Raw genomic sequence first — 69,401 nt, 5'->3', positions numbered from 1 at the left:
CTGACTCGGGTCGCAGGGTACCTGCAGAGTATGGACAAGAGAGTCACGCCTCGTTTATTGTGGAGGAATGGATTTCCCCTTGCCTTTCGAGTTGTTCACGGAGTGACAGGCCACTTGTTGAGCTGAGTGTGGAACCTGCGGGTTTTTCCGGACGATGCACGGGGGTGTCAGTGCCCCTTCGTGTTGTGCCTTCATCCACAGGGTTGCCTTCAAAGAGGTTTCCGGGCATCGGGTTCTTTTCAAGAGCGTACCGGAAAATTGGGGTCTTTCAGCATGTGGTACCACCCACGAGGCTACGTCTCGAATTTCCTCGGGAGACCGGCCTCATCCTGAGGTGCGCCGGGAAGGTCGGGAACCCCTTGCAGACAAAGCAGGGGAATCGACCCACCGCTCGCGATCAGAAGGGGAGAAGGGGCTCAGATGAAGTGGTGCCGGGAACTTCGGTGGTCCCCTCGAGTGAGACCGGTATGTCACGGCACTTTTGAGGTCGCATCAAGGGTGCCAAGTACAGTTTCGCACTTCAATATGGAACGTGGGAATTCTCTGGAGATGCTGTAGCGGGCAAGGGCCTCATATTGCGATGACGAGGGAAACACGTGGTTTTTCTCGAGTTGAGGCGGGATTCTCGAGTTACAACGGGGAATTCAGGCTTCCTCTTGTGTTGGCCCAGGAAGTCCAATCTTCCATTCAACTTGTCAGAGAGAGCTGGAGGTTGCTCTCGAGTCACTTCAGGGCAAAGAGTCCTCATCTAGGCTTGGGTCCAGGACGTAATGTTCCTCTCCAGGGGCGACAGGGATATCGGGGTCGCATTCCAGTCTCACCCGGTGGGTCACACCACGTCTCGAGTGGAAGGAAGCAAAGGACTCCACTATCCTCTCGAGTCGGGACGCGTAACTCTTGGAGCCCAATGAGTGGCCTAAAGGGAGTCAAGCGTCCTGTGTAGCTTGGACAGAAGTTTCACGCTTGATCTGCATACCATGCAGTTAAAGATAGCCCTCCTCTCGTGATGACGGGGGCGTCTCATGGGTTTTCTCAAGCTGCGGCGCCAGTGTGGGGTTTCTCACGAGATATGATGGGGAGTTCAGGGAGCCTCTCGTGCGGCGCCAGAGAAGCCTGACTCCATGCGTGTGGCCAGGCAGATCGCGTCATTGCTCTCGAGTCATGGGAGGGACTAGGGCCTCAAGAGGCATTTAAGAAGGACTCTCAAGGTCTTTCTTGGGTTGGGGCGGGAAACACTCGTTTCCATCGACCTCTACAGGGGACCTTAGGGAACTTCCCAGGTGCCTCTGAGAGGTGAGGGATACTGAGGAGTTAGAGGGGCCTCTCGGGACTCCACTAGGTTTGACGAAATGAAAGAGGGCCTCATCTCGATTGGAGGCAGGAACCTCAGGCTTCCTCTCCATTTCTGACTCCGACCGCAGGGTCCCTGCAGAGTTGGGACAGGAGAGTCAGGCCTCGTCTTGTCTGAGTAATGGAACTCTGCTTGCCCCTTGAGTCGTTCAGGGGGTCTCAGGGCCCTTGACAAGCTGTGTGTGGAACCTGCGGGTGTTTCCAGAAGATGCATGGGGGTGTCAGTGCCCCTTCGTTTGGTGCCTTCCCCCACAGGGTTTCCTTCAAAGAGGTGTCCGGGCATCGGGTTCATTTCAAGAGCGGACCGGGAAATCGGGGTCATTCGGCATGTGGCACCACCCACGTGGCTCATCTCGAATTTCCTCGTGAGACCAGCATCATCCTGAGGTGCGGCGGGAAGGCCGGGAACACCTTCCACACAAAGTAGGGGAATCGATTCTCCTGTCGCGATCAGGAGGGGAGATGGGGCTCAGATGAAGTGGTGCCGGGACCCTCGGTGTTCCACTCGAGGGAACCCGGCGTTTCAGGGAACTTTAGGGGTCGCATCAAGGGAGCCAAGTACCGTTTCCCACTTCAGGACGGAACATGGGACTTCCCTGGAGACGCTGTAGCGGGCAAGGGCCTCATCCTGTGAAGACGTTGGAACCACGTCGTTTTTCTCGAGTTGCATCGGGATTCTCAAAAACGACAGGAATTTCAGGCTTCCTCTTGGGTTGGCCCTGGGAAGCCCAATCTTCAATTCGAGTTGCGATGGAAAGCTGGGGGTTCTGCTCGAGTCACTACAGGGCCAAAAAGACCTCATCGAGGCCTGTGTCCAGGACCTAATATTCCTCTCAAGGGAAGACAGGGATCACGGGTTTCCATTCCAGACTCCCCCGGGGGGTCAGGACTCGCCTGGAGGGGAAGCAAAGACTCCGCTTTCCTCTCAAGTCGCGACACGGATCTCTTGGAGCCCACTGAGTGGACTCAAGGGTGTCGAGCCTCCTCTTCAGTTTGGAGAGAGGACTCGGGATTGCTCTCCAGGCCAGGCAAGAAAGAAGGCCCTCATCTCGCGATGACGGGGGCGTCTCATGGGTTTCCTCAGGCTGCTGCGCCCAAGGGGGTTTTCTCACGAGGCACGATGAGGACCTCAGGGAGCCTCTCGTGCGGCGCCAGGCAAGTCAGGTCTCCATGCGCATGGCGAGGGGGAGCTGGTCATCACTCTCGAGTCATGGGAAATGGCTAGGTCCTCAAGAGGCGTTGAAGAAGGACTCTCGAGGTCTTTCTCGGGTTGCGGCGGGAAACCCTTGTTTCCCTCGACTTCTGCAGGGGACCTTAGGGAACTTCCCACGGTGCTTCTGAGAGGTGAGGGATGCTGTGCAGTTGGCAGGGCCTCTCGGGACTCTGCTGGGTTCGGCGCAATGGAAGAGGGCCTCATCTCGAGGGGAGGCAGGAACCTCAGGCTTCCTCTCGGATTCGGACTCCGACTGCACGGTCCCTGCAGTGTTGGGACAGGAGAGTCAGGCCTCGTCTTGTCTGAGGAATGGAATTCTGGTTGCCTCTCGAGTTGTTCCGGGAGTCTCAGGCCCCTTGTCGAGCTGTGTGTAGACCCTGCGGGTTTTTCCGGATGATGCACGGGGGTGTCAGTGCCCCTTCGTGTTGTGCCTTCACCCACAGGGTTGCCTTCGAAGAGGTGTCCGGGCATCGGGTTCTTATCAAGAGCGGACCAGAAAATCGGAGTCGTTCGGCACGTGGCACCTCACATGTGGCTAGTCTCGAATTTCCTCCTGAGACCGGCCTCATCCTGAGGTGCGCCAGGAAGGCCGGGAACCCCTTCCAGACAAAGCAGGGGAATCGACTCTCCTGTCGCGATCAGGAGGGGAGACGGGGCTCAGATGAAGTGGTGCCGGGACCCTCGGTGTTCCCCTCGAGGGAACCCAGCGTGTCGGGGAACTTTTGCGGTCGCATCAAGGGTGTCAAGTACCGTGTCGCCCTTCAGGGCGGAACATGGGACTTCCCTGGAGACACCGGGAACTTCGGTGTTCCCCTGGAGTGAGACCGGTATGTTGGGGAACTTTGGGGTCACATCAAGGGTGCCAAGTAGCATTTCGAACTTTAAGATGGAACGTGGGACTTCTCTTGAGACTCTAGCTGGCAAGGGCCTCATATTGCGATGAAGGGGGAACCACATGGTTTTTAAGACTTGAGGCTGAATTCTCGAATTACGATGGGAAATTCAGACTTCCTCTTGTGTTGACCGTGGGAAGACCAATCTTCCATTCAAATTGTGAGGGAGACATGGAAGTTGCTCGAGTCACTGTAGGGCAAAATAGACCTCATCTAGGCTTGTGTCTAGGACATAATGTTCCACTCCAGGGGTGACATGGATCTCGGGGTTGCATTCCAAACTCACCCGGGGAGTCAGGCCTCGTCTCCAGGGAAGCAAAGTACTCCGCTCTCCTCTCGAGTCGCACCGGGTATTTCTTGGACCCAACTGAGTGGCCTAAAGGGAGTCAATACTGCTGTGAAGTTTGGAGAGAGGACCAGGAATTGCTCTCCAGGTCAGGCAGGAAAAGAAGGCCCCAATCTCTCCTTGACGGGGGCATCTTGTGGTTTTTCTCGAACTGCAGCGCCAGTGTGGGTTTTCTCACGAGGTACGATGGGGTACTCAGGGAGCCTCTTGTGTGGTACTAGGGAAGTCAGTTTTCCTGCTCGTGGCGAGGGGAACGCGTCCTTGCTCTGGAGTCATGGTAGGGGAATCGGGCATCAAGAGACGTTGAAAAAGGACTCTCCAAGTCTTTCTCGGGTTACTTCAGGAAACTCTGGGTTCCCTCGACTTGTGCCAGTGACCTCAGGTAGCTTCTCAGGGAGCCTCTGAGAATTCAGGGATACTGTGGTGTTGGGAGGGGCCTCTCGGGACACCACTGAGTTTGGTTCAATGGAAGAGGGCCTCTTCTCTAGTTGAGGCAGGAACCTCAGGGTTCCTCTCCATTTCTGACTCCAATTGCAGGGTCCCTGAAGAGTTGGGACAGGAGAGTAAGGCCTCGTCTTGTGTGAAGGAATGCAACTTCACTTGCCTCTCGAGTTGTTCACGAGGTGACAGTCCACATTTGGAGCTGTGAGTGGAATCTGCGGGTTTTTCCAGACGATGCATGGGGATGTCAGTGTCCCTTCGTGTTGTGCCTTCATCCACAGGGTTGCCTTCGAAGAGATGTCCGGGCGTCAGGTTCTTATCTAGAGTGGACCGGGAATTCGGGATCTTTCAGCATATGGCACCAACCATGAGGCTACTTTTCGAATTTCCTCATGAGACCGGCCTCATCCGGAGGTTCGCGGGGAACGTCGGGAACCCCTTGCAGACAAAACATGGGAATCGACCCTTCTGTCGCGATCAGGAGGGGTGAAGGGGCTCACAGGAAGTGGTGCCGTGAACTTTGGTGTTTCCCTCGAGTGAGACCGGTATGTCAGGGAACTTTGGGGGTCGCATCAAGGGTGCCAAGTACCGTTTTGTACTTCAGGATGGAACGTGGGACTTCTCTTGATACGCTGTAGCGGCCAAGGGCCTCATCTTGCGATGACGGGGGAGCCACGTGGTTTTTCTCGAGTTGCGGCGGGATTCTCGAGTTACGACGGGGATTTCAGGCTTCCTCTTGTGTTGGGCCAGGGAAGTCCAATCATCCATTCGAGTTGCGAGGGAGAGCTGGGGGTTGCGCTCGAGTCACTGCAGGGCAAAGGAGACCTCATCTAGGCTTGTGTCCAGGACCTAATGTTCCTCTCCAAGGGCCACAGGGATCTCAGGTTTGCATTCCAGACTCACCCAGGGAACCAGGCCTCATGTCGAAGGGAAGCAAAGGACTCCGCTCTCCTTTCGAGTCGCGACGGGCACCTCTTGGAGCCCACTTTGTGGCCTAAAGGGAGTCAAGCCTCCTGTGAAGTTTGGAGAGAGGACTTGGGACTGCTCTCCAGGCCATGCAGGAAAAGATGGCCCTCATCTCGCGATGACGGAGGGATCTTGTGGGTTTTCTCGAGCTGCGGCGCCAGTGTGGGGTTTCACACGAGGTACGACGGGGAGCTCAGGGAGCCTCTCGTGTGGCGCCAGGGAAGTCAGGTCTCCATGTGCGTGGCGAGGGGGAGCGCATTATTGCTCTCGAGCTATGGTAGGGGAATCTGACCTCAAGACGCATTGAAGAAGGACTCTCGAGGTCTTTCTTCGGTTGTGGCAGGAAACCCTTATTTCCCTCGACTTTTGCCGGTGGCCTCAAGGAGCTTCTCAGAATGCCTATGAGAAGTCAGGGATACTGTGGAGATGGGAGGGGACTCTCGGGACTCCACTGGGTTTGTTTTAATGGAAGAGGGCCTCATCTCGGGTTGAGGCAGGAACCTCAGGTTTCCTCTCCATTTCTGACTCAGATCGAAGCGTGCCTGCAGAGTTGGGATTGGATACTCAGGCCTCGTCTTGTCTGAGGAAGGGGACTCCGCTTTCCTCTCTCATTGTTTAAGGGGTGACAGGCCAGTTGTGGAGCTGTATGTGGATCCTGCGGGGTTTTCCGGACGATGAACAGGGTTGCCAGTGCCCCCTCGTGTAGTGCCTTCATCCACAGGGTTGCCTTAGAAGAGGTGTCCGGGCATCGGGTTCTTATCAAGAGCAAGACCGAGAAATCGGGGTCTTTTGGCACGTGGCACCAACACGAGGCTACGTCTCGAATTTCTTCGTGAGACTGGCCTCATCCTGAGGTGCGCCATGAAGGTCGGGAACCCCTTCTAGACAAAGCAGGGGGATCGACCTTCCTGCCGTGATCAGGAGCGGAGAAGGGGCTCAAATGAAGTGGTGCCAGGAACTTCGGTGTTCCCTTGGAGTGAGACCGGTATATTGGGGAACTTTTGGGGTCGCATCAAGGGTGCCAAGTAGCATCTCGAACTTTATGATGAAACATGGGACTTCTCTTGAGACTCTGTAGCGGGCAAAGGCCTCATATTGCGATGAATGGGGATCCACGTGGTTTTTAAGAGTTGCGGTGGGATTCTCGAGTTACAACGGGAAATTCAGACTTCCTCTTGTGTTGGCCCAATGAAGACCAATCTTCCATTCGAATTGCGAGGGAGAGATGGGTGTTGCTCTCGAGTCACTGTAGGGCAAAATAGACCTCATCTAGGCTTTTGTCCAGGACATAATGTTCCTCTCCAGGGACAACAGGGATCTCGGGGTTGCATTCCAGACTCACCCGAGGTAAGGCCTCGTCTCGAGGGGAAACAAAGTACTCTGCTCTCCTCTCAAGTCGCGACAGGTATCTCTTGGAGCCCATTGAGTGGCCTAAAGGGAGTAAAGCCTCCTGTGAAGTTTGGAGAAAAGACCAGGGATTGCTCTCCAGGTCAGGCAGGAAAAGAAGTCCCCAATCTCGCGATGACGGTGGGTTTTCCCGAGCTGCGGCGCCAGTGTGGGGTTTCTCACGAGGTATGACGGGGAGCTCAGGGAGCCTCTCATGTGGCGCCAGGGAAGTCAGGTGTCCATGCGCATGGCGAGGGGGAGCGTGTCATTGCTCTCGAGTCATGGTAGGGGAATCCGTCCTCAAGACGCGTTGAAGAAGGACTCTTGAGGTCTTTCTCGGGTTGCGGCAGGATACCCTGTGTTCCCTCGACTTGTGCCGGTGACCTCAGGGAGTTGCTCAGGGTGCCTCTGAGAAGACACTGATACTGTGGAGTTGGGAGGGGCCTCTCGGGACTCCACTGGGTGTGATATAATACAAGAGGGCCTCATCTCGTGTTGAGGAAGGAACCTCAGGGTTCCTCTCCATTTCAGACTCCGATCTCAGGATTCCTGCAGAGTTGGGACAGGAGAGTCAGGCCTCGTATTCTGTGGAGAAATGAAACTTAGCTTGCCTCTCGAGTTGTTCACGAGGTAACAGGTCACTTGTCGAGCTGTATGTGGAACCTGCAGAATTTTCCAAAAGATGCACGGGTGTTCAGGGTCCCTCCTTGTTGTGCCTTCATCCTACGGGATGCATTCCAAGACGTGTACGGGCATCGGGTTCTTATTAATAGCTGACCGGGAAATGGGGTCTTTCCGCATGTGGCACCACCCACGAGGCTACATCTCCAATTTCCTCGTGAGACAGGCCTCATCCTGATGTGCGCTGGGAAGATCGGTAACCCCTTCCACACAAAGCAGGAGAAAAGACACTCCTGTTGCAATCAGGAGGGGAGAAGGGGCTCAAATGATGTGGTGGGGGGAACATGGGTGTTACCCTCGAGTGAGGCCTGTATGTTGGGGAACTTTGGGGGTGCCATCATGGGTGCCAAGTACCGTTTTGCACTTCAGTAGGAACGTGGGACTTCTTTTGAGACGCTGTGGCGGGCAAGGGCCTCATGCTGCGAAGACGATGGAACCACGTGGTTTTTCTCGAGTTGCGGCGGGATTCTCGAGTTAGGACGTGGATTTCAGGCTTCCTCTTGTGTTGGCCCTGGGAAGCCCAAACTTCCCTTCGAGTTGCGAGGGAAAGCTGGATGTTGTGCTCGAACCACTGCAAGGCCAAAGAGACCTCATCTAGGCGTGTGTCCAGGACCTAATAGTCCTCTCAAGGGAAGACAAGGATCTCGGGATTGCACTCCAGACTCCCCCGGGGAGTCAGGCCTCGCCTGGAGGGGAAGCAAAGGACTGCGCTCTCCTCTAGAGCCCCGACGCGGATCTCTTGGAGCCCACTGAGTCGCCTCAAGGGAATCCATCCTACTCTTCAGTTTGGAGAGAGGACTCGGGATTGCACTCCAGGCCAGGCAGGAAAAGAAGGCCCTCAGCTAGCGAGGACGGGGGCATCTCAGGGGTTTCCTCGAGCTGCGGTGCCCATGGGGGTTTTCTCCCGAGGCACGACGAGTATCTTAGGGAGCCTCTCGTGCGGCGCCAGGGAAGCCAGGTCTGCATGCGCGAGGCGAGGGGGAGCGCATCACTGCTCTCTAGTCCAGAGAAGGGACAAGGGCCTCAAGACACTTTGAAGAAGGACTTTCGAGGTCTTTCTCGAGTGGCGGCGGGAAACCCTTATTTCCCTCGAATTCTGCCGGGGACCTGAGGGAACTTCCCAGGGTGCCTCTGAGACGTGAGGGATGCTGTGGAGTTAGCGGGGTCTCTCGGGACTCCGCTGGGGTTTGCGCAACGGAAGAGGGCCTCATCTCGAGGGGAGGCAGGAACATCAGGCTTCCTCTCTGTTTCTGACTCCGACCCTCCGACTTCAGGGTCCCTGCAGAGTTGGGAGCGGAGGGTCAGGCCTCGTCTTGTCTGAGGAAGGGAACCCCGCTGGCCTCTCGAGTTGCTCAGGGGGTCTCAGGCCCCTCGTCGAGCTGTGTGTGGAACCCGCGGGTTTTTGCGGACGATGCACGGGGGTGGCAGTGCCCCTTCGTGTTGTGCCTTCACCCACAGGGTTGCCTTCAAAGAGGGGTCCGGGCCTCGGGTCGTTCTCAAGGGCGGACCGGGGAATCGGGGGCGTTCGGCATGTGTCACCACCCACGTGGCTCGTCTCGAATTTCCTCGTGAGACCGGCCTCATCCTGATGTGCGCCGGGAAGGCCGGGAACCCCTTCCAGACCACGCAGGGGAATCGCCTCTCCTGTCGCGATCAGGAGGGGAGAAGGGGCTCAGAGGAAGCGGTGCCGGGACCCTCGGTGTTCCCCTCGAGGGAACCCGGCGTGTCGGGGGACTTTTGGGGGTCGCAGGAAGGCTGTCAGGGACCGTTTTTCCCTTCAGGGCGGAACAGGGGACTTCCCTTGAGACGCCGTGGCGGGCAAGGGCCTCATCTTGCCAAGAGGTGGGAACCACGTGGTTTTTCTCGAGTTGCGGCGGGATTCTCGAGTTACGACGGGGATCTCAGCCTTCCCCTTGGGTTGGCCCTGGGAAGCCCAATCTTCCCCTCGGGTTGCGAGGGAAAGCTGGGGGTTGGGCTCGAGTCACTGCAGGGCCGAAGAGACCTCACCTAGGCGTGTGTCCGGGACCTAATATTCCTCTCCAGGGAAGGCAGGGATCTCGGGGTTGCATTCCAGGCTCCCCCGGGGAGTCAGGCCTCGTCTCGAGGGGAAGCCAAGGACTCCGCTCTCCTCTCGAGTCGCGACGCGGGGCTCTTGGAGCCCCCTGAGCGGCCTCAAGGGAGTCCAGCCTCCTCTTCCGTTTGGAGAGTGGACCCGGGATTGCTCTCCAGGCCATGCAGGAAAAGAAGGCCCTCAGCTCGCGAGGACGGGGGCGTCTCAGGGGTTTCCTCGAGCTGCGGCGCCCGTGGGGGTTTTCTCCCGAGGCACGACGAGGATCTCAGGGAGCCTCTCGTGCGGCGCCAGGGAAGTCAGGTCTCCATGGGCGTGGCGAGGGGGAGCGCGTCCTGTGTCTCGAGTCACGGGAGGGGACTAGGGCCTCGAGACGCGTTGAAGAAGGACTCTCGAGGTCTTCCTCGGGGGGCGGCGGGAAACCCTCGTGTCCCTCGCCTTCTGCCGGGGACCTTAGGGAACTTCCCAGGGTGCCTCTGAGAGGCGAGGGATCCTGTGGAGGTGGCGGGGCCCCTCGGGACTCCGCTGGGTCTGGCGCAACGGAAGAGGGCCTCACCTCGAGGGGAGGCAGGAACCTCAGGCTTCCTCTCTGTTTCGGACTCCGACCGCATTGTCCCTGCAGAGTTGGGACAGGAGAGTCAGGCCTCGTCTTGTCTGAGGAAGGGAACCCCGCTGGCCTCTCGAGTTGCTCAGGGGGTCTCAGGCCCCTCGTCGAGCTGTGTGTGGAACCCGCGGGCCTTTGCGGACGATGCACGGGGGTGGCAGTGCCCCTTCGTGTTGTGCCTTCACCCACAGGGTTGCCTTCGAAGAGGGGTCCGGGCCTCGGGTCCTTCTCAAGGGCGGACCGGGGAATCGGGGGCGTTCGGCATGTGGCCCCACCCACGTGGCTCGTCTCGAATTTCCTCGTGAGACCGGCCTCATCCTGAGGTGCGCCGGGAAGGCCGGGAACCCCTTCCAAACCACGCAGAGGAATCGCCTCTCCTGTCGCGATCAGGAGGGGAGAAGGTGCTCAGAGGAAGCGGTGCCGGGAACCTCGGTGTTCCCCTCGAGGGAACCCGGCGTGTCGGGGGACTTTTGGGGGTCGCAGGAAGGCTGTCAGGGAACGTTTCGCACTTCAGGATGGAACAGGGGACTTCCCTTGAGACGCCGTGGCGGGCAAAGGCCTCCTCTTGCCAAGAGGTGGGAACCACGTGGTTTTTCTCGAGTTTCGGAGGGATTCTCGAGTTACGACGGGGATCTCAGCCTTCCCCTTGGGTTGGCCCTGGGAAGCCCAATCTTCCCCTCGGGTTGTGAGGGAAAGCTGGGGGTTGCGCTCGAGTTACTGCAGGGCCGAAGAGACCTCACCTAGGCGTGTGTCCGGGACCTAATATTCCTCTCCAGGGAAGGCAGGGATCTCGAGGTTGCATTCCAGGCTCCCCCGGGGCGTCAGGCCTCGTCTCGAGGGGAAGCCAAGGACTCCGCTCTCCTCTCGAGTCGCGACGCGGGGCTCTTGGAGCCCCCTTAGCGGCCTCAAGGGAGTCCAGCGTCCTCTTCCGTTTGGAGAGAGGACCCGGGATTGCTCTCCAGGCCATGCAGGAAAAGAAGGCCCTCAGCTCGCGAGGACGGGGGTGTCTCAGGGGTTTCCTCGAGCTGCGGCGCCCGTGGGGGTTTTCTCCCGAGGCACGACGAGGATCTCAGGGAGCCTCTCGTGCGGCGCCAGGGAAGTCAGGTCTCCATGCGCGTGGCGAGGGGGAGCACGTCCTGGCTCTCGAGTCACGGGAGGGGACTAGGGCCTCGAGACGCGTTGAAGAAGGACTCTCGAGGTCTTCCTCGGGGGGCGGCGGGAAACCCTCGTGTCCCTCGCCTTCTGCCGGGGACCTTAGGGAACTTCCCAGGGTGCCTCTGAGAGGCGAGGGATCCTGTGGAGGTGGCGGGGCCCCTCGGGACTCCGCTGGGTCTGGCGCAACGGAAGAGGGCCTCACCTCGAGGGGAGGCAGGAACCTCAGTCTTCCTCTCCGTTTCGGACTCCGACCGCAGGGTCCCTGCAGAGTTGGGACAGGAGAGTCAGGCCTCGTCTTGTCTGAGGAAGGGAACCCCGCTGGCCTCTCGAGTTGCTCAGGGGGTCTCAGGCCCCTCGTCGAGCTGTGTGTGGAACCCGCGGGTCTTTGCGGACGATGCACGGGGGTGGCAGTGCCCCTTCGTATTGTGCCTTCACCCACAGGGTTGCCTTCGAAGAGGGGTCCGGGCCTCGGGTCCTTCTCAAGGGCGGACCGGGGAATCGGGGGCGTTCGGCATGTGGCCCCACCCACGTGGCTCGTCTCGAATTTCCTCGTGAGACCCGCCTCATCCTGAGGTGCGCCGGGAAGGCCGGGAACCCCTTCCAGACCACGCAGGGGAATCGCCTCTCCTGTCGCGACCAGGAGGTGAGAAGAGGCTCAGAGGAAGCGGTGCCGGGACCCTCGGTGTTCCCCTCGAGGGAACCCGGCGTGTTGGGGGACTTTTGGGGGTCGCAGGAAGGCTGTCAGGGACCGTTTCGCCCTTCAGGGTGGAACAGGGGACTTCCCTTGAGACGCCGTGGCGGGCAAGGGCCTCCTCTTGCCAAGAGGTGGAAACCACGTGGTTTTCTCGAGTTGCGGCGGGATTCTCGAGTTACGACGGGGATCTCAGCCTTCCCCTTGGGTTGGCCCTGGGAAGCCCAATCTTCCCCTCGGGTTTCGAGGGAAAGCTGGGGGTTGCGCTCGAGTCACTGCAGGGCCTAAGAGACCTCACCTAGGCGTGTGTCCGGGACCTAATATTCCTCTCCAGGGAAGGCAGGGATCTCGGGGTTGCATTCCAGGCTCCCCCGGGGAGTCAAGCCTCGTCTCGAGGGGAAGCCAAGGACTCCGCTCTCCTCTGGAGTCGCGACGCGGGTCTCTTGGAGCCCCCTGAGCGGCCTCAAGGGAGTCCAGCCTCCTCTTCCGTTTGGAGAGAGGACCCGGGATTGCTCTCCAGGCCATGCAGGAAAATAAGGCCCTCAGCTCGCGAGGACGGGGGCGTCTCAGGGGTTTCCTCGAGCTCCGGCGCCCGTGGGGATTTTCTCCCGAGGCACGACGAGGATCTCAGGGAGCCTCTCGTGCGGCGCCAGGGAAGTCAGGTCTCCATGCGCATGGCTAAGGGGAGCGCGTCCTGGCTCTCGAGTCACGGGAGGGGACTAGGGCCTCGAGACGCGTTGAAGAAGGACTCTCGAGGTCTTCCTCGGGGGGCGGCGGGAAACCCTCGTGTCCCTCGCCTTCTGCCGGGGACCTTAGGGAACTTCCCAGGGTGCCTCTGAGAGGCGAGGGATCCTGTGGAGGTGGCGGGGCCCCTCGGGACTCCGCTGGGTCTGGCGCAACGGAAGAGGGCCTCACCTCGAGGGGAGGCAGGAACCTCAGTCTTCCTCTCCGTTTCGGACTCCGACCGCAGGGTCCCTGCAGAGTTGGGACAGGAGAGTCAGGCCTCGTCTTGTCTGAGGAAGGGAACCCCGCTGGCCTCTCGAGTTGCTCAGGGGGTCTCAGGCCCCTCGTCGAGCTGTGTGTGGAACCCACGGGTCTTTGCGGACGATGCACGGGGGTGGCAGTGCCCCTTCGTGTTGTGCCTTCACCCACAGGGTTGCCTTCGAAGAGGGGTCCGGGCCTCGGGTCCTTCTCAAGGGCGGACCGGGGAATCGGGGGCGTTCGGCATGTGGCCCCACCCACGTGGCTCGTCTCGAATTTCCTCGTGAGACCGGCCTCATCCTGAGGTGCGCCGGGAAGGCCGGGAACCCCTTCCAGACCACGCAGGGGAATCGCCTCTCCTGTCGCGACCAGGAGGTGAGAAGAGGCTCAGAGGAAGCGGTGCCGGGACCCTCGGTGTTCCCCTCGAGGGAACCCGGCGTGTTGGGGGACTTTTGGGGGTCGCAGGAAGGCTGTCAGGGACCGTTTCGCCCTTCAGGGCGGAACAGGGGACTTCCCTTGAGACGCCGTGGCGGGCAAGGGCCTCCTCTTGCCAAGAGGTGGAAACCACGTGGTTTTCTCGAGTTGCGGCGGGATTCTCGAGTTACGACGGGGATCTCAGCCTTCCCCTTGGGTTGGCCCTGGGAAGCCCAATCTTCCCCTCGGGTTTCGAGGGAAAGCTGGGGGTTGCGCTCGAGTCACTGCAGGGCCTAAGAGACCTCACCTAGGCGTGTGTCCGGGACCTAATATTCCTCTCCAGGGAAGGCAGGGATCTCGGGGTTGCATTCCAGGCTCCCCCGGGGAGTCAAGCCTCGTCTCGAGGGGAAGCCAAGGACTCCGCTCTCCTCTGGAGTCGCGACGCGGGTCTCTTGGAGCCCCCTGAGCGGCCTCAAGGGAGTCCAGCCTCCTCTTCCGTTTGGAGAGAGGACCCGGGATTGCTCTCCAGGCCATGCAGGAAAAGAAGGCCCTCAGCTCGCGAGGACGGGGGCGTCTCAGGGGTTTCCTCGAGCTCCGGCGCCCGTGGGGATTTTCTCCCGAGGCACGACGAGGATCTCAGGGAGCCTCTCGTGCGGCGCCAGGGAAGTCAGGTCTCCATGCGCATGGCTAAGGGGAGCGCGTCCTGGCTCTCGAGTCACGGGAGGGGACTAGGGCCTCGAGACGCGTTGAAGAAGGACTCTCGAGGTCTTCCTCGGGGGGCGGCGGGAAACCCTCGTGTCCCTCGCCTTCTGCCGGGGACCTTAGGGAACTTCCCAGGGTGCCTCTGAGAGGCGAGGGATCCTGTGGAGGTGGCGGGGCCCCTCGGGACTCCGCTGGGTCTGGCGCAACGGAAGAGGGCCTCACCTCGAGGGGAGGCAGGAACCTCAGGCTTCCTCTCTGTTTCGGACTCCGACCGCATTGTCCCTGCAGAGTTGGGACAGGAGAGTCAGGCCTCGTCTTGTCTGAGGAATGGAACCCCGCTGGCCTCTCGAGTTGCTCAGGGGGTCTCAGGCCCCTCGTCGAGCTGTGTGTGGAACCCGCGGGTCTTTGCGGACGACGCACGGGGGTGGCAGTGCCCCTTCGTGTTGTGCCTTCACCCACAGGGTTGCCTTCGAAGAGGGGTCCGGGCCTCGGGTCCTTCTCAAGGGCGGACCGGGGAATCGGGGGCGTTCGGCATGTGGCCCCACCCACGTGGCTCGTCTCGAATTTCCTCGTGAGACCGGACTCCTCCTGAGGTGCGCCGGGAAGGCCGGGAACCCCTTCCAGACCACGCAGGGGATTCGCCTCTCCTGTCGCGATCAGGAGGGGAGAAGGTGCTCAGAGGAAGCGGTGCTGGGACCCTCGGTGTTCCCCTCGAGGGAACCCGGCGTGTCGGAGGACTTTTGGGGGTCGCAGGAAGGCTGTCAGGGACCGTTTCGCCCTTCAGGGCGGAACAGGGGACTTCCCTTGAGACGACGTGGCGGGCAAGGGCCTCATCTTGCCAAGAGGTGGGAACCACGTGGTTTTTCTCGAGTTGCGGCGGGATTCTCGAGTTACGACGGGGATCTCAGCCTTCCCCTTGGGTTGGCCCTGGGAAGCCCAATCTTCCCCTCGGGTTGCGAGGGAAAGCTGGGGGTTGCGCTCGAGTCACTGCAGGGCCGAAGAGACCTCACCTAGGCGTGTGTCCGGGACCTAATATTCCTCTCCAGGGAAGGCAGGGATCTCGGGGTTGCATTCCAGGCTCCCCCGGGGAGTCAGGCCTCGTCTCGAGGGGAAGCCAAGGACTCCGCTCTCCTCTCGAGTCGCGACGCGGGGCTCTTGGAGCCCCCTGAGCGGCCTGAAGCGAGTCCAGCGTCGTCTTCCGTTTGGAGAGAGGACCCGGGATTGCTCTCCAGGCCATGCAGGAAAAGAAGGCCCTCAGCTCGCGAGGACGGGGGCGTCTCAGGGGTTTCCTCGAGCTGCGGCGCCCGTGGGGGTTTTCTCCCGAGGCACGACGAGGATCTCAGGGAGCCTCTCGTGCGGTGCCAGGGAAGTCAGGTCTCCATGCGCGTGGCGAGGGGGAGCGCGTCCTGGCTCTCGAGTCACAGGAGGGGACTAGGGCCTCGAGACGCGTTGAAGAAGGACTCTCGAGGTCTTCCTCGGGGGGCGGCGGGAAACCCTCGTGTCCCTCGCCTTCTGCCGGGGACCTTAGGGAACTTCCCAGGGTGCCTCTGAGAGGCGAGGGATCCTGTGGAGGTGGCGGGGACCCTCGGGACTCCGCTGGGTCTGGCGCAACGGAAGAGGGCCTCACCTCGAGGGGAGGCAGGAACCTCAGGCTTCCTCTCCGATTCGGACTCCGACCGCAGGGTCCCTGCAGAGTTGGGACAGGAGAGTCAGGCCTCGTCTTGTCTGAGGAAGGGAACCCCGCTGGCCTCTCGAGTTGCTCAGGGGGTCTCAGGCCCCTCGTCGAGCTGTGTGTGGAACCCGCGGGTCTTTGCGGACGATGCACGGGGGTGGCAGTGCCCCTTCGTGTTGTGCCTTCACCCACAGGGTTGCCTTCGAAGAGGGGTCCGGGCCTCGGGTCCTTCTCAAGGGCGGACCGGGGAATCGGGGGCGTTCGGCATGTGGCCCCACCCACGTGGCTCGTCTCGAATTTCCTCGTGAGACCGGCCTCCTCCTGAGGTGCGCCGGGAAGGCCGGGAACCCCTTCCAGACCACGCAGGGGAATCGCCTCTCCTGTCGCGATCAGGAGGGGAGAAGGGGCTCAGAGGAAGCGGTGCCGGGACCCTCGGTGTTCCCCTCGAGGGAACCCGGAGTGTCGGGGGACTTTTGGGGGTCGCAGGAAGGCTGTCAGGGGCCGTTTCGACCTTCAGGGCGGAACAGGGGACTTCCCTTGAGACGCCGTGGCGGGCAAGGGCCTCATCTTGCAAAGAGGTGGGAACCACGTGGTTTTTCTCGAGTTGCGGCGGGATTCTCGAGTTACGACGGGGATCTCAGCCTTCCCCTTGGGTTGGCCCTGGGAAGCCCAATCTTCCCCTCGGGTTGCGAGGGAAAGCTGGGGGTTGCGCTCGAGTAACTGCAGGGCCGAAGAGACCTCACCTAGGCGTGTGTCCGGGACCTAATATTCCTCTCCAGGGAAGGCAGGGATCTCGGGGTTGCATTCCAGGCTCCCCCGGGGAGTCAGGCCTCGTCTCGAGGGGAAGCCAAGGACTCCGCTCTCCTCTCGAGTCGCGATGCGGGTCTCTTGGAGCCCCCTGAGCGGCCTCAAGGGAGTCCAGCCTCCTCTTCCGTTTGGAGAGAGGACCCGGGATTGCTCTCCAGGCCATGCAGGAAAAGAAGGCCCTCAGCTCGCGAGGACGGGGGCGTCTCAGGGGTTTCCTCGAGCTCCGGCGCCCGTGGGGATTTTCTCCCGAGGCACGACGAGGATCTCAGGGAGCCTCTCGTGCGGCGCCAGGGAAGTCAGTTCTCCATGCGCGTGGCTAAGGGGAGCGCGTCCTGGCTCTCGAGTCACGGGAGGGGACTAGGGCCTCGAGACGCGTTGAAGAAGGACTCTCGAGGTCTTCCTCGGGGGGCGGCGGGAAACCCTCGTGTCCCTCGCCTTCTGCCGGGGACCTTAGGGAACTTCCCAGGGTGCCTCTGAGAGGCGAGGGATCCTGTGGAGGTGGCGGGGACCCTCGGGACTCCGCTGGGTCTGGCGCAACGGAAGAGGGCCTCACCTCGAGGGGAGGCAGGAACCTCAGGCTTCCTCTCCGATTCGGACTCCGACCGCAGGGTCCCTGCAGAGTTGGGACAGGAGAGTCAGGCCTCGTCTTGTCTGAGGAAGGGAACCCCGCTGGCCTCTCGAGTTGCTCAGGGGGTCTCAGGCCCCTCGTCGAGCTGTGTGTGGAACCCGCGGGTCTTTGCGGACGATGCACGGGGGTGGCAGTGCCCCTTCGTGTTGTGCCTTCACCCACAGGGTTGCCTTCGAAGAGGGGTCCGGGCCTCGGGTCCTTCTCAAGGGCGGACCGGGGAATCGGGGGCGTTCGGCATGTGGCCCCACCCACGTGGCTCGTCTCGAATTTCCTCGTGAGACCGGCCTCCTCCTGAGGTGCGCCGGGAAGGCCGGGAACCCCTTCCAGACCACGCAGGGGAATCGCCTCTCCTGTCGCGATCAGGAGGGGAGAAGGGGCTCAGAGGAAGCGGTGCCGGGACCCTCGGTGTTCCCCTCGAGGGAACCCGGAGTGTCGGGGGACTTTTGGGGGTCGCAGGAAGGCTGTCAGGGGCCGTTTCGACCTTCAGGGCGGAACAGGGGACTTCCCTTGAGACGCCGTGGCGGGCAAGGGCCTCATCTTGCAAAGAGGTGGGAACCACGTGGTTTTTCTCGAGTTGCGGCGGGATTCTCGAGTTACGACGGGGATCTCAGCCTTCCCCTTGGGTTGGCCCTGGGAAGCCCAATCTTCCCCTCGGGTTGCGAGGGAAAGCTGGGGGTTGCGCTCGAGTAACTGCAGGGCCGAAGAGACCTCACCTAGGCGTGTGTCCGGGACCTAATATTCCTCTCCAGGGAAGGCAGGGATCTCGGGGTTGCATTCCAGGCTCCCCCGGGGAGTCAGGCCTCGTCTCGAGGGGAAGCCAAGGACTCCGCTCTCCTCTCGAGTCGCGATGCGGGTCTCTTGGAGCCCCCTGAGCGGCCTCAAGGGAGTCCAGCCTCCTCTTCCGTTTGGAGAGAGGACCCGGGATTGCTCTCCAGGCCATGCAGGAAAAGAAGGCCCTCAGCTCGCGAGGACGGGGGCGTCTCAGGGGTTTCCTCGAGCTCCGGCGCCCGTGGGGATTTTCTCCCGAGGCACGACGAGGATCTCAGGGAGCCTCTCGTGCGGCGCCAGGGAAGTCAGTTCTCCATGCGCGTGGCTAAGGGGAGCGCGTCCTGGCTCTCGAGTCACGGGAGGGGACTAGGGCCTCGAGACGCGTTGAAGAAGGACTCTCGAGGTCTTCCTCGGGGGGCGGCGGGAAACCCTCGTGTCCCTCGCCTTCTGCCGGGGACCTTAGGGAACTTCCCAGGGTGCCTCTGAGAGGCGAGGGATCCTGTGGAGGTGGCGGGGACCCTCGGGACTCCGCTGGGTCTGGCGCAACGGAAGAGGGCCTCACCTCGAGGGGAGGCAGGAACCTCAGGCTTCCTCTCCGATTCGGACTCCGACCGCAGGGTCCCTGCAGAGTTGGGACAGGAGAGTCAGGCCTCGTCTTGTCTGAGGAAGGGAACCCCGCTGGCCTCTCGAGTTGCTCAGGGGGTCTCAGGCCCCTCGTCGAGCTGTGTGTGGAACCCGCGGGTCTTTGCGGACGATGCACGGGGGTGGCAGTGCCCCTTCGTGTTGTGCCTTCACCCACAGGGTTGCCTTCGAAGAGGGGTCCGGGCCTCGGGTCCTTCTCAAGGGCGGACCGGGGAATCGGGGGCGTTCGGCATGTGGCCCCACCCACGTGGCTCGTCTCGAATTTCCTCGTGAGACCGGCCTCCTCCTGAGGTGCGCCGGGAAGGCCGGGAACCCCTTCCAGACCACGCAGGGGAATCGCCTCTCCTGTCGCGATCAGGAGGGGAGAAGGGGCTCAGAGGAAGCGGTGCCGGGACCCTCGGTGTTCCCCTCGAGGGAACCCGGAGTGTCGGGGGACTTTTGGGGGTCGCAGGAAGGCTGTCAGGGGCCGTTTCGACCTTCAGGGCGGAACAGGGGACTTCCCTTGAGACCCCGTGGCGGGCAAGGGCCTCATCTTGCAAAGAGGTGGGAACCACGTGGTTTTTCTCGAGTTGCGGCGGGATTCTCGAGTTACGACGGGGATCTCAGCCTTCCCCTTGGGTTGGCCCTGGGAAGCCCAATCTTCCCCTCGGGTTGCGAGGGAAAGCTGGGGGTTGCGCTCGAGTAACTGCAGGGCCGAAGAGACCTCACCTAGGCGTGTGTCCGGGACCTAATATTCCTCTCCAGGGAAGGCAGGGATCTCGGGGTTGCATTCCAGGCTCCCCCGGGGCGTCAGGCCTCGTCTCGAGGGGAAGCCAAGGACTCCGCTCTCCACTCGAGTCGCGACGCGGGGCTCTTGGAGCCCCCTGAGCGGCCTCAAGGGAGTCCAGCCTCCTCTTCCGTTTGGAGAGAGGACCCGGGATTGCTCTCCAGGCCATGCAGGAAAAGAAGGCCCTCAGCTCGCGAGGACGGGGGTGTCTCAGGGGTTTCCTCGAGCTGCGGCGCCCGTGGGGGTTTTCTCCCGAGGCACGACGAGGATCTCAGGGAGCCTCTCGTGCGGCGCCAGGGAAGTCAGGTCTCCATGCGCGTGGCGAGGGGGAGTGCGTCCTGGCTCTCGAGCCACGGGAGGGGACTAGGGCCTCGAGACGCGTTGAAGAAGGACTCTCGAGGTCTTCCTCGGGGGGCGGCGGGAAACCCTCGTGTCCCTCGCCTTCTGCCGGGGACCTTAGGGAACTTCCCAGGGTGCCTCTGAGAGGCGAGGGATCCTGTGGAGGTGGCGGGGCCCCTCGGGACTCCGCTGGGTCTGGCGCAACGGAAGAGGGCCTCACCTCGAGGGGAGGCAGGAACCTCAGGCTTCCCCTCCGTTTCGGACTCCGACCGCAGGTTCCCTGCAGAGTTGGGACAGGAGAGTCAGGCCTCGTCTTGTCTGAGGAAGGGAACCCCGCTGGCCTCTCGAGATGCTCAGGGGGTCTCAGGCCCCTCGTCGAGCTGTGTGTGGAACCCGCGGGTCTTTGCTGACGATGCACGGGGGTGGCAGTGCCCCTTCGTGTTGTGCCTTCACCCACAGGGTTGCCTTCGAAGAGGGGTCCGGGCCTCGGGTCCTTCTCAAGGGCGGACCGGGGAATCGGGGGCGTTCGGCATGTGGCCCCACCCACGTGGATCGTCTCGAATTTCCTCGTGAGACCGGCCTCATCCTGAGGTGCGCCGGGAAGGCCGGGAACCCCTTCCAGACCACGCAGGGGAATCGCCTCTCCTGTCGCGATCAGGAGGGGAGAAGAGGCTCAGAGGAAGCTGTGCCGGGACTCTCGGAGTTCCCCTCGAGGGAACCCGGCGTGTCGGGGGACTTTTGGGGGTCGCAGGAAGGCTGTCAGGGACCGTTTCGCCCTTCAGGGCGGAACAGGGGACTTCCCTTGAGACGCCGTGGCGGGCAAGGGCCTCCTCTTGCCAAGAGGTGGGAACCACGTGGTTTTTCTCGAGTTGCGGCGGCATTCTCGAGTTACGACGGGGATCTCAGCCTTCCCCTTGGGTTGGCCCTGGGAAGCCCAATCTTCCCCTCGGGTTGCGAGGGAAAGCTGGGGGTTGCGCTCGAGTCACTGCAGGGCCGAAGAGACCTCACCTAGGCGTGTGTCCGGGACCTAATATTCCTCTCCAGGGAAGGCAGGGATCTCGGGGTTGCATTCCAGGCTCCCCCGGGGAGTCAGGCCTCGTCTCGAGGGGAAGCCAAGGACTCCGCTCTCCTCTCGAGTCGCGACGCGGGGCTCTTGGAGCCCCCTGAGCGGCCTCAAGGGAGTCCAGCCTCCTCTTCCGTTTGGAGAGAGGACCCGGGATTGCTCTCCAGGCCATGCAGGAAAAGAAGGCCCTCAGCTCGCGAGGACGGGGGCGTCTCAGGGGTTTCCTCGAGCTGCGGCGCCCGTGGGGGTTTTCTCCCGAGGCACGACGAGGATCTCAAGGAGCCTCTCGTGCGGCGCCAGGGAAGTCAGGTCTCCATGCGCGTGGCGAGGGGGAGCGCGTCCTGGCTCTCGAGTCACGGGAGGGGACTAGGGCCTCGAGACGCGTTGAAGAAGGACTCTCGAGGTCTTCCTCGGGGGGCGGCGGGAAACCCTCGTGTCCCTCGCCTTCTGCCGGGGACCTTAGGGAACTTCCCAGGGTGCCTCTGAGAGGCGAGGGATCCTGTGGAGGTGGCGGGGCCCCTCGGGACTCCGCTGGGTCTGGCGCAACGGAAGAGGGCCTCACCTCGAGGGGAGGCAGGAACCTCAGGCTTCCTCTCTGTTTCGGACTCCGACCGCAGGGTCCCTGCAGAGTTGGGACAGGAGAGTCAGGCCTCGTCTTGTCTGAGGAAGGGAACCCCGCTGGCCTCTCGAGTTGCTCAGGGGGTCTCAGGCCCCTCGTCGTGCTGTGTGTGGAACCCGCGGGTCTTTGCGGACGATGCACGGGGGTGGCAGTGCCCCTTCGTGTTGTGCCTTCACCCACAGGGTTGCCTTCGAAGAGGGGTCCGGGCCTCGGGTCCTTCTCAAGGGCGGACCGGGGAATCGGGGGCGTTCGGCATGTGGCCCCACCCACGTGGCTCGTCTCGAATTTCCTCGTGAGACCCGCCTCCTCCTGAGGTGCGCCGGGAAGGCCGGGAACCCCTTCCAGACCACACAGGGGAATCGCCTCTCCTGTCGCTATCAGGAGGGGAGAAGGGGCTCAGAGGAAGCGGTGCCGGGACCCTCGGTGTTCCACTCGAGGGAACCCGGCGTGTCGGGGGACTTTTGGGGGTCGCAGGAAGGCTGTCAGGGACCGTTTCGCACTTCAGAGCGGAACAGGGGACTTCCCTTGAGACGCCGTGGCGGGCAAAGGCCTCCTCTTGCCAACAGGTGGGAACCACGTGGTTTTTCTCGAGTTGCGGCGGGATTCTCGAGTTACGACGGGGATCTCAGCCTTCCCCTTGGGTTGGCCCTGGGAAGCCCAATCTTCCCCTCGGGTTGCGAGGGAAAGCTGGGGGTTGCGCTCGAGTCACTGCAGGGCCGAAGAGACCTCACCTAGGCGTGTGTCCGGGACCTAATATTCCTCTCCAGGGAAGGCAGGGATCTCGGGGTTGCATTCCAGGCTCCCCCGGGGCGTCAGGCCTCGTCTCGAGGGGAAGCCAAGGACTCCGCTCTCCTCTCGAGTCGCGACGCGGGGCTCTTGGAGCCCCCTGAGCGGCCTCAAGGGAGTCCAGCCTCCTCTTCCGTTTGGAGAGAGGACCCGGGATTGCTCTCCAGGCCATGCAGGAAAAGAAGGCCCTCAGCTCGCGAGGACGGGGGTGTCTCAGGGGTTTCCTCGAGCTGCGGCGCCCGTGGGGGTTTTCTCCCGAGGCACGACGAGGATCTCAGGGAGCCTCTCGTGCGGCGCCAGGGAAGTCAGGTCTCCATGCGCGTGGCGAGGGGGAGAGCGTCCTGGCTCTCGAGTCACGGGAGGGGACTAGGGCCTCGAGACGCGTTGAAGAAGGACTCTCGAGGTCTTCCTCGGGGGTCGGAGGGAAACCCTCGTGTCCCTCGCCTTCTGCCGGGGACCTTAGGGAACTTCCCAGGGTGCCTCTGAGAGGCGAGGGATCCTGTGGAGGTGGCGGGGCCCCTCGGGACTCCGCTGGGTCTGGCGCAACGGAAGAGGGCCTCACCTCGAGGGGAGGCAGGAACCTGAGGCTTCCTCTCCGTTTCGCACTCCGACCGCAGGGTCCCTGCAGAGATGGGACAGGAGAGTCAGGCCTCGTCTTGTCTGAGGAAGGGAACCCCGCTGGCCTCTCGAGTTGCTCAGGGGGTCTCAGGCCCCTCGTCGAGCTGTGTGTGGAACCCGCGGGTCTTTGCGGACGATGCACGGGGTTGGCAGTGCCCCTTCGTGTTGTGCCTTCACCCACAGGGTTGCCTTCGAAGAGGGGTCCGGGCCTCGGGTCCTTCTCAAGGGCGGACCGGGGAATCGGGGGCGTTCGGCATGTGGCCCCACCCACGTGGCTCGTCTCGAATTTCCTCGTGAGACCGGCCTCATCCTGAGGTGCGCCGGGAAGGCCGGGAACCCCTTCCAGACCACGCAGGGGAATCGCCTCTCCTGTCGCGACCAGGAGGTGAGAAGAGGCTCAGAGGAAGCGGTGCCGGGACCCTCGGTGTTCCCCTCGAGGGAACCCGGCGTGTCGGGGGACTTTTGGGGGTCGCAGGAAGGCTGTCAGGGACCGTTTCGCCCTTCAGGGCGGAACAGGGGACTTCCCTTGAGACGCCGTGGCGGGCAAGGGCCTCCTCTTGCCAAGAGGTGGGAACCACGTGGTTTTTCTCGAGTTGCGGCGCGATTCTCGTGTTACGACGGGGATCTCAGCCTTCCCCTTGGGTTGGCCCTGGGAAGCCCAATCTTCCCCTCGGGTTGCGAGGGAAAGCTGGGGGTTGCGCTCGAGTCACTGCAGGGCCGAAGAGACCTCACCTAGGCGTGTGTCCGGGACCTAATATTCCTCTCCAGGGAAGGCAGGGATCTCGGGGTTGCATTCCAGGCTCCCCCGGGGAGTCAGGCCTCGTCTCGAGGGGAAGCCAAGGACTCCGCTCTCCTCTCGAGTCGCGACGCGGGGCTCTTGGAGCCCCCTGAGCGGCCTCAAGGGAGTCCAGCCTCCTCTTCCGTTTGGAGAGAGGACCCGGGATTGCTCTCCAGGCCATGCAGGAAAAGAAGGCCCTCAGCTCGCGAGGACGGGGGCGTCTCAGGGGTTTCCTCGAGCTCCGGCGCCCGTGGGGATTTTCTCCCGAGGCACGACGAGGACCTCAGGGAGCCTCTCGTGCGGCGCCAGGGAAGTCAGGTCTCCATGCGCGTGGCTAAGGGGAGCGCGTCCTGGCTCTCGAGTCACGGAAGGGGACTAGGGCCTCGAGACGCGTTGAAGAAGGACTCTCGAGGTCTTCCTCGGGGGGCGGCGGGAAACCCTCGTGTCCCTCGCCTTCTGCCGGGGACCTTAGGGAACTTCCCAGGGTGCCTCTGAGAGGCGAGGGATCCTGTGGAGGTGGCGGGGCCCCTCGGGACTCCGCTGGGTCTGGCGCAACGGAAGAGGGCCTCACCTCGAGGGGAGGCAGGAACCTCAGGCTTCCTCTCTGTTTCGGACTCCGACCGCAGGGTCCCTGCAGAGTTGGGACAGGAGAGTCAGGCCTCGTCTTGTCTGAGGAAGGGAACCCCGCTGGCCTCTCGAGTTGCTCAGGGGGTCTCAGGCCCCTCGTCGAGCTGTGTGTGGAACCCGCGGGTCTTTGCGGACGATGCACGGGGGTGGCAGTGCCCCTTCGTGTTGTGCCTTCACCCACAGGGTTGCCTTCGAAGAGGGATCCGGGCCTCGGGTCCTTCTCAAGGGCGGACCGGGGAATCGGGGGCGTTCGGCATGTGGCCCCACCCACGTGGCTCGTCTCGAATTTCCTCGTGAGACCGGCCTCCTCCTGAGGTGCGCCGGGAAGGCCGGGAACCCCTTCCAGACCACGCAGGGGAATCGCCTCTCCTGTCGCGATCAGGAGGGGAGAAGGGGCTCAGAGGAAGTGGTGCCGGGACCCTCGGTGTTCCCCTCGAGGGAACCCGGCGTGTCGGGGGACTTTTGGGGGTCGCAGGAAGGCTGTCAGGGACCGTTTCGCACTTCAGGGCGGAACAGGGGACTTCCCTTGAGACGCAGTGGCGGGCAAAGGCCTCCTCTTGCCAAGAGGTGGGAACCACGTGGTTTTTCTCGAGTTGCGGCGGGATTCTCGAGTTACGACGGGGATCTCAGCCTTCCCCTTGGGTTGGCCCTGGGAAGCCCAATCTTCCCCTCGGGTTGCGAGGGAAAGCTGGGGGTTGCGCTCGAGTAACTGCAGGGCCGAAGAGACCTCACCTAGGCGTGTGTCCGGGACCTAATATTCCTCTCCAGGGAAGGCAGGGATCTCGGGGTTGCATTCCAGGCTCCCCCGGGGCGTCAGGCCTCGTCTCGAGGGGAAGCCAAGGACTCCGCTCTCCTCTCGAGTCGCGACGCGGGGCTCTTGGAGCCCCCTGAGCGGCCTCAAGGGAGTCCAGCCTCCTCTTCCGTTTGGAGAGAGGACCCGGGATTGCTCTCCAGGCCATGCAGGAAAAGAAGGCCCTCAGCTCGCGAGGACGGGGGTGTCTCAGGGGTTTCCTCGAGCTGCGGCGCCCGTGGGGGTTTTCTCCCGAGGCACGACGAGGATCTCAGGGAGCCTCTCGTGCAGCGCCAGGGAAGTCAGTTCTCCATGCGCGTGGCGAGGGGGAGCGCGTCCTGGCTCTCGAGTCACGGGAGGGGACTAGGGCCTCGAGACGCGTTGAAGAAGGACTCTCGAGGTCTTCCTCGGGGGTCGGCGGGAAACCCTCGTGTCCCTCGCCTTCTGCCGGGGACCTTAGGGAACTTCCCAGGGTGCCTCTGAGAGGCGAGGGATCCTGTGGAGGTGGCCGGGCCCCTCGGGACACCGCTGGGTCTGGCGCAACGGAAGAGGGCCTCACCTCGAGGGGAGGCAGGAACCTCAGGCTTCCTCTCCGTTTCGGACTCCGACCGCAGGGTCCCTGCAGAGATGGGACAGGAGAGTCAGGCCTCGTCTTGTCTGAGGAAGGGAACCCCGCTGGCCTCTCGAGTTGCTCAGGGGGTCTCAGGCCCCTCGTCGAGCTGTGTGTGGAACCCGCGGGTCTTTGCGGACGATGCACGGGGGTGGCAGTGCCCCTTCGTGTTGTGCCTTCACCCACAGGGTTGCCTTCGAAGAGGGGTCCGGGCCTCGGGTCCTTCTCAAGGGCGGACCGGGGAATCGGGGGCGTTCGGCATGTGGCCCCACCCACGTGGCTCGTCTCGAATTTCCTCGTGAGACCGGCCTCATCCTGAGGTGCGCCGGGAAGGCCGGGAACCCCTTCCAGACCACGCAGGGGAATCGCCTCTCCTGTCGCGACCAGGAGGTGAGAAGAGGCTCAGAGGAAGCGGTGCCGGGACCCTCGGTGTTCCCCTCGAGGGAACCCGGCGTGTCGGGGGACTTTTGGGGGTCGCAGAAAGTCTGTCAGGGACCGTTTCGCCCTTCAGGGCGGAACAGGGGACTTCCCTTGAGACGCCGTGGCGGGCAAGGGCCTCCTCTTGCCAAGAGGTGGGAACCACGTGGTTTTTCTCGAGTTGCGGCGGGATTCTCGTGTTACGACGGGGATCTCAGCCTTCCCCTTGGGTTGGCCCTGGGAAGCCCAATCTTCCCCTCGGGTTGCGAGGGAAAGCTGGGGGTTGCGCTCGAGTCACTGCAGGGCCGAAGAGACCTCAGCTAGGCGTGTGTCCGGGACCTAATATTCCTCTCCAGGGAAGGCAGGGATCTCGGGGTTGCATTCCAGGCTCCCCCGGGGAGTCAGGCCTCGTCTCGAGGGGAAGCCAAGGACTCCGCTCTCCTCTGGAGTCGCGACGCGGGGCTCTTGGAGCCCCCTGAGCGGCCTCAAGGGAGTCCAGCCTCCTCTTCCGTTTGGAGAGAGGACCCGGGATTGCTCTCCAGGCCATGCAGGAAAAGAAGGCCCTCAGCTCGCGAGGACGGGGGCGTCTCAGGGGTTTCCTCGAGCTCCGGCGCCCGTGGGGATTTTCTCCCGAGGCACGACGAGGATCTCAGGGAGCCTCTCGTGCGGCGCCAGGGAAGTCAGGCCTCCATGCGCGTGGCTAAGGGGAGCGCGTCCTGGCTCTCGAGTCACGGGAGGGGACTAGGGCCTGGAGACGCGTTGAAGAAGGACTCTCGAGGTCTTCCTTGGGGGGCGGCGGGAAACCCTCGTGTCCCTCGCCTTCTGCCGGGGACCTTAGGGAACTTCCCAGGGTGCCTCTGAGAGGCGAGGGATCCTGTGGAGGTGGCGGGGCCCCTCGGGACTCCGCTGGGTCTGGCGCAACGGAAGAGGGCCTCACCTCGAGGGGAGGCAGGAACCTCAGGCTTCCTCTCTGTTTCGGACTCCGACCGCATTGTCCCTGCAGAGTTGGGACAGGAGAGTCAGGCCTCGTCTTGTCTGAGGAAGGGAACCCCGCTGGGCTCTCGAGTTGCTCAGGGGGTCTCAGGCCCCTCGTCGAGCTGTGTGTGGAACCCGCGGGTCTTTGCGGACGATGCACGGGGGTGGCAGTGCCCCTTCGTGTTGTGCCTTCACCCACAGGGTTGCCTTCGAAGAGGGGTCCGGGCCTCGGGTCCTTCTCAAGGGCGGACCGGGGAATCGGGGGCGTTCGGCATGTGGCCCCACCCACGTGGCTCGTCTCGAATTTCCTCGTGAGACCGGCCTCCTCCTGAGGTGCGCCGGGAAGGCCGGGAACCCCTTCCAGACCACGCAGGGGAATCGCCTCTCCTGTCGCGATCAGGAGGGGAGAAGGTGCTCAGAGGAAGCGGTGCTGGGACCCTCGGTGTTCCATCGAGAGAACCCGGCGTGTCGGGGGACTTTTGGGGGTCGCAGGAAGGCTGTCAGGGAACGTTTCGCACTTCAGGGCGGAACAGGTGACTTCCCTTGAGACGCCGTGGCGGGCAAGGGCCTCCTCTTGCCAAGAGGTGGGAACCACGTGGTTTTTCTCGAGTTGCGGCGGGATTCTCGAGTTACGACGGGGATCTCAGCCTTCCCCTTGGGTTGGCCCTGGGAAGCCCAATCTTCCCCTCGGGTTGCGAGGGAAAGCTGGGGGTTGCGCTCGAGTCACTGCAGGGCCGAAGAGACCTCACCTAGGCGTGTGTCCGGGACCTAATATTCCTCTCCAGGGAAGGCAGGGATCTCGGGGTTGCATTCCAGGCTCCCCCGGGGAGTCAGGCCTCGTCTCGAGGGGAAGCCAAGGACTCCGCTCTCCTCTCGAGTCGCGACGCGGGTCTCTTGGAGCCCCCTGAGCGGCCTCAAGGGAGTCCAGCCTCCTCTTCCGTTTGGAGAGAGGACCCGGGATTGCTCTCCAGGCCATGCAGGAAAAGAAGGCCCTCAGCTCGCGGGGACGGGGGCGTCTCAGGGGATTCCTCGAGCTGCGGCGCCCGTGGGGGTTTTCTCCCGAGGCAAGACGAGGATCTCAGGGAGCCTCTCGTGCGGCGCCAGGGAAGTCAGGTCTCCATGCGCGTGGCGAGGGGGAGCGCGTCCTGGCTCTCGAGTCACGGGAGGGGACTAGGGCCTCGAGACGCGTTGAAGAAGGACTCTCGAGGTCTTCCTCGGGGGGCGGCGGGAAACCCTCGTGTCCCTCGCCTTCTGCCGGGGACCTTAGGGAACTTCCCAGGGTGCCTCTGAGAGGCGAGGGATCCTGTGGAGGTGGCGGGGCCCCTCGGGACTCCGCTGGGTCTGGCGCAACGGAAGGGGGCCTCACCTCGAGGGGAGGCAGGAACCTCAGGCTTCCTCTCCGTTTCGCACTCCGACCGCAGGGTCCCTGCAGAGTTGGGACAGGAGAGTCAGGCCTCGTCTTGACTGAGGAAGGGAACCCCGCTGGCCTCTCGAGTTGCTCAGGGGGCCTCAGGCCCCTCGTCGAGCTGTGTGTGGAACCCGCGGGTCTTTTCGGACGATGCACGGGGGTCGCAGTGCCCCTTCGTGTTGTGCCTTCACCCACAGGGTTGCCTTCGAAGAGGGGTCCGGGCCTCGGGTCCTTCTCAAGGGCGGACCGGGGAATCGGGGTCGTTCGGCATGTGGCCCCACCCACGTGGCTCGTCTCGAATTTCCTCGTGAGACCGGCCTCATCCTGAGGTGCGCCGGGAAGGCCGGGAACCCCTTCCAGACCACGCAGGGGAATCGCCTCTCCTGTCGCGATCAGGAGGGGAGAAGGGGCTCAGAGGAAGCGGTGCCGGGACCCTCGGTGTTCCCCTCGAGGGAACCCGGCGTGACGGGGGACTTTTGGGGGTCGCAGGAAGGCTGTCAGGGACCGTTTCGCCCTTCAGGGCGGAACAGGGGACTTCCCTTGAGACGCCGTGGCGGGCAAGGGCCTCATCTTGCCAAGAGGTGGGAACCACGTGGGTTTTCTCGAGTTGCGGCGGGATTCTCGAGTTACGACGGGGATCTCAGCCTTCCCCTTGGGTTGGCCCTGGGAAGCCCAATCTTCCCCTCGGGTTGCGAGGGAAAGCTGGGGGTTGCGCTCGAGTCACTGCAGGGCCGAAGAGACCTCACCTAGGCGCGTGTCCGGGACCTAATATTCCTCTCCAGGGAAGGCAGGGATCTCGAGGTTGCATTCCATGCTCCCCCGGGGAGTCAGGCCTCGTCTCGAGGGGAAGCCAAGGACTCCGCTCTCCTCTGGAGTCGCGACGCGGGTCTCTTGGAGCCCCCTGAGCGGCCTCAAGGGAGTCCAGCCTCCTCTTCCGTTTGGAGAGAGGACCCGGGATTGCTCTCCAGGCCATGCAGGAAAAGAAGGCCCTCAGCTCGCGAGGACGGGGGCGTCTCAGGGGTTTCCTCGAGCTGCGGCGCCCGTGGGGGTTTTCTCCCGAGGCACGACGAGGATCTCAGGGAGCCTCTCGTGCGGCGCCAGGGAAGTCAGGTCTCCATGCGCGTGGCGAGGGGGAGCGCCTCCTGGCTCTCGAGTCACGGGAGGGGACTAGGGCCTCGAGACGCGTTGAAGAAGGACTCTCGAGGTCTTCCTCGGGGGGCGGCGGGAAACCCTCGTGTCCCTCGCCTTCTGCCGGGGACCTTAGGGAACTTCCCAGGGTGCCTCTGAGAGGCGAGGGATCCTGTGGAGGTGGCGGGGCCCCTCGGGACTCCGCTGGGTCTGGCGCAACGGAAGAGGGCCTCACCTCGAGGGGAGGCAGAAACCTCAGGCTTCTTCTCCGATTCGGACTCCGACCGCACGGTCCCTGCAGAGTTGGGACAGGAGAGTCAGGCCTCGTCTTGTCTGAGGAAGGGAACCCCGCTGGCCTCTCGAGTTGCTCAGGGGGTCTCAGGCCCCTCGTCGAGCTGTGTGTGGAACCCGCGGGTCTTTGCGGACGATGCACGGGGGTGGCAGTGCCCCTTCGTGTTGTGCCTTCACCCACAGGGTTGCCTTCGAAGAGGGGTCCGGGCCTCGGGTCCTTCTCAAGGGCGGACCGGGGAATCGGGGGCGTTCGGCATGTGGCCCCACCCACGTGGCTCGTCTCGAATTTCCTCGTGAGACCGGCCTCCTCCTGAGGTGCGCCGGGAAGGCCGGGAACCCCTTCCAGACCACGCAGGGGAATTGCCTCTCCTGTCGCGATCAGGAGGGGAGAAGGGGCTCAGAGGAAGCGGTGCCGGGACCCTCGGTGTTCCCCTCGAGGGAACCCGGCGTGTCGGGGGACTTTTGGGGGTCGCAGGAAGGCTGTCAGGGACCGTTTCGCCCTTCAGGGCGGAACAGGGGACTTCCCTTGAGACGCCGTGGCGGGCAAGGGCCTCATCTTGCCAAGAGGTGAGAACCACGTGGGTTTTCTCGAGTTGCGGCGGGATTCTCGAGATACGACGGGGATCTCAGCCTTCCCCTTGGGTTGGCCCTGGGAAGCCCAATCTTCAGTTCGAGTTGCGATGGAAAGCTGGGGGTTCTGCTCGAGTCACTACAGGGCCAAAGAGACCTCATCGAGGCGTGTGTCCAGGACCTAATATTCCTCTCAAGGGAAGACAGGGATCCAGGGTTTCCATTCCAGACTCCCCCGGGGAGTCAGGACTCGCCTGGAGGGGAAGCAAAGGACTCAGCTTTCCTCTCAAGTCGCGACACGGATCTCTTGGAGCCCACTGAGTGGACTCAAGGGTGTCGAGCCTCCTCTTCAGTTTGGAGAGAGGACTCGGGATTGCTCTCCAGGCCAGGCAGGAAAAGAAGGCCCTCATCTCGCGATGATGGGGGCGTCTCATGGGTTTCCTCAGGCTGCTGAGCCCATGGGGGTTTTCTCACGAGGCACGACGAGGACCTCAGGGAGCCTCTCGTGCGGCGCCAGGGAAGTCAGGTCTCCATGCGCATGGCGAGGGGGAGCTGGTCATCACTCTCGAGTCATGGGAAGCGGCTAGGTCGTCAAGAGGCGTTGAAGAAGGACTCTCGAGGTCTTTCTCGGGTTGCGGCGGGAAACCCTCGTTTCCCTCGACATCTGCAGGGGACCTTAGGGAACTTCCCACGGTGCCTCTGAGAGGTGAGGGATGCTGTGGAGTTGGCAGGGCCTCTCGGGACTCTGCTGGGTTCGGCGCAATGGAAGAGGGCCTCATCTCGAGGGGAGGCAGGAACCTCAGGCTTCCTCTCCGTTTCGGACTCCGACTGCACGGTCCCTGCAGTGTTGGGACAGGAGAGTCATGCCTCGTCTTGTCTGAGGAATGGAATTCTGGTTGCCTCTCGAGTTGTTCTGGGAGTCTCAGGCCCCTTTTCGAGCTGTGTGTAGACCCTGCGGGTTTTTCCGGATGATGCGCGGCGGTGTCAGTGCCCCTTCGTGTTGTGCCTTCACCCACAGGGTTGCCTTCGAAGAGGTGTCCGGGCATTGGGTTCTTATCAAGAGCGGACCGGAAATCGGGGTCGTTCGGCACGTGGCACCTCACACGTGGCTAGTCTCGAATTTCCTCCTGAGACCGGCCTCATCCTGAGGTGCGCCACGAAGGCCGGGAACCCCTTCCAGACCACGCAGGGGAATCGACTCTCCTGTCGCGATCAGGAGGGGAGAAGGGGCTCAGATGAAGTGGTGCCGGGACCCTCGGTGTTCCCCTCGAGGGAACCCAGCGTGTCGGGGAACTTTTGCGGTCGCATCAAGGGTGTCAAGTACCGTTTCGCACTTAAGGACGGAACATGGGACTTCCCTGGAGACACCGGAACTTCGGTGTTCCCCTGGAGTGAGACCGGTATGTTGGGGAACTTTGGGGTCGCATCAAGGGTGCCAAGTAGCATTTCGAACTTTAAGATGGAACGTGGGACTTCTCTTGAGACTCTAGCTGGCAAGGGCCTCATATTGCGATGAAGGGGGAACCACATGGTTTTTAAGACTTGAGGCTGAATTCTCGAATTACGATGGGAAATTCAGACTTCCTCTTGTGTTGACCGTGGGAAGACCAATCTTCCATTCAAATTGTGAGGGAGAGATGGAGGTTGCTCTCGAGTCACTGTAGGGCAAAATAGACCTCATCTAGGCTTGTGTCTAGGACATAATGTTCCACTCCAGGGGCGACAGGGATCTCGGGGTTGCATTCCAAACTCACCCGGGGAGTCAGGCCTCGTCTCCAGGGAAGCAAAGGACTCCGCTCTCCTCTCGAATCGCACCGGGTATTTCTTGGACCCAACTGAGTGGCCTAAAGGGAGTCAATACTCCTGTGAAGTTTGGAGAGAGGACCAGGGATTGCTCTCCAGGTCAGGCAGGAAAAGAAGGCCCCCATCTCGCGATGACGGTGGGTTTTCCCGAGCTGCGGCGCCAGTGTGGGGTTTCTCACGAGGTATGACGGGGAGCTCAGGGAGCCTCTCATGTGGCGCCAGGGAAGTCAGGTGTCCATGCGCATGGCGAGGGGGAGCGTGTCATTGCTCTCGAGTCATGGTAGGGGAATCCGTCCTCAAGACGCGTTGAAGACGAACTCTTGATGTCTTTCTCGGGTTGCGGCAGGATACCCTGTGTTCCCTCGACTTGTGCCGGTGACCTCAGGGAGTTGCTCAGGGTGCCTCTGAGAAGACACTGATACTGTGGGGTTGGGAGTGGCCTCTTGGGACTCCACTGGGTGTGGTATAATACAAGAGGGCCTCATCTCGTGTTGAGGAAGGAACCTCAGGGTTCCTCTCCATTTCAGACTCCGATCTCAGGATTCCTGCAGAGTTGGGACAGGAGAGTCAGGCCTCGTATTCTGTGGAGAAATGAAACTTAGCTTGCCTCTCGAGTTGTTCACGAGGTAACAGGTCACTTGTCGAGCTGTATGTGGAACCTGCAGAATTTTCCAAAAGATGCACGGGTGTTCAGGGTCCCTCCTTGTTGTGCCTTCATCCTACGGGATGCATTCCAAGAAGTGTACGGGCATCGGGTGCTTATTAATAGCTGACCTGGAAATGGGGTCTTTCCGCATGTGGCACCACCCACGAGGCTACATCTCCAATTGCCTCTTGAGACCGGCCTCATCCTGATGTGCGCTGGGAAGATCGGTAACCCCTCCCACACAAAGCAGGAGAATCGACACTCCTGTTGCAATCAGGAGGGGGGAAGGGGCTCAAATGATGTGGTGCGGGGAACATGGGTGTTACCCTCGAGTGAGGCCTGTATGTTGGGGAACTTTGGGGGTGCCATTATGGGTGCCAAGTACCGTTTTGCACTTCAGTAGGAACGTGGGACTTCTTTAGAGACGCTGTGGCGGGCAAGGGCCTCATGCTGCGAAGACGATGGAACCACGTGGTTTTTCTCGAGTTGCGGCGGGATTCTCGAGTTACGACGGGGATTTCAGGATTCCTCTTGTGTTGGACCTGGGAAGCCCAAACTTCCCTTCGAGTTGCGAGGGAAAGCTGGATGTTGTGCTCGAATCACTGCAAGGCCAAAGAGACGTCATCTAGGCGTGTGTCCAGGACCTAATAGTCCTCTCAAGGGAAGACAAGGATCTCGGGATTGCACTCCAGACTCCCCCGGGGAGTCAGGCCTCGCCTCGAGGGGAAGCAAAGGACTGCGCTCTCTTCTCGAGCCGTGTCGCAGATCTCTTGGAGCCCACTGAGTCGCCTCAAGGGAGTCCAGCCTACTCTTCAGTTTGGAGAGAGGATTCGGGATTGCTCTCCAGGCCAGGCAGGAAAAGAAGGCCCTCAGCTCGCGAGGACGGGGGCGTCTCAGGGGTTTCCTCGAGCTGCGGTGCCGTGGGGGTTTTCTCCCGAGGCACGACGAGGATCTCAGGGAGCCTCTCGTGCGGCGCCAGGGAAGCCAGGTCTGCATGCGCGAGGCGAGGGAGAGTGCATCATTGCTCTCTAGTCCAGAGAGGGGACAAGGGCCTCAAGACACTTTGCAGCAGGACTATCGAAGTCTTTCCCGAGTGGCGGCGGAAAACCCTCATTTCCCTCGCCTTCTGCCGGGGACCTTAGGGAACTTCCCAGGGTGCCTCTGAGAGGTGAGGGATGCTGTGGAGTTAGCGGGGCCTCTCGGGACTCCGCTGGGGTTGGCTCAATGGAAGAGGGCCTCATCTCGAGGGGAGGCAGGAACCTCAGGCTTCCTCTCTGTTTCTGACTCCGACCCTCCGACCTCAGGGTCCCTGCAGAGTTGGGACAGGAGAGTCAGGCCTCGTCTTGTCTGAGGAAGGGAACTCCGCTTGCCTCTCGAGTTGCTCAGGGGGTCTCAGGCCCCTCGTCGAACTGTGTGTGGAACCCGCGGGTCCTTGCGGACGATGCACGGGGGTGGCAGTGCCCCTTCGTGTTGTGTCTTCACCCACAGGGTTGCCTTCGAAGAGGGGTCCGGGCCTCGGGTCCTTCTCAAGAGCGAACCGGGGAATCAGGGGCGTTCGGCATGTGGCCCCACCCACGTGGCTCGTCTCGAATTTCCTCGTGAGACCGGCCTCATCCTGAGGTGCGCCGGGAAGGCCGGGAACCCCTTCCAGACCACGCAGGGGAATCGCCTCTCCTGTCGCGATCAGGAGGGGAGAAGGGGCTCAGAGGAAGCGGTGCCGGGACCCTCGGTGTTCCCCTAGGGGGAACCCGGCGTGTCGGGGGGCTTTTGGGGGTTGCAGGAAGGCTGTCAGGGACCGTTTCGCCCTTCAGGGCAGAACAGGGGACTTCCCTTGAGACGCCGTGGCGGGCAAGGGCCTCATCTTGCCAAGAGGTGGGAACCACGTGGTTTTTCTCGAGTTGCGGCGGGATTCTCGAGTTACGACGGGGATCTCAGCCTTCCCCTTGGGTTGGCCCTGGGAAGCCCAATCTTCCCCTCGGGTTGCGAGGGAAAGCTGGGAGTTGCGCTCGAGTCACTGCAGGGCCGAAGAGACCTCACCTAGGCGTGTGTCCGGGACCTAATATTCCTCTCCAGGGAAGGCAGGGATCTCGGGGTTGCATTCCAGGCTCCCCCGGGGAGTCAGGCCTCGTCTCGAGGGGAAGCCAAGGACTCCGCTCTCCTCTCGAGTCGCGACGCGGGTCTCTTGGAGCCCCCTGAGCGGCCTCAAGGGAGTCCAGCCTCCTCTTCCGTTTGGAGAGAGGACCCGGGATTGCTCTCCAGGCCATGCAGGAAAAGAAGGCCCTCAGCTCGCGAGGACGGCGGCGTCTCAGGGGTTTCCTCGAGCTGCGGCGCCCGTGGGGGTTTTCTCCCGAGGCACAACGAGGATCTCAGGGAGCCTCTCGTGCGGCGCCAGGGAAGTCAGGTCTCCATGCGCGTGGCGAGGGGGAGCGCGTCCTGGCTCTCGAGTCACGGGAGGGGACTAGGGCCTCGAGACGCGTTGAAGAAGGACTCTCGAGGTCTTCCTCGGGGGGCGGCGGGAAACCCTCGTGTCCCTCGCCTTCTGCCGGGGACCTTAGGGAACTTCCCAGGGTGCCTCTGAGAGGCGAGGGATCCTGTGGAGGTGGCGGGGCCCCTCGGGACTCCGCTGGGTCTGGCGCAACGGAAGAGGGCCTCACCTCGAGGGGAGGCAGAAACCTCAGGCTTCCTCTCCGTTTCGGACTCCGACCGCAGGGTCCCTGCAGAGTTGGGCCAGGAGAGTCAGGCCTCGTCTTGTCTGAGGAAGGGAACCCCGCTGGCCTCTCGAGTTGCTCAGGGGGTCTCAGGCCCCTCGTCGAGCTGTTTGTGGAACCCGCGGGTCTTTGCGGACGATGCACGGGGGTGGCAGTGCCTCTTCGTGTTGTGCCTTCACCCACAGGGTTGCCTTCGAAGAGGGGTCCGGGCCTCGGGTCCTTCTCAAGAGCGGACCGGGGAATAGGGGGCGTTCGGCATGTGGCTCCACCCACGTGGCTCGTCTCGAATTTCCTCGTGAGACCGGCCTCATCCTGAGGTGCGCCGGGAAGGCCGGGAACCCCTTCCAGACCACGCAGGGGAATCGCCTCTCCTGTCGCGATCAGGAGGGGAGAAGGGGCTCAGATGAAGCGGTGCCGGGACACTCGGTGTTCCCCTCGGGGAACCCGGCGTGTCGGGGGACTTTTGGGGGTCGCAGGAAGGCTGTCAGGGACCGTGTTGCCCTTCAGGGCGGAACAGGGGACTTCCCTTGAGACGCCGTCGCGGGCAAGGGCCTCATCTTGCCAAGAGGTGGGAACCACGTGGTTTTTCTCGAGTTGCGGCGGGATTCTCGAGTTACGACGGGGATCTCAGCCTTCCCCTTGGGTTGGCCCTGGGAAGCCCAATCTTCCCCTCGGGTTGCGAGGGAAAGCTGGGCGTTGCGCTCGAGTCTCTGCAGGGCCGAAGAGACCTCACCTAGGCGTGTGTCTGGGACCTAATATTCCTCTCCCGGGAAGGCAGGGATCTTGGGGTTGCATTCCAGGCTCCCCCGGGGAGTCAGGCCTCGTCTCGAGGGGAAGCCAAGGACTCCACTCTCCTCTCGAGTCGCGACGCGGGTCTCTTGGAGCCCCCTGAGCGGCCTCAAGGGAGTCCAGCCTCCTCTTCCGTTTGGAGAGAGGACCCGGGATTGCTCTCCAGGCCATGCAGGAAAAGAAGGCCCTCAGCTCGCGAGGACGGGGGCGTCTCAGGGGTTTCCTCGAGCTGCGGCGCCCGTGGGGGTTTTCTCCCGAGGCACGACGAGGATCTCAGGGAGCCTCTCGTGTGGTGCCAGGGAAGTCAGGTCTCCATGCGCGTGGCGAGGGGGAGCGCGTCCTGGCTCTCGAGTCACAGGAGGGGACTAGGGCCTCGAGACGCGTTGAAGAAGGACTCTCGAGGTCTTTCTCGGGGGGCGGCGGGAAACCCTCGTTTCCCTCGCCTTCTGCCGGGGACCTTAGGGAACTTCCCAGGGTGCCTCTGAGAGGCGAGGGATCCTGTGGAGGTGGCGGGGCCACTCGGGACTCCGCTGGGTCTGGCGCAACGGAAGAGGGCCTCACCTCGAGGGGAGGCAGGAACCTCAGGCTTCCTCTCTGTTTCGGACTCCGACCGCAGGGTCCCTGCAGAGTTGGGACAGGAGAGTCAGGCCTCGTCTTGTCTGAGGAAGGGAACCCCGCTGGCCTATCGAGTTGCTCAGGGGGTCTCAGGCCCCTCTTCGAGCTGTGTGTGGAACCTCGGGTCTTTGCGGATGATGCACGGGGGTGGCAGGGCCCCTTCGTGTTGTGCCTTCACCCACAGGGTTGCCTTCGAAGAGGGGTCCGGGCCTCGGGTCCTTCTCAAGAGCGGACCGGGGAATAGGGGGCGTTCGGCATGTGGCTCCACCCACGTGGCTCGTCTCGAATTTCCTCGTGAGACCGGCCTCATCCTGAGGTGCGCCGGGAAGGCCGGGAACCCCTTCCAGACCACGCAGGGGAATCGCCTCTCCTGTCGCGATCAGGAGGGGAGAAGGGGCTCAGATGAAGCGGTGCCGGGACCCTCGGTGTTCCCCTCGGGGAACCCGGCGTGTCGGGGGACTTTTGGGGGTCGCAGCAAGGCTGTCAGGGACCATTTCGCCCTTCAGGGCGGAACAGGGGACTTCCCTTGAGACGCCGTGGCGGGCAAGGGCCTCATCTTGCCAAGAGGTGGGAACCACGTGGTTTTTCTCGAGTTGCGGCGGGATTCTCGAGTTACGACGGGGATCTCAGCCTTCCCCTTGGCTTGGCCCTGGGAAGCCCAATCTTCCCCTCGAGTTGCGAGGGAAAGCTGGGGGTTGCGCTCGAATCACTGCAGGGCTGAAGAGACCTCACCTAGGCGTGTGTCCGGGACCTAATATTCCTCTCCAGGGAAGGCAGGGATCTCGGGGTTGCATTCCAGGCTCCCCCGGGGAGTCAGGCCTCGTCTCGAGGGGAAGCCAAGGACTCCGCTCTCCTCTCGAGTCGCGACGCGGGTCTCTTGGAGCCCCCTGAGCGGCCTCAATGGAGTCCAGCCTCCTCTTCCGTTTGGAGAGAGGACCCGGGATTTCTCTCCAGGCCATGCACGAAAAGAAGGCCCTCAGCTCGCGAGGTTGGGGGCGTATCAGGGGTTTCCTCGAGCTGCAGCGCCCGTGGGGGTTTTCTCCCGAGGCACGACGAGGATCTCAGGGAGCCTCTCGTGTGGTGCCAGGGAAGTCAGGTCTCCATGCGCGTGGCGAGGGGAAGCGCTTCATTGCTCTTGAGTCATGGGAGGGGACTAGGGCCTCGAGTCGCGTTGAAGGGCTCTTGAGGTCTTTCTCGGGGGGCGGCGGGAAACCCTCGTTTCCCTCGCCTTCTGCCGGGGACCTTAGGGAACTTCCCAGGGTGCCTCTGAGAGGCGAGGGATCCTGTGGAGGTGGCGGGTCCCCTCGGGACTCCGCTGGGTCTGGCGCAACGGAAGAGGGCCTCACCTCGAGGGGAGGCAGGAACCTCAGGCTTCCTCTCAGTTTCGGACTCCGACCGCAGGGTCCCTGCATAGTTGGGACAGGAGAGTCAGGCCTCGTCTTGTCTGAGGAAGGGAACCCCGCTGGCCTCTCGAGTTGCTCAGGGGGTCTCAGGCCCCTCGTCGAGCTGTGTGTGGAACCCGCGGGTCTTTGCGGACGATGCACGGGGGTGGCAGTGCCCCTTCGTGTTGTGCCTTCACCCACAGGGTTGCCTTCGAAGAGGGGTCTGGGTCTCGGGTCATTCTCAAGAGCGGACCGGGGAATCGGGGGCGTTCGGCATGTGTCACCAGCCACGTGGCTCGTCTCGAATTTCCTCGTGAGCACAGCCTCATCCTGAGGTGCGCCGGGAAGGCCGTGAACCCCTTCCAGACCACGCAGGGGAATCGCCTCTCCTGTCGCGTTCTGGAGGGGAGAATGGTCTCAGATGAAGCAGTGCCGGGACACTCGGTGTTCCCCTCGAGGGAACACGGCGTGTTGGGGAACTTTTGGTGGTCGCAGGTAGGCTGTCAGGGACCGTTTCACCCTTCAGGGCGGAACAGGGGACTTCCCTTGAGACGCCGTGGCGGGCAAGGGCCTCATCTTGCCAAGAGGTGGGAACCACGTGGTTTTTCTCGAGTTGCGGCGGGATTCTCGAGTTACGACGGGGATCTCAGCCTTCCTCTTGGGTTGGCCCTGGGAAGCCCAATCTTCCCCTCGAATTGCGAGGGAAAGCTGGGGGTTGCGCTCGAGTCACTGCAGGGGCCAAGAGACCTCACCTAGGCGTGTGTCCGGGACCTAATATTCCTCTCCAGGGAAGGCGGGGATCTCGGTGTTCCATTCTAGGCTCCCCCGGGGAGTCAGGCCTCGTCTAAAGGGGAAGCCAAGGACTCCGCTCTCCTCTCGAGTCGCGACGCGGATCTCTTGGTGCCCCCTTAGCGGCTTCAAGGTAGTCTACCCTCCTCTTCAGTTTGGAGAGAGGACTCGTGATTGGTCTCTCGGCCATGCAGGAAAATAAGGCCCTCATCTCGCGATGACCGGGGTGTCTCATGTGTTTCCTCGAGCTGCCGCGCCAGTGTGGGTTTCCTCACGAGGTACGATGAGGAACTCATGGAGCCTCTCGTGCAGTGCCAGGTTAGTCAGGTTTCCATGCGCGTGGCGAGGGGGAGCGCGTAATGGCTCTCGAGTCATGGTAGGGGAATCGCGACTCAACACATGTTGAAGCACTCTCGAGGTCTTTCTCGAGTCACGGCAGAAAACCCAGGGTTCCCTCGACTTGTGCCTGTGACCTCAGGGAGCTTCTCATTGTGCCTCTGAGAACTCAGGGATACTGTGGAGTTGGTAGGGGCCTCTCGGGACTCCACTGGTTGTGGTGCAATGGAAGAGGGCTTTATCTCGAGTGGACGCAGGAACCTCAGGTTTCCTCTCCGTTTCTGACTCGGATCCCATGGTCCCTGCAGAGTAGGGACAAGAGAGTCACACCTAGTCTTCTGTTGAGGAATGGACCTTCGTTTGCCTTTCGAGTTGTTTACAGGGTGACAGGCCACTTGTCGAAATGTCTGTGGGACCTGCGGGTTTTTCTGGACGATGCACGCGGGTGTCAGTGCCCCTTCGTCTTGTGCCTTCATCCACAGGTTTTCCTTCAAAGAGGTGTGCTGGCATCGGGTTCTTTTCAAGAGTGGACCGTGAAATTGGAGTCTTTCGACATGTGGCACCATCCACGAGGCTACGTCTCGAACTTCCTCAGGAGACCGGCCTCATCCTGAGGTGCGCCCGGAAGGTCGGGAACCCCTTGCAGACAGAGAAGGGGAGTCGACCCTCCTGTCGCAATCAGGAGAGGAGAAGGGGGTCAGATGAAGTGGTGCCGGGAACCTCGGTGTTCCCCTTGAGTGAGTCTGGTATGTCGCGGAACTTTTGGGGTCGCATCAAGGGTGCCAAGTACCGTTTCGCACTTCAGGATGGAACGTGGGACTTCTCTTGAGATGCTGTAGCGGACAAAGGGCCTCATCTTGCGATGACGAGGGAAGCACGTGGTTTTTCTCGAGTTGCGGTGGGATTCTCGAGTTACGACGGGGAATTCAGGCTTCCTCTTGTGTTGGCCCAGGAAGTCTAATCTTCCATTCGAGTTGCCAGGGAGAGCTGGGGATTGGGCTCCATTCACTGAAGTGCAAACTAGACCTCATCTAGGCTTGTATCCAGGACTTAATGTTCCTCTCCATAGGCGACAGGGATTTGGGGTTGCATTCCATACTCACCCGGAAGTCAGGCCTCATCTCGAGGGGAAGCAAAGGACTCCACTCTCTTCTCGAGTCGCGACAGGTATCTCTTAGAGCCCACTGAGTGGTCTTTGCTCTGTAGGAGAGCTCTAGTGTTCATAAGCCTGTACATAAGTGAACACAGACATTCTGTGTGCATGTTGCTGCATACCCAAAATAGGGCCACAAGGAGCCTCATGCTCTCCATGCGGCGCGGAAGCTGTGCAGCCACGCAGCAGCTGAAGAATCCAACCAATTGCTCTTTTCTTACCTCTGACAGAGCTCGCATTGCCGTAGCCCTTGGCAGTTTGAAAACACTGGACCCTAACCCCTCTCAAAGTAGGCCTGGGTTCTAGTTCGAATAGAAAGTCAATAGCGGAGCTGAGGACAGGAACGCGGCAGTCATTTATCACACGCTCCTGCAGCCTGCTACTACAGGGACACTAACGCTAGAAGCTAGGAATGTCTTTGCAAGGTGCGCAAAGGACAAGGGAGAACCTCGACCCTGACTCTAGTATTTCAGTCCCCTGAGCAGATCTGAAGTTCTCCCGCTGTAGAAGCTAACCCATTCCTTTCAAATACAGGCTTCCTAACACAGGGCCAGTTGGCTGCTTGCTCTTCCACGAAGCAGGCTTCCTTAACTTGCAAACTGCAAATTCCGCTTAACAGCCTGGAGGAAAATCGCTTCTTGGAAGATTTTTTTCAGAGGCTGTATCCCCGGAGCTGGGGCCAAGCTAGGGGACCCATACTGGCAAGGGAAGGCAAAACCACATCCAATGTCTTTGCTCTGGAGGACAGCTTTGGTGAGCCTAAGTCTTTCAGGAATATTTCTGGCTCCAACAGAGTCAAATTCTGTGTGTGAAGCTGCACAGCCAAAATAGGGGAACAGAGAGCCTGATTCTCTCTGTGTAGCTTTGAAGCTGTCTTTCAAACAACAGCTTGAGAATCCATACAATGCTCTCCCTTACTGCTAAGAGAATTCTCATTGCTGTAGTCCTTGACAGTTTGTAGAAATCCGCACCCTAACCCTTCTCCAAGTAGGCCTGGGTCCTAGCTCGGAACAACAGGCAATGGCGGAGCTGAGGCCAGTAAGGCACAAGTGAGGTCTCACACACTCTTGCAGCCTGATCGTCCAGGAGCAGTAAGGCCTCTTTTTCCCTGCAGGAGGCTCGCTTGCCTTTCCTCCTGTGAACTGCATTTCCCAGCCTGGGCGCAAAGCTGTTCCTGGAGATTTTTTCTCAGGGGCTGTTTCCCTGGAGCTGGGTCGGACCTCGGGGGCCCAACTCACAGGGGAAGACAAAACCACATGGACAGGTCTATGCTCTGTAGGAGAGCTCTAGTGAACCTCATCTCTCAGGAACATTCTTGGCTTCTACAGAGACACCTCTGTGCATGAAGCTACACACCCAACATAGTGGCAAAGGGAGTCTGATTCTCTCCGTGGGTGCTGATGCTTTGTGGCAAAGCACCTGCTAAGAATCCATCCGCATAGGCTTCCCTCACCTTGACAGAGGTCTCATTGCTGTAGTCCTTGGCAGTTTGGAAAGAAGCAGACCCTTACCCTTCACCAAGTAGGCCCTTGTCCTTGTTTGAATGGAAAGGCAGTAGCTGAGCTGAGGCCAGTAAGGCGCCAGTCAAGTCTGACATATTCCCGATGCCTGCTCCTTCATGGAAAATAACGTTAGAATCTGGGAATGTCTTTGCAAGGCTGGCAAAGGGCAGTCAGGAACCTCGACCCTGCCTCTGGAATTTCTATCTTCTCAGCACATCCGGAGGTCTCGGTCAGGAGAAACTAACCCATTCCTTGCAAATATAGGCTTCCAAACATAGGCCGGTTGGCTGTCTCTTCTTGCCGAAGGAAGCTTGCTTATCCCACCTCCTGTGAACTCCGCTTCCCAGCCTGGGGGATAAGAGGTTCTTGGAGATCTTTTCTCAGAGGCTGTTTCCACGGAGCAGGGGCCGATCTCGGAGACCCACACGCACAGGGGAAGGGAAAACCGCATGGATAAGTCTTTGCTCTCTAGGAGTGCTCTAGTGAACCTCAGTCTATGCGGAATGTTCTTGGCTCCAACGGGGACATCTCTGTGTGGGAAGCTGCATAGCCAACATAGAGACACAGAGACCTGATTCTCTCTGTGCAGCTTTGACGCTGTCGTTCAAACAACAAATTGAGAATCCACACAATGCTCTCCCTTACCACTGAGAGAGTTATCATTGCTGTAGCCCTTCGCAGTTTCTGGAAATCGGCACACAAACACTTCTCCAAGTAGGCCTGGGTTCAAGTTCAGATGAACATGCAATAGCGGAGCTGAGGCCAGTAAGGCACCAGTCAGGTGTCACACACTCTGGCAGCCTGCTCCTCCAGGGACAGTAAGGCCTCTATTTCCCTTCAGGAGGCTCGCTTGCCTTACTTCCTGTGAACAGTGTTTCCCAGCCTGGGCGGAAAGCAGTTCCTGGAGATCTTTTCTCAGGGGCTGTTTCCCCGGAGTTGGGGCGGACCTCGGGGACCCAACTCACAGGGGAAGGCAAAACCAAATGGACAGGTCTATGCTCTGTAGGAGATCTCTAGTGAACTGCCGGGGTCCAGCCCCAGCTGATCCAGGGTATTCAAAGCAGAGACGGCGTAGGCGAGGGTCAGGGAACAACTGCTTAATTAAACGTTAATTAAGGATATAAAGAGTAATAAAATGAGGATAGCTCAGTAGGAAAATTCAGTGGAGAAAAGAGGCTGAGTAGCTTGGTTTACGCGGGGGACCAATAAAACTTCAAGACAAGAAGCTTGCACCACTTACGTAGGCCGCAGGCGTCCTTCCATTCTCCCGAAGAAGAGGAGACACTGAGGCCTCCCCGGTCGGATCTTAGAAGCCCAGGCAAAATTAGTAAGCTTGGTGGGTTCCGCGCTCCAGATGGAGACTCAACCAGAGTGAGAGAGAGAGAGAGACATGGGGATACCAGTATTTCAAGAAACTGATCCCAATTCTTTATTTTCCATGGTCTACTTTTATACACTGAGATGTTATGCAAAAGTCACGTGGGGTCAGCAGTCCTGACTTTTATCAAAGTTAGGTGCTTCATACAAAAGTATACAGAGGTCTTAGGGGTGTTACATCATCTTCTGGCCGGGGGGCCTGCTGACAATTTACGACCCTCTCCTTGTGACAGCGGTCAGTCAACCAGGACACTTATTTCTCCAGGGGTGATTATTCTTAAAACAGACGCCACCCAAATAAAGTTACATTCCTATAGGGTGAGGGTGTAGTGGGTTTTAGTTAAGGAAAGAATTTACTTAGCCTAAGGTCTAACGTGATTTATATCAAAGGTTAATACTTATTTCTTCTATATATTCATTAATGTGTATAAGGGCAGGGGATGTGGAGACTTAGCAGTAAACATCAGCTCAACAAATGAAAAACCCTTCACCAATATGATTTCTAATCAGCCCATTATACTTATACTAATAATTTTCTAACTTTTCTAAGGAACCTGTTTTTAGAAGGTTTAAAGCATCTCGTGCCTCTCATGGTTGGGAGGCTGTGAGCAATCACATGTGGCCGGACAAGCCTGTCAGGCAGGCTAGAGAACCTTCAGAGGAGTTTGTAGGTTAAAACACTCTTGTCACACCCAGGGGTTTTTATCAACTGGAGCTCTAGGTTAACTCCTTCTCCGAAAGAGGTGGTGGGGGACAGCCCCCCGTAAAGTCAGAGGTGTAGGTGAGAGCACAAAGTAGTAAGGTAGGCAGGCTCTGGTGATGGGGGTAGATGCTCGAGGATTTCCAGGGGGACTCCTGAGGCTCGATCCCGCCTTTGCGTATGTCGAGCCTCCTTCCTCATGACCTTTGCCATGGGCGGAGTGCCTCACTCTGGCCCCAAACAGTGAACCTCCTCTCTCAGGAACATTCTTGGCTCCTATCGAGACACCTCTGTGTGTAGCTACACACGCAACGTAGGGGCAAAGGGAGCCAGATTCTTTCCGTGGGGTGCTGATGCTTTGTGGCAAAGCACCTGCTTGAAAATCCATCAGCTTACGCTTCCCTCGCCTTGACAGAGGTCTCATTGCTGTAGCCCTTGGCAGTTTGGAAAGAAGAGGACCCTTACCTCTCATAAAGTGGGCCCTTGTCCTAGTTTGAAAGGAAAGGCAAGAGGTGAGCTGAGGCCAATAAGGCGCCAGTCAAGTCTGACATATTCCCGAAGCCTGCTCCTTCATGGAAAATAACGCTGTAATCTAGGAATGTCTCTGCAAGGCTGGCAAAGGGCAGTCAGGAGCCTGCACCCTGCCTCTGGAATTACCGACTTCTGAACAGATCTGGAGGTCTCCCTTAGGGGAAGCTAACCCATTCTTCCAAATAGAGGCTTCCAAACGCAGGCCGCTTGGCTGCCTCTTGCTCTCTGAAGGAGGCCTGCTTTTCCCGCCTCCTATGAATCCCACATCCCAGCCTCTGGGAAAAGCGGATCTTGAAGATCTTTTCTCAGGGGTTGTTTCCACGGAGCTGGGGCTAAGCCTGGAGACCCAAACTCACAGGGGAAGAAAAACCACATGGACAAGTCTTTGCTCTCTAGGAGAGCTCTAGTGAACTTCACTCTGTCACGAACATTCTTGATTCATATGGAGACACCCCTGTGTGCGAAGCTGCGTACCCAACATGGGGGCACAGAGAGCCTGATTCTCTCTGTGTAGCTTTAAAGATGTCGTTCAAAAAACACCTTGAAAATCCATACAATGCTCTTCCTTACCCGTGACAGAGTTCTCATTGCTGTAGCCCTTGGCAGTTTTTAGAAATCCGCACCCAAACCCTTCTCCAAGTAGTCCTGGGTCCTAGTTCGGAGGAACATGCAATGGCGGAGCTGAGGCCAGTAAGGCACCAGTCAGGTCTCACACACTCTGCAGCCTGATCGTCCAGGGACAGTAAGCCCTCTTTTTCCCTGCAGGAGGCTCACTTGACTTCCCTCCTGTGAGCTGCATTTCCCAGCCTGGGGGAAAAGAGGTCCCTGGAGATCTTTTCTCAGGGGCTCCTTCCCCGGAGCTGGGGAGGACCTCGAGGACCCAACTCACAGGGGAAGGCAAAAGCATATGGACAGGTCTATGCTCTGTAGGAGAGCTCTAGTGAACCTCATCTCTCAGGAACATTCTGGCCTCCTATAGAGACACCTCTGTATGTGAAGCTACACACCCAACATAGGGGCAAATGGAGCCTGATTCTCCCCGTGGGGTGCTGATGCTTTGTGGCAAAGCACCTGCTTGATGATCCATCCACTTAGGCTTCCCTCGCCTTGACAGAGGTCCCATTGCTGTAGCCCTTGGCAGTTTGGAAAGAAGAAGACCCTTACCCTTCATAAAGTAGGCCTTTGTCCTAGTTTGAATGGAAAGGTAATAGCTGAGCTGAGGCCAATAAGGTGCCTGCCAAGTCTGACATACTCCCGTAGCCTTCACCTTCATGGAAAATAACTCTAGAATCTGGGAATGTCTTTGCAAGGCTGGCAAAGGGCAGTCAGGAACCAGCACCCTGCCTCTGGAATTACCGACTTCTGAGCAGATCTGGAGGTCTCCTTTAGGAGAAGCTAACCCATTCTTTCCAAATAGAGGCTTCCAAACAGGCCAGTTGGCTGCCTTTTCGCGCCCGAAGGAGGCCTGCTTTTCTCGCATCCTATGAAGCCCTGTTCCCAGCCTCTGGGAAAAGCGGATCTTGAAGATATTTTCTCAGGGGTTGTTTCCATGGAGCTGGGGCCGAGACCAGAGACCCAATCGCACAGGGGAAGGAAAACCACATGGACAAGTTTTTGCTCTCCAGGAGACCTCTAAGTGAAACTTACTGTGTCAGGAACGTTCTTGACTCCTATGGAGACACCCCTGTGTGTGAAGCTGTGTACCCAACAAGGGGGCACACAGGGCCTGATTCTCTCTTTGCAGCTTTGAAGCTGTCGTTCAAACAACAGCTTGAGAATCCATACAATGCTCTCCCTTACCTCTGAGAGACTTCTCATTGCTGTAGCCTTTGGCAGTTTTTACAAATCCGCACCCAAACCCTTCTCCAAGTAGGCCTGGGTCCTGGTTTGGATGGCCATGCAATGGCGGAGCTGAGGTCAGTAAGGCACCAGTCAGGTGTCACACACTCTGGCAGCCTGCTCCTCCAGGGACAGTAAGGCCTATTTTTCCTTGCAGGAGGCTCGCTTGCCTTGCCTCCTGTGAACTGCGTTTCCCAGCCTGGGCAAAAAGCGGTTCCTGGAGATCTTTTCTCAGGGGCTCTATCCCCAGAGCTGGGGTGGACCTCGGGGACCCATCTCACAGGGGAAGGAAAAACCACATGGACAGGTCTATGCTCTGTAGGAGACGTCAGTGTGTTTCATCTCTTAGGAACATTCTTGGCTCGTACAGAGACACCTCTGTGTGTAAAGCTACACACCGAACATAGGGGCACAGGGAGCCTGATTCTCTCCGTGGGGTGCTGATGCTTTGTGGCAAAGCACCTGTTTGAGAATCCATCTGCTTATGCTTCCCTCGCCTTGACAGAGGTCTCATTGCTGTGTCTCTTGGCAGTTGGGAAAGAAGTAGACCCTTACCCTTCACCAAGTAGGCCCTGATCCTAGTTTGAAAGGAAAGGCAATAGCTGAGCTGAGGCCAGTAAGGCACCCGTCAACTCTGACATATTCCCGATGCCTGCTCCTTCATGGAAAATATTGCTAGAATCTAGGAATGTCTTTGCAAGGCTGGCAAAGGGCAGTCAGGAACCTCGACCCTGCCTCTGGAATATCTATCTTCTGAGCAGATCTGGAGGTCTCCTTCTGGAAAAGCTAACCCATTCCTTGCAAATAGAGGCTTCCAAACACAGGCTAGTTGGCTGCCTCTTCTTGCCTGAAGGAGGCTTGCTTTTCCTGCCTCCTATGATCCCTGGTTTCCAGCATGGGGGAAAAGCAGATCTTGGAGATCTTTGCTCAGGGGTTGTTTCCACGGAGCTGGGGTTGTGCCCAGAGACCCACACATACAGGGGAAGGCAAAACCACATGAACAAGTCTTTGCTCTCTAAGAGAGCTCTAGTGAACCTCAGTCTTTGACGAACGTTCTTGGCTCCTATGCGGACACCTCTGTGTGTGAAACTGCGTACCCAACATGGCGGCAAAGAGCCTGATTCTCTCTGTGCAGGTTTAATGCTGTCGTTCAGAAAACAGCTTGAGAATCCATACAATTCTCGCCCTTACCTCTGAGAGAGTTCTCATTGCAGTAGCCCTTGGCAGTTTGTAGAAATCTGCACCTAAACCCTTCTCCAAGTAGGCCTGAGTCCCAGTTCGGAGGAACAAGCAATGGCGGAGCTAAGACCAGTATGGCACCAGTCAGTTTTCACACACTCTGGCAGCCTGCTCTTCCAGGGACAGTAAGGCTTCTTTTTCTCTGCAGGAGGCTCACTTGCCTTACTTCCTGTGAACAGCTTTTCCCAGCCTGGGCAAAAAGCGGTTCCTGGAGATCTTTTCTCAGAGGCTGTTTTCTCGGAGCTGGGGTGGACCTCGGGCACCCAACTCACAGGGGAAGGCGAAACCACATGTACAGGTGAGCACTCTGTAGGAGAGCTCTTGTGAGCCTCATCTCTCAGGAACATTCTTGGCTCCTGTAGAGACACCACTGTGTGTGAATCTACACACCCCACATAGGGGCAAAGGGAGCCTGATTCTCTCCGTGGGGTGCTGATGCTTGGTGGCAAAGAACTTTCCTGATAATCCATCCGCTTATGCTTCCCTCGCATTTACGGAGGTCTCATTGCTGTAGCCCTCGGCAGTTTGGAAAGAAGAAGACCCTTACCCTTCATAAAGTAGGGCCTTGTCCTACTTTGAATGGAAAGGCAATAGCTGAGCTGAGGCCAATAAGGCGCCAGTCAAGTCCGACATATTCCCAAAGCCTGCTTCTTCAGGAAGATAACTGTAGAATCTAGGAATGTCTTTGCAAGGCTGGCAAAGGGCAGTCAGGACCCTGCACACTGCCTCTGGAATTACCGACTTCTGAACAGATCTGGAGGTCTCCCTTAGGGGAAGCTAACCCATTCTTCCAAATAGAGGCTTCCAAACGCAGGCCGCTTGGCTGCCTCTTGCTCTCTGAAGGAGGCCTGCTTTTCCCGCCTCCTATGAACCCCACATCCCAGCCTCTGGGGAAAGCGGATCTTGAAGATCTTTTCTCAGAGGTTGTTTCCACGGAGCTGGGGCCGAGCCTGGAGCCCCAAACGCACAGGGGAAGAAAAACCACATGGACAAGTCTTTGCTCTCTAGGAGAGCTCTAGTGAACCTCACTCTGTCAGGAACGTTCTTGTTTCCTATGGAGACACCCCTGTCTGTGAAGCTGTGTACTGAACATGGAGACACAGAGTCTGATTCTCTCTGTGCATCTTTGAAGCTGTCGTTCAAACAACAGCTTGAAAATCCATACAATGCTCTTCCTTACCCGTGACACAGTTCTCATTGCTATACCCCTTGGCAGTATTTAGAAATCCATACCCAAACCCTTCTCCTAGTAGGCCTGGGTCCTAGTTCAGAGGAACATGCAATGGCAGAGCTGAGGCCAGTAAGGCACCAGTCAGGTCTCACACACTCTTGCAGCCTGATCGTCCAGGGACACTAAGGCCTGTTGTGCCTTGCAGGAGGCTCGCTTGCGTTACCTCCTGTGAACTGCGTTTGCCAGCCTGGGGGAATAGCGGTCCCTGGAGATCTTTTCTCAGGGGCTCCTTCCCCTGAGCTGGGGCGGACCTCAGGGACCCAACTCACAGGGCAAGGCAAAACCATATGGACAGGTCTATGCTCTGTAGCAGACTTCTAGTGAACCTCATCTCTCAGGAACATTCTTGGCTCCTATAGAGACACTTCTGTGTGTGAAGCTGCGTACCTAACATAGGGGCACAGAGAGCCTGATTTTCTCAGTTCATTTTGACCCTGTCGTTCAGAAAACAGCTTGAGAATCCATAAAATGCTCTCCCTGACCGCTGAGAGAATTCTCACTGCTGTAGCCCTTGGCACTTTGTAGAAATCCGCAGCCAAACGCTTCTCCAAATAGGCCTGGGTCCTAGTTCGGAGGAACAGGCAATGGTGGAACTGAGGCCAGCAAGGCAACAGTCAGGTTTCACACACTCTGGCAGCCTGCTCCTCCAGGGACAGTAAGGCCTATTTTTCTCTGCAGGAGATTCGCTTGCCTTACTTCCTGTGAACAGCGTTTCCCAGCCTCAGCGAAGCCGTTCCTGGAGATCTTTTCTCAGGGACAGTTTCCCCGGAGGTGTGGTGGACCTCGAGGACCCAACTCACAGGGGAAGGAAAAACCACATGGACAGGTCTATGCTCTGTAGGAGAGGTTTAGTGAACCTAATCTCTCAGGAACATTCTTGGCTCCTATAGAGACAACTCTGTGTGTGAAGCTACACTCCCAACATTGGGGAACAGGGATCTTGGTTCTCTCCGTGGGGTGCTGATGCTTTGTAGCAAAGCACCTGCTTGAGAATCCGTCCTCTTAGGCTTCCCTCGCCTTGACAGAAGTCTCATTGCTGTAGCCCTTGGCAGTTTCAAAGAAGAAGACCCTTACACTTCATAAACTAGGCCCTTGTCCTAGTTTGAATGGAAAGGCAATAGCTGAGCTGAGGCCAATAAGGAGCCAGTCCCCTCTGACACATTCCCGAAGCCTGCTCCTTCATGGAATATAACTCTAGAATCTTGGAATGTCTTTGCAAGGCTGGCAAAGGGCAGTCAGGAACCAGCACCCTGCCTCTGGAATTACCGACTTCTAAGCAGATCTGGAGGTCTCCTTTAGGAGAAGCTAACCCATTCCTTCCAAATAGAGGCTTCAAAACACAGGCAGGTGGGCTGCATTTTTGTTCCCGATGGAGGCGTGCTTTTCTCTCCTCCTACGAACCCCGGTTCCCAGACACTGGGAAAAGTGGATCTTGAAGATATTTTCTCAGGGGTTGTTTCCACGGAGCTGGGGCCGAGCCTGGAGACCCAAAGGCACAGGGGAAGGCAAGACCACATGGACAAGCCTTTGCTCTTTAGTATAGCTCTAATGAACCTCACCCTGTCAGGATCTTTCTTGATTCCTACGGAGACACACCTGTGTGTGAAGCTGCTGCTACAGAGAGCCTGATTCCCTCCGTTTACCGCTGAGTCTGCATTGCCAAGCAACAGCTTGGGAACGCAGCCTGGGGCACTTCCCTTCCCTCGGACAGAGCTCTCCTTGCGGTAGGCCTTGGTAGTTTGCATACAATGGGGCCCTAAGCCCTCTGCAAGTTGGCCTGGCTCCTAGGTCCAAAGGGCAGGCCAGAGCGGAGCTGAAGCTGTCAGGCTCCAGACACATCTCCCATACTCCTACATCCTGCTCCTACCCGGGCGTGAACGCTAGAAGCTGGGAAGGTACCTGGACCATGCAGGGGCGGGGCGAACGCGGGCGGCGTTGGGCGGGGGTCGGCTTCTGGCGGGGGTGGGGGCGGGCTTCCCAGTTGTGCTCTCAGAGGTGGACACTGAGGCTGAAAACTCGCTGGGAGCGCACCCGGGACAGGTAAACCCGGGCTGCGGGGGTCGAGATTCAGATGGCTTTGGGTGGGGGTCGGTCCCAGTTGTGATCCCGGGGTCGCCACTGCGGCTGGGAACGCGCAGGGAGCGCGGCAGGGGCGGGGTTCCCAGTTGCGCTCTCGGGGGTTGCAACTGCGGCTGGGAACGCCCATTTCGTCTGCTCCTGGGTCCCCAAGGATCGCCATCCCGTGGGTGCAGCGGAGGGCTGCAGACCACAGGTAAGGGAACTGGGACTGCGTGGAGCAGGGAACCAAGTATTCCGCCGTCTGTTGGCACATTCTCGGAGCTCCCCAACCTGGCGGTCGCAGAAAGGCCTTGCCTTTGGGGTCAAGGCCTTTACCGCTCCACCCCTCTGCTGAAAAATCTCAGAGTCTGCGCGGTTTTTCCAAGCAGCCTAGTGTCCGCTGGAAGTCCAAGGGACAGAACACTGAACTCTGGCCGGCTGGCCCAGCCCTCTTCTGGCACTTTGTAAGCCAGCGGGCCCTTGAGCACCTGCTGGGATGGGAAAGGGAAGGGTCCATGGATTGCACCCTAGAAACTTAGTAGGGTGCATGGATTTCAAACCCTGGTGGCCGCCCAGGCAGCAAAGAAGGGGGGAGGTCACCTTGCTGCCCTTTCATGGCAGAATCTGTGGTTGTCCAGCTGCGTGGGCCTTTTCATGAGGACCCTCTGCAATAAAAGTTTGGTGTTTTGGTACTGAATAATTAGAACGTGTAAAAGCTTTAAATTATGTGGTGGTGTAATTAAAAAACAAAACAAAACAAAACCAAGCTCCAAGTGTTTTGCAAATGGAGGTTTAAATATTGAAGGACTGTATTCCTTGCACTGTGGCATTCTATCAAGAAGTGTGCAGGATTTTTTTTTTTTTAAGAAAAGTGTTCGAAGTGAGGGAAACAGGAAACCCAGAGGTGCCCCTGTATTTTGGGGAAGGCCTTAGGAGGTCACTTGGAAATGCTGCTGGCTGTGCGGGAGCGGGGCAGATGGGCTGTGCAGGCTTGTCCTTTGCATGGATGTTCTTGTGTGTGGAAACCCAGCTCGGAGCCATCTCCTGATGTGTAAGAATTTCGCAGACAAACCTTGAGCTAAGCAATGCATTTTTTCCTAAGAAAATGTTTGTCTTAAGCGATGTAAATATCCTATGTATTTCCGCTAGACTCTGGCTTCAGGTCGGTTCCCCCAAAAGGCTCAGAAGCGATTTGAACAAAACAGCATGTTTTCCTCCTAGCTTGTTCTCCTTATCTATGTTAAGGAAATGATATATTTGCCTGCAATACTGCCTTTCTTCAAGATTCATGTCAATCAAGTTTTGGCCCGGGATGACTCACCTGCTGCCTATATTATCTCAATGCATGTCGTGGGGGAAGGGCCTGGTGCCATTCCCTGAAACAGTTCCTTTCTTTCCTTAGCTGACTGCTAGTGCCTGTAGAATATCTGGCTAAAGACCAGCAGGGGGTACTCTTACTACCCCCCCCCACCCCGCCTCGAGTCTAAGTCAGCAGCTTTCTCTATCTCTTTAATACTTTAATAACACTTGATGACACAAAAGCTCTGAGCGATCAAATCATATCAAATCTTCATTTCAGATTGAAGATGCATTCCATGGTATTGCCATCTTAAGTCTTTCCATCGTTATGGAATATCTGTCCATGTATTCAGGATAGTTTTCAGCCAGGGTGTATAATTTCCAGTGTGCCAGTCTTGTCATCCTCGTTACATCCATGGCAAAGTGTTTTATTCATGTTGATATTATTGAAAGGGAATTTTTTAAAATTCCTTTTCAGATTATTATCTGCTAATGTATACAGATAAAACTGTGTAATCATTCATTTTTATCAGTTTGGACAGCTTGATAGTTGTCTTTAATTTCTTTACTTTCTGACACTTTAAGATTATCCTGGGACACATATGTAATGCCTCACCCCTAAATTCAGACATGTGTTCAAAGAACTTCTGTCCTTTTATTTATTTATTTATTTATTTATTTATTCTTTAACATTGAAATCGTTTTGACTATGCTGGGTGTTTGTTGCTAGATGGAAGTAGCTAGGACCTCTGGACTGCAGTCTCTCATCTCTTGCTGACCTCTTGTTGACCTCTGCAGATTGCTGGTAGGTGGGAGCTTGTTAGTTCCTTGTTCCTTATCAGAACCTCCTGTGGTAAGTGTTTTTCTCTTCTCTGTTGCCTGGTAAGGGTGGGTGGTCATGGGCATCCCAAAGTTGGCTAGAAGTCAATTATTTAGGCAGGCTTGTGCACAGATATGGGAGAAGGCAATGGCACCCCACTCCTGGAAAATCCCAAGGATGGAGGAGCCTGGTAGGCTGCAGTCCATGGGGTGGCTAAGAGTTGGACACCACTGAGTGACTTCGTTTTCATTTTTCACTTTCATGCATAGGAGGAGGAAATGGCAACCCACTCCAGTGTTCTTGCCTAGAGAACCCCAGAGACTGCGGGGCCTGGTGGGCTGCCATCTATGGCGTGGCACAGGGTCGGCCTCAACTGAACCACTTAGCAGCTGCAGCAGCAGCAGCAGCAGTGCATAGATATCAAAGGGGATGAGAACAGTCAGGTAGGATCACATATGTCATCGTGAAACAATACTTCTCCTCTTAGCCAAAGCTAACGAAAGATTTCTGTTCTAGGTCAACCTAGAAGAGATCACTTAAGAGGTAAAGAAACTTAAACTCCATTAGCAAAGGCAGTTCAACATCTCAAGAAAACTTGTGCTAGGCACAAAACTCTTTTCTGGGGGCCTACTTTCCCTACAACCTCCTTATCCCATTCTGTACCCATTCCTTTGCTTCTCCCGTCCTGAAAATGCCACCTGTAAGACAGAACTACTTCGTTTTCCTTCTTAAAGTGTGATTGCATTCCATACATTCTTGTAATAACAAGTCATACATTTCCCTTCAGCAACCAAGAACTGACTCTTATATTGGCATTTGATAGATTGGTGAGCATACCTATCAGTGATAATAGCGCCCACCCCGCTTCCTGCAAGAACAGAACAAAACAAAACAAAACAAAAAAATTGCTTTCTTACATTTAATATGTTCGGATGGTGCCAGTCACTATTCATGCAGAGTCAAAAATCTCTTTTGTTTCTGTGTAAAAGGGAGGTCCTTTCAAGTCGTGAATGTTTAAGAAGTTTCATTTATTTGGAAGTGACCTAGCTATTCAATACACTGTCGTCACTTAGTTTAGCACCAGGATAGAAACTCAGGTAACCAAAACACCTGGAGGAACGATTGTAAGTTCAGTTCAGTTCAGTTGCTCAGTCGAGTCTGACTCTTTGGGACCCCGTGGCCTGCAGGACGCCAGGCTTCCGTGTCCATCACCAACTCCAGGGGCTTGCTCAAACTCATGTCCATCGAGTCAGTGATGCCATCCAACCATCTTATCCTCTGTCATCCCCTTCTCCTCTGCCTTCAATCAAGACTATGAGAGGCAGATATTTTAGAGTATAATTATTGTTAAGAGTTTATCTAAAAGCTCATATCACATTTACATATTTTACATTGGTTGTTGCTGTTTCCAGGTACTTTCTTGCTGACAAGCTTGTGACACATATAACAATAGAGCAATTTTTACCTCAAAAGAAACCTAGGCACTATGTACATGTTGTGCTTAATGTTGTTGACTCTTAGACATGTCTATAGTGGAGGAGCAAAACCAAAAATACTAGATATTTAATATTGACTAGTTCCCAGTTCACGGGACTCTGACATTCATTTAGGTCAATGTTTTCTTGTATTTCCAGCAGTTTGATTTGGAAGGGCTGCCTTGTCTTGAGACCATTGAAATCAGAACTCAGAACTTGAGCAATATTATCAAAAAACACAAGGCTCACACTGACATATACCTTAATCCAGACAGACAGACAAGACATCTTCCAGTTTTCCGCCTGAGATTTAAAATATTTCTTTGAGCCGTTTTCCTGGGAAGTGGGGGGGGGGGGAGTGGGGGTGGCAGCGAGGCAGGCTTGGGTAACAAGCTAATTGTTGGTCATTGCATATGCAAAGAACCAGCTTTCCAGGTTCCAAGGAAAAAAGCTTCCTTGGTACCCAATTTTGTTTGGATCTATAGACTCTCATGGCCCTCCTAGGTCAGGACATCTTTCCTTTCTGTAGTCCTCGTTTGAACCCTAAATCATAGACAGCTTGGATTGTCTCTGTGGGGTGGATGTATTGTCCTCGTGTTTGACCTGGCGGCAGTAGCGAGGTCCGAGAGCCTCTCCTGGAACCGGGTGTGGGGACAGGGCTCACCAGGAGCCCCTGGTGGAAGTGGGCAATGCGCCGGGAGCGCGCCAGGGGCGGGGCGATCCCAGGCGCCGTGGGTCGGGGTTCCGGTTGGGAGGGGGTGGGGGGTGGTAACAGTTGTGCTCTCGGGGGTCCCCACTGCAGCTGGAAATGCGCTGGGAGTGCGGCAGGGGCGGGGTAAACCTGGGCTGCGCGGGTCGAGATTTAGATGGCTGTGGGTGGGGGTTCGGTCCCAGTTGTGCTCTCCGGGGTCGCCACTGCGGCTAGGAACGCCCATTTCCTATGCTAATGTGTCCCCAAGGATCCACATCTAGTGGGTGCAGCGGAGGGCTGCGGGCCACAGGTCAGAGAACTGGGACTGCTTGGAGCAGGGAACCACGTATTCCGCCCTCTGTTGGCACATTCTCGGAGCTCCCCAACCTGGCGGTTGCAGAAAGGCCTCGCCCTTGGTGTCAAGGCCTTTACCGATCCACCACTTTGCTGAAAAAATCTCAGTCTGCACGGTTTTCCCAAGCAGCCTAGTGTCCCCTGGAAGTCCAAGGGACAGAACCCTGAACTCTGGCCGGCTGGCCCAGCCCTGCTTCTGGCACTTTGTAGGCCAGCGGGCCCTGGAGCACCTGCTAGGATGAGAAAGGGAAGGGTCCGCGAATTGCACCCTAGAAACTTAGTAGGGTGCATGGATTTCAAACCCTGGTGGCCGCCCAGGCAGCAAAGAAGTGGGGAGGGCACCTTGCTGCCCTTTCATGGCAGAATCTGTGGCTGTCCTGATGCGTGGGCCTTTTCATGGGGACCTTGTGCAATAAAAGTTTGGTGTTTTGGTACTGAATAATTAGAAATTGTAAAAAGTTTAAATTATGTGGTGGTGTAATTAAAAAACAAAACAAAACAAAACCAAGCCCCAAGTGTTTGGCACAGGGAGGTTTAAGTATTGAAGGCCTGTTTTCCTTGCACTGTGGCATTCTATCAAGAAGTGTGCAGGATTTTTTTTTTTTTTTAAGAAAAGTGTTCGAAGAGCTTGAAACAGGAAACCCAGAGGTGCCCTTGTATTTTGGGGAAGGCCTTAGGAGGTCACTTGGAAATGCTGCTAGCTGTGGGGGAGGGGTCAGATGGGCTGTGCAGGCTTGTCCTTTGCATTCATGTTCTTGTGTGTAGAAACCCAGCTCGGAGCCATCTACTGATGTGTAAGAATTTCGCAGACAAACCTTGAGCTAAGCAATGCATTTGTTCCTGAGGAAATGTTTGTCTTAAGCGATGTAAATATCCTATGTATATCTGCTGGACTCTGGCTTCAGGTCGGTTCCCCCAATAGGCTCAGAAGTGACTTGAACAAAACAGTATGTTTTCCTCGTACCTTGTTCTCCTAATCTATGTTAAGGAAATGATATATTTGCCTGGAATACTGCCTTTCTTCAAGATTCATGTCAATCAGTTTTTGGCCCAGGATGACTCACCTGCTGCCAATGTGACCTCAAGGCATGTCGTGGGGGAGGGGCCTGGTGCCATTCCCTGAGACAGTGCCTTTCTTTCCTTAGCTGACTGCTAGTGCCTGTAGAATATCTGGCTAGAGACCAGCAGGGCGTACACCCCGCCTCAAGTCTAAGTCAGCAGCTTTCTCTATCTCATTTATACTTTAATAACACTTGATGACACAAAAGCTCTGAGCGATCAAATCATATCAAATCTTCATTTCAGATTGAAGATGCATTCCATGGTATTGCCATCTTAAGTCTTTCCATTGTTATGGAATATCTGTCCATGTATTCAGGATAGTTTTCAGCCAGGGTGTATAATTTCCAGTGTGCCAGTCTTGTCATCCTCGTTACATCCATGGCAAAGTGTTGTATTCATGTTGACATTATTGAAAGGGAATTTTTTTAAATTCCTTTTCAGATTATTATCTGCTAATATATACAGAAAAAACTGTGTAATCTTTCGTTTTTATCAGTTCGGACAGCTTGATAGTTGTCTTTAAATTCTTTCCTTTCTCATACTTTAAGATTTTCCGGGCACCGTACATGTACTGCCTCACCCCTAATCTCAGTCATGTGTTCAAAGGACTTCTGTCCTTTATTTGTTTACTTATTTTTTGCAACATTGAATTCGTTTTGACTATGCTGGGTCTCTGCTGCAAGATGGAAGTTGCTAGGACTTCTGGACTGCAGTCTTCCATCTCTTACTGACCTCTTGTTGACCTCTGCAGAATCCTGGTTGGCGGGAGCTTGTTAGTTCCTTGTTCCTTACCAGGACCTCCTGTGGTAAGTGTTTTTCTCTTCTCTGTTGCCTGGTAAGGGTGGATGGTCATTGGCATCCCAAAGCTAGCTAGAAGTCAATTATTTAGGCAGGCTTGTGCATAGATATGGGAGAAGGCAATGGCACCCCACTCCAGTACTCTTGCGTGGAAAATCCCATGGATGGAGGAGCCTGGTAGGCTGCAGTCCATGGGGTGGTTAAGAGTCGGACACCACTGAGCGACTTCACGTTCACTTTTCACTTTCATGCATGGGATGAGGAAATGGCAACCCACTCCAGTGTTCTTGCCTAGAGAACCCCAGGGACTGCGGGGCCTGGTGGGCTGCCGTCTATGGGGTCGCACAGAGTCGGACACGACTGAAACGACTTAGCAGCAGCGGCGGCGGCAGCAGCAGCAGAAGCAAGGCATCGATATCAAAAGGGCTGCAAACAGTCAGGAAGGATCACATATGTCGCCGTGAAACACTACTTCTCCACTTAGCCAAAGCTAACCAAAGATTTCTGTTCTAGGTCAACCTAGAAGAGATCACTTAAGAGGTAAAGAAACTTAAACTCCATTAGCAAAGGCAGTTCGACATCTCAAGAAAACTTGTGCTAGGCACAGAACTCTTTTCTGGGGGTCCACTTTCCCTACAACCTCCTTATCCCATTCTGTACCCATTCCTTTGCTTCTCCCATCCTGAAACTGCCACCTGTAAGACAGAACTACTTCGTTTTCCTTCCTCAAGTGCCATTGCATTCCACATACTTTCTTGATATAACAAGTCATACATTTCCCTTCAGCAACCAAGAACTGACTTTTATATTGGCATTGGCTATAGCCCGCCCCCCTCCCCCCACCCCCAAGAACAGAACAAAACAAAACAAAACAATTGCTTTCTTACATTTAACATGTCAGGATGGTGCCAGACACTATTCATGGAGAGTCAAAAATCTCTTTTGTTTCTGTGTAAAAGGGAGGTCCTTTCAAGTCGTGAATGTTTCAGAACTTTCATTTATTTGGAAATGACCTAGCTATTCAATACACTGTCGTCACAAGGATAGAAACTCGGGTAACCAAAACACCTGGAGAAACGTTTGTTAGTTCAGTTCAGTTCAGTTGCTCAGTCGTGTCTGACTCTTTGGGACCCCGTGGCCTGAAGGACGCTAGGCTTCCGTGTCCGTCACCAACTCCAGGGGCTTGCTCAAACTCATGTCCATCGAGTCAGTGATGCCATACAACCATCGTATCCTCTGTCATCCCCTTCTCCTCTGCCTTCAATCAAGACTATGAGAGGCAGATATTTTAGAGTATAATTATTGTAAAGAGTTTGTCTAAAAGCTCATATCACATTTATATTTTTTACTTTTGTTGTTGTCGTTTCCAGGTAGTTTCTTGCTGAAGAGCTTGTGACAGATATAACAATAGAGCAATTTTTACCTCAAAAGAAACCTAGGCACTATGAACATGTTGTGCTTAATGTTGTTGACTCTTAGACATGTCTATAATGGAGGAGCAAAACCAAAAATACTAGATATTTAATATTGACTAGTTCCCAGTTCACGGGACTCTGACATTCATTTAGGTCAATGTTTTCTTGTATTTCCAGCAGTTTGATTTGGAAGGGCTGCCTTGTCTTGAGACCATTGAAATCAGAACACAGAACTTGAGCAATATTATCAAAAAACACAAGGCTCACACTGACACATACCTTAATCCAAACAGACTGACAAGACATCTTCCAGGTTTCCGCCTGAGATTTAAAATATTTCTTTGAGCCAGTCTTCTGGGGAGTGGGGGGATGGGGGTGGCAGTAAGGCAGGCTTGGGTAACAAGCTAATTGTTGGTCATTGCATATGCAAAGAACCAGCTTTCCGGGTTCCAAGGAAAAAAGTTTCCTTGGTAACCAACTTTGTCTGGTTCTATAGAATATCATGGCCCTCCTAGGTCAGGTCATCTTGCCTTTCTGTAGTCCTCGTTTTATCCCTAAATCATAGACAGCTTGGATTGTCTCTGTGGGGTGTATGTATTGTCCTCATGTTTGACCTGGCAGCAGCAGCGAGGTCCGAGAGCCTCTCCTGGAACCGGGCATGGGGACGGGGCTCACCGAGAGCCGCTGGTGAAGGTGGGCAGCGCCCCTGGAGCGCGGCAGGGGCGGGGCGAACCCGGGCGGCACAGGGCGGGTGTCGGCTCCTGGCGGGGGTAAGGGAGGGCTTCCCAGTTGTGCTCTCAGAGATGGCCACTGCGGCAGGAAACACGCCGGGAGCGCAGCCAGGGTGGGGTAAACCTGGGCTGCACAGGTCGAGATTCCGCTCGCTGTGGGTGGGGGGTCGGTCCCTGTTGTGCTCCCGGGGGTCGCCAATGTGGCTGGGAACCCGCCGGGAGCCCAGCAGGGCCGGGGCAAAACCTGGCGGCGTGGGGCGGGGTGGGGGTCCGTTCGCAGCGGGGGTCGGCTCCTGGCGGGGGTGGGGGAGGGCTTTCCAGATGTGCTGTTGGGGGTCGCCATTGCGGCTGGGAATGCCCATTTCGTGAACTCCTGGATCCCCAAGGATCGGCATCCATCGGCCACAGCGGAGGGGTGCGGAACACAGGTAAGGGAACGGGGACTGCATGGAGCAGGGAACCATGTATTCCGCCCTGTGTTGGCACAGTCTCAGAGCTCCCCAACCTGGCGGTCGCAGGAAGGCCTCATCTTTGGGGTCAAGGCCTTTACCACTCCACCCCTCTGCTGAAAAACCTCATAGTCTGCGCGGTTTTCCCAAGCAGCCTAGTGTCCGCTGGAAGTCCAAGGGACAGAACCCTGAATTCTGGCCGGCTGGCCCAGCCCTGCTTCTGGCACTTTGTAGGCCAGCGGGCCCTGGAGCACCTGCTAGGATGGGAAAGGGAAGGGTACGCGAATTGCACCCTGGTGGCCGCCGAGGCAGCAAAGAAGAGGGGAGGGCACCTTACTGCCCTTTAATGGCAGACAGAATCTGTGGCTGTCCTGCTGCGTGGGCCTTTTCATGTGGACCTTGTGCAATAAAAGTTTACCGGTGACCTTAGGGAACTTCCCAGTGTGCTTCTGACAGATGAGGGATGCTGTGGAGTTGGAGGGGCCTCTCAGGACTACGCTGGGTTTGGCGCAATGGAAGAGGGCCTCATCTCCAGGGAAGGCAGGAACCTCAGGCTTCCTCTCCGTTTCGGACTCCGACCGCAGGGTCCCTGCAGAGTTGGGACAGGAGAGTCAGGAATCGTCTTGTCTGAGGAAGGGAACTCCGCTTGCCTGTCGAGGTGTTCAGGGGGTCTCAGGCCCCTTGTTCAGCTGTGTGTGGAACTTGCGGGTGTTTCCGGACGATGCACGACGGTGACAGTGCCCCTTCGTGTTGTGCCTTCACCCACTGGGTTGCCTTCGAAGAGGTGTCCGGGCCTCGGGTTCTTTTCAAGAGCGGACAAGAAATAGGGGTCTTTCGGCATGTGGGACCACCCACGGGGCTAGTCTCAAATTTCCTAGTGAGGCCGGCTACATCCTGAGGTATGCCGGGAAGGCCGGGGAGCCTTCCAGACAACGCAGGGGGATCGACTCTCCTTTCGCCATCAGGAGGGGAGAAGGGGCTCAGATGAAGTGGGGCCAGAACCCTCGATGTTACCCTCGAGGGAACCTGGCGTGTCGAGGAACTTTTGGGGGTCGCAGGAAGGCTGTCAGGGACCGTTTCGCCCTTCAGGGCGGAACAGGGGACTTCCCTTCATACGCCGTCGCGGGCAAGGGCGTCATCTTGCGAAGACGTGGGAACCACGTGGTTTTTCTCGAGTTGCAGCGGATTCTTGAGTTACGACGGGGATCTCAGGCTTCCTCTTGGTTTGGCCCTGCGAAGCCCAATCTTCCCCTCGAGTTGCGAGGGAAAGCTGGGGGTTGCGCTCGAGTCACTGCAGGGCCGAAGAGACCTCACCTAGGCGTGTGTCCGGGACCTAATATTCCTCTCCAGGGAAGGCAGGGATCTCGGGGTTGTATTCCAGGCTCCCCCGGGGAGTCAGGCCTCGTCTCGAGGGGAAGCCAAGGACTCCGCTCTCCTCTCGAGTCGCGACGCGGGTCTCTTGGAGCCCCCTGAGCGGCCTCAAGGGAGTCCAGCCTCCTCTTCCGTTTGGAGAGAGGACCCGGGATTGCTCTCCAGGCCATGCAGGAAAAGAAGGCCCTCAGCTCGCGAGGACGGGGGCGTCTCAGCGGTTTCCTCGAGCTGCGGCGCCCGTGGGGGTTTTCTCCCGAGGCACGACGAGGATCTCAGGGAGCCTCTCGTGCGGCGCCAGGGAAGTCAGGTCTCCATGCGCATGGCGAGGGGGAGCGCGTCCTGGCTCTCGAGTCACGGGAGGGGACTAGGGCCTCGAGACGCGTTGAAGAAGGATTCTCGAGGTCTTTCTCGGGGGGCGGCGGGAAACCCTCGTGTCCCTCGCCTTCTGCCGGGGACCTTAGGGAACTTCCCAGGGTGCCTCTGAGAGGCGAGGGATCCTGTGGAGGTGGCGGGGCCCCTCGGGACTCCGCTGGGTCTGGCGCAACGGAAGAGGGCCTCACCTCGAGGGGAGGCAGGAACCTCAGGCTTCCTCTCCGTTTCGGACTCCGACCGCAGGGTCCCTGCAGAGTTGGGACAGGAGAGTCAGGCCTCGTCTTGCCTGAGGAAGGGAACCCCGCTGGCCTCTCGAGTTGCTCAGGGGGTCTTAGGCCCCTCGTCGAGCTGTGTGTGGCACCCGCGGGTCTTTGCGGACGATGCACGGGGTTGGCAGTGCCCCTTCGTGTTGTGCCTTCACCCACAGGGTTGCCTTCGAAGAGGGGTCCGGGCCTCGGGTCCTTCTCAAGGGTGGACCGGGGAATCGGGGGCGTTCGGCATGTGGCCCCACCCACGTGGCTCGTCTCGAATTTCCTCGTGAGACCGGCCTCATCCTGAGGTGCGCCGGGAGGGCCGGGAACCCCTTCCGGACCACGCAGGGGAATCGACTCTCCTGTCGTTGTCAGGAGGGGAGAAGGGGCTCAGATGAAGCGGTGCCGGGACTCTCGGTGTTCCCCTCGAGGGAACCCGGTGTGTCGGGGAACTTTTGGGGTTCTCACAAAGGGTGTCAGGTACCGTTTCGCCCTTCAGGGCGGAACAATGGACTTCCCTTGAGACGCCGTAGTGGGCAAGGGCCTCATCTTGCGAAGACGTTGGAACCACGTGTTTTTTCTCGAGTTGCGGCGGGATTGTCGAGTGACGACGGGGAATTCAGGCTTCCTCTTCAACTGGCCCAGGGAAGTCCAGTTTTCATTCGAATTGCGAGTTAGAACTGGGGATTGCTCTCGAGACACTGCAGGGCCAAATAGAGCTCATCTAGGCTTGTGTCCAGGACCTAATGTTCCTCTGCTGGGGCGACAGCTATCTCGGCATTGCATTCTCGACTCACCCGGGGAATCAGGTCTCGTCTCGAGGGGAAGCCAAGGACACTGCTCTCCTGTGAAGTTGCGACGGGTATATCTTGGAGCTCACTGTGTGGCCTAAAATGAGTCAAGCCTCCTGTGGAGTTTGGAGAGAGGACTCAGGATTGCTCTCCAGGCCATACAGCAAAAGAAGGCCCTCATCTCGTGAGGACTGGGGTGTCTCGTGGGTATTCTCGAGCTGTGGCTCCAGTGTGGTGTTGCTCACGAGGTATAATGGGGAGCTCAGGGAGCCTCTCCTGTGGCGCCAGGGAAGTCAGGTTTCTATGCGCGTGGCTAGGGGGAGCGCGTCATTGCTCTCGAGTCATGGTAGGGGAATCGCGCCTCAAGACGCGTTGAAGAAAGACTCTCGAGGTCTTTTACGGGTTGGGGCAGGAAACCCTTGGTTCCCTCGACTTGTGCCGGTGATCTCAGGAAGGTCTAAGGGTGCCTCTGAGAAGTCAGGGATACTATGCAGTTGGGAGGGGCCTCTCGGGACTCCACTGGGTTTGGTGCAATGGAAGAGGGCCTCATCTCGAGTGGAGGCAGGAAACTCATGTTTCCTCTCCTGACTTCTCCTGGGCCAGATCTGACTCGGATCGCAGTTTCGCTGCAGTGTTCGAACAGGAGAGTCAGGCCTCGTCTTGTGTGGAGGAATGGAACTCCGCTTGCCTCTCCAGTTGTTCACGGGGTGACAGGTCACTTCTCGAGCTGTGTGTGGTACCTGCAGGTTTCTGCAGACGATACCCGGGGGTGTCAGTGCCCCTTCGTGTTGTGCCTTCATCAAAAGGGTTATCTTCAAAGAGGTGTCCGGGCATTGGGATCTTATCAAGAGCGGACCGGGAAATCGGGGTCTTTCGGCATGTGTCACCATCCACGAGGCTATGTCTCGAATATCCTCGTGAGACCGGCCTCATCCTGAGATGCACCGGGAAAGGCGGGAACCCCTTCAAGACAAAACAGGGGAATCGACCCTCCTGTCGCGATCAGGAGGGGAGAAGGGGCCCAGATGTAGTGGTGCTGGGAACCTCGGTGTTCACCTTGAGTCAGACTGGTGTGGCGAGGAACTTTTGAGGTCGCATCAAGGGTGCCAATACCGTTTCGCACTTCAAGACGGAACGTGGGACTTCTCTTGAGACGCTGTAGGGGGCAAGGGCCTCATCTTGCGATGACGGGGGAACCACGTGGCGTTTCTCGAGTTGTGGCGGGATTCTCGAGTTTTGACAGGGAATACAGTCTTCCTCATGTGTTGGCCCAGGGAAGTCCTATCTTCCATTCGAGTTTCAAGGGAGAGCTGGGGATTGCCCTCGAGTCACTGCAGGGCAAAATATACCTCATCTAGGCTTGTGTCCAGGACTTAATGTTCGTCCCTAGGGGCGACAGGGATCTCGGGCTTGCATACCAGACTCACCCGGGGAATCAGGCCTCATCTCAAGGGGAAGCAAAGAACTCTGCTGTCCTTTTGGGTCGCGATGGTATCTCTTGGAGCCCACTGTGTGCCATAAAGGGAGTCAAGCCTCCTGTGGTGTTTGGATAGAGGACTCGGGATTCCTCTCCAGGCCATGCAGGAAAAGAAGGCCCTCATCTCGCGATGACGGCGGTGTCTCGTGGGTTTTCTAGACTGCCGCGCTAGTGCCGGGTTTCTGACGAGGTACGAGAGGGAGCTCAGGGAGCCTCTCGTGTGGCGCCAGGGAAGTCAGGTCCCCATGAGATGGCTAGGGGGAGATCGTCATTGCTCTCGAGTCATGGTAGGGTAATCGGGCCTCAAGACGGGTTGAAGAAGGACTCTCGAGGTCTTTCTCGGGTCACTGCATAAAACCCAGGGTTCCCTTGACTTGTGCCTGCGACCTCAGGGAGCTTCTCAGAGTGCCTCTGAGAAGTCAGGGATACTGTGCAGTTTGGAGGGGCCTCTCGAGACTCCTCTGCATTTGGTGGAATGTAAGACGGACTCATCTCGAGTTGAAGCAGGAACCTCAGTGTTCCTCTCCATTTCTGACTCAGATCGCAAGGTCCCTGCATGTTGGTACAGGAGAGTCAGGCCTCGTCTTTTCTGGAGGATGGGACTCCTCTTGCCTCTCGAGTTGTTCTCGAGGTGACAGGCCACTTGTCGAGCTGTGTGTGTAACCTGCCCTTTTTTCCGGATGATGCACAGGTGTGTTAGTGCCCCTTCGTGTTGTACCTTCATACTCAAGGCTGCCTTCCAAGAGGTGTCCGAGCATCGGATTCTTATCAAGAGCGGACCGGGAAATTGGAGTCTTTCAGCAAGCGGCACCACCCACAAAGCTACGTATCGAATTTCCCCATGAGACCGGCCTCATCCTGAGTTGTGCAGGGAAGGTCGGGCCCCCTTGCAGACAAAGCAGGGGAATCGACCCACCGGTCACGATCAGGAGGGGAGAAGGGGCTTAAATGAAGTGGTGCCGGGAACCTCGGTGTTCCCCTTGAGTGAGACCGGCGTGTTGGGGGACTTTTGGGGTCGCATCAAGGGTGCCAAGTACCGTTTCGCATTTCAAGACGGAACCTGGGACATCTTTTGAAACGCTGTAGCGGGCAAGGGCCTCATCTTACGATGACGGGAGAACCACGTGGTTTTGCTCAAGATGCGGTGGGATTCTCGAGTTATGACTGGGAATTTAGGCTTCCTCTTGTTGGCCTTGAAATCCAATCTTCCATTCGGGTTGCGAGGGGGAGCTGGGGATTGCGCTAGAGTCACTGCAGGGCAAAAGAGACCTAATCTAGGCTTGTGTCCAGGATCTAATGTTGCTCTCCAGGGGCGACAGGGATCTCGGGTTTGCATTCCAGACTCATCCGGGGAGTCAGTTCTCACCTCGAGGGTAAGCAAAGAATTCCGCTCTCGTCTCGAGTCGCGATGGGTATCTCTTGGAGCCCACTGTGTGTACTAAAGGGAGTCAAGCCTCCTGTGGAGTTTGGAGAGAGGACTCGGGATTGGACTCCAGGCCATGCAGGAAAAGAAGGCCCTCATCTCGAGATGACGGTGGCATCTCGTGGGTTTTCTCGAGCTGCGGCGCCAGTGTGGGGTGTCTCATGAAGTACCACGGGGATCTTAGGGAGCCTCTTGTGTGGCGCCAGGAAAATCCAGTATTCCATTCGAGTTGCGAGTTAGAACTGGGGATTGCTCTCCAGTCACTGCAGGGCAAAATAGACATCATCTACGCTTGTGTCCAGGACCTATTGTTCCACTACTGGGCCGACAGGGACCTCAGGGTTGCATTCTCGACTCACCCGGAGAGTCAGGCCTCGTCTTGAGGGGAAAAAAAGGACTCCGCTCTCCTGTCAAGTCGCGACGGGTATCTCTTGGAGCCCACTGCGTGGCGTAAAGGGAGTGAAGCCTCCTATGGAGTTTGGAGAGATGACTCGGGATTGTTTTCCTGGCCATGCAGGAAAAAAGGCCCTCATCTTGCGATGACGGGGGCGTCTCGTGGGTTTTCTCCAGCTGTGGCGCCAGTATCAGATTTCTCACGAGGTACAACGGGGAGCTCAGAGAGCCTCTCGTGTGGTGCTAGGGACGTCAGGTCTCCGTGCGTGTGGTGAAGGGGAGTGCGTGATTGCTCTCGAGTCATAGTAGGCGAATCGGGCCTCAAGACGCATTGAAGAAGGACTCTCGAGGTCTTTCTCGGGTTGCGGCAGGGAACCCTGGGTTCCCTCGACTTGTGTCGGTGACCTCAGGCAACTTCTCAGGGTGCCTCTGAGAAGTCAGGGACACTGTGGATTTGGGAGGGGCCTTTCGTTACTCAACTGGGTTTGGTGCAATTGAAGAGGGCCTCATCTCGTATGCAGGCAGGAACTTCAGGGGTCCTCTCCATTTCTGACTCGGGTCGCAGAGTACCTGCAGAGTATGGACAAGAGAGTCACGCCTCGTCTTCTGTGGAGGAATGGATCTCCGCTTTCCTTGCGAGTTGTTCATGGAGTGACAGGCCTCTTGTTGAGCTGTGTGTGGAACCTGTGGGTTTTTCTGGATGATGCAGAGGGGTGTCAGTGCCCCTTCGTGTTGTGCCTTCATCCACAGGGTTGCCTTCAAAGAGGTGTCCGGGCATCGGGTTCTTTTCAAGAGCGTACCAGAAAATTGGGGTCTTTCAGCATGTGGTACCACCCACGAGGCTACATCTCGAATTTCCTCAGGAGACCGGCCTCATCCTGAGGTTCGCCGGGAAGGTAGGGAAACCCTTGCAGACAAAGCACGGGAATCGACCTACCGGTCGCGATCAGAAGGGGAGAAGGGGCTCAGATGAAGTGGTGCCGGGAACCTCGGTGGTCCCCTCGAGTGAGACCGGTATGTCACGGCACTTTTGAGGTCGCCTCAAGGGTGCCAAGTACAGTTTCGCACTTCAAGACGGAACGTGGGAATTCTCTGGAGATGCTCTAGCGGGCAAGGGCCTCATATTGCGATGACGAGCGAAACACGTGGTTTTTCTCGAGATGTGGCGGGATTCTCGAGTTACGACGGGGAATTCAGGCTTCCTCTTGTGTTGGCCCAACAAGTCCAATCTTCCATTCAACTTGTCAGAGAGAGCTGTGGGTTGCTCTCGAGTCACTTCAGGGCAAAGAGTCCTCATCTAGGCTTGGGTCCAGGACGTAGTATTGCTCTCCAGGGGCAACAGGGATATCGGGGTCGCATTCCAGTCTCACCCGGTGGGTCATGCCTCGTCTCGAGTGGAAGCAAAGGACTCCACTATCCTCTCGAGTCGCGACATGTAACTCTTGGAGCCCAATGAGTGGCCTAAAGGGAGTCAAGCGTCCTGTGTAGCTTGGACAGAAGGTTCACGCTTGATCTGCATACCATGCAGTTAAAGATGGCCCTCCTCTCGTGATGACGGGAGTGTCTCATGGGTTTTCTCGAGCTGTGGCGCCAGTGTGGGGTTTCTCACGAGATATGATGGGGAGATCAGGGAGCCTCTCGTGCAGCGCCAGAGAAGTCAGGCCTCCATGCGTGTGGCCAGGCAGATCGCGTCATTGCTCTGGAGTCATGGGAGGGACTAGGGCCTCAAGACGCATGTAAGAAGGACTCTCGAGGTCTTTCTTGGGTTGGGGTGGGAAACACTCGTTTCCCTCGACCTCTACCGGGGACCTTAGTGAACTTCCCAGGTGCCTCTGAGAGGTGAGGAATACTGAGGAGTTAGAGGGGCCTCTCGGGACTCCACTAGGTTTGACGAAATGAAAGAGGGCCTCATCTCGATTGGAGGCGGGAACCTCAGGCTTCCTCTCCATTTCTGACTCCGACCGCAGGGTCCCTGCAGGGTTGGGACAGGAGAGTCAGGCCTCATCTTGTCTGAGTAATGGAACTCTGCTTGCCTCTCGAGTCGTTCAGTGGGTCTCAGGCCCCTTGTCGAGCTGTGTGTGGAACCTGCGGGTGTTTCCAGAAGATGCACGGGGGTGTCATTGCCCCTTCATTTTGTGTCTTCCCCCACAGGGTTGCCTTCAAAGAGGTGTTCGGGTATAGGGTTCATTTCAAGAGCGGACCGGGAAATCGGGGTCGTTCGGCATGTGGCACCACACACGTGGCTCATCTCGAATTTCCTCGTGAGACCAGCATCATCCTGAGGTGCGCCGGGAAGGCCGGGAACCCCTTCCACACAAAGTAGGGGAATGGATTCTCCTGTCGCGATCAGGAGGGGAGATGGGGCTCAGATGAAGTGGGGCCGGGACTCTAGGTGTTCCACTCGAGGGAAGCCGGTGTTTCAGGGAACTTTAGGGGTCGCATCAAGGGAGCCAAGTACCGTTTCCCACTTCAGGACGGAACATGGGACTTCCCTGGAGACGCTGTAGCGGGCAAGGGCCTCATCCTGTGAAGACGTTGGAACCACGTCGTTTTTCTCGAGTTGCGTCTGGATTCTCGAAAACGACGGGGATTTCAGGCTTCCTCTTGGGTTGGCCCTGGGAAGCCCAATCTTCCCCTGGAGTTGCGAGGGAAAGCTGGGGGTTCTGCTCGAGTCACTACAGGGCCAAAGAGACCTCATCGAGGCGTGTGTCCAGGACCTAATATTCCTCTCAAGGGAAGACAGGGATCTCGGGTTTGCATTCCAGACTCCCCCGGGGAGTCAGGCCTCGCCTCGAGGGGAAGCAGAGGACTCCGCTTTCCTCTCAAGTCGCGACACGGATCTCTTGGAGCCCAATGAGTGGACTCAAGGGTGTCGAGCCTCCTCTTCAGTTTGGAGAGAGGACTCGGGATTGCTCTCCAGACCAGGCAGGAAAAGAAGGCCCTCAGCTCGTGAGGACGGGGGCGTCTCATGGGTTTCCTCAGGCTGCAGCGCCCGTGGGGGTTTTCTCACGAGGCATGACGAGGACTTCAGGGAGCCTCTCGTGCGGCGCCAGGGAACTCATGTCTCCATGCGCATGGCGAGGGGGAGCTGGTCATCACTCTCGAGTCATGGGATGCGACTAGGGCCTCAAGACGCGTTGAAGAAGGACTCTCGAGGTCTTTCTCGGGTGGCGGCGGGAATCCCTCGTTTCCCTCGACTTCTGCAGGGGACTATAGGGAACTTCCCAGGGTGTCTCTGAGAGGTGAGGGATGCTGTGGAGTTGGCGGGGCCTCTCGGGACTCTGCTGGGTTCGTCGCAATGGAAGAGGGCCTCATCTCGAAGGGAGGCAGGAACCTCA

Source organism: Bubalus kerabau, unplaced genomic scaffold (assembly GCF_029407905.1).
Source record: "Bubalus kerabau isolate K-KA32 ecotype Philippines breed swamp buffalo unplaced genomic scaffold, PCC_UOA_SB_1v2 scaffold_31, whole genome shotgun sequence".
Taxonomy (NCBI): domain Eukaryota; kingdom Metazoa; phylum Chordata; class Mammalia; order Artiodactyla; family Bovidae; genus Bubalus; species Bubalus kerabau.
Note: the sequence above shows the minus strand (reverse complement) of the source record.